General features: G+C 40.4%; 1 protein-coding gene across 1 annotated transcript; it reads left to right on the top strand.

The window, feature by feature from the left end:
* The first annotated feature begins 14,781 nt into the window (after positions 1-14,781).
* On the top strand, positions 14,782-51,550 carry LOC135570618 (NLR family CARD domain-containing protein 3-like). The gene is given in 14 exon segments (XM_065016563.1): positions 14,782-14,996; positions 16,193-16,291; positions 27,893-28,036; positions 31,468-31,584; positions 32,693-32,782; positions 42,262-42,378; positions 42,623-42,707; positions 42,839-43,067; positions 43,443-45,207; positions 45,495-45,668; positions 48,470-48,643; positions 50,211-50,257; positions 50,641-50,996; positions 50,999-51,550. Coding segments are annotated over 13 exon segments (3,582 nt in total). The 5' UTR covers positions 14,782-14,996; positions 16,193-16,208; the 3' UTR covers positions 51,200-51,550.
* Positions 51,551-72,089: the final 20,539 nt, after the last annotated feature.

Below are 72,089 nucleotides of genomic sequence, written 5' to 3'. Positions count from 1 at the left end.
AAATGTCGGGGATCCTAGACACCATTAGACAATATTAACAGTTATACGCTATATCTACACTTTTTTAACCTATATTGGCCTTTTGGCCTGAAATACCCAAATAACTAGGGGTTAATATTCCAATAATATTCAAACAAATCTTAAAATATGTTTTTCATTTACTCACCTCCAGAAATATCCATTAGGAGAAATTCACTTATTCAGAATATTATTATTATTATTATTTTAATCTGTCCGTGCAGCTCAATATTCGGGCCTTTATGTTTGCGCTAAAGCAATGCTAACAACGTTAAAAATAGTTCTGTCCCTAACTATCTAAAAGTACGGAATGAGTTTTTGAGAGATGTATGCTACACCCCACCCCTGTATGTCTGTTTTAGAGCCCCCCAAAAGGCTTTGAATTCAAAGTACCGTTCTGTCTGCATTGGGTTTGCTAGAATCCCTGTGTGTTGATTAGATATCAGTGTTTAACCCGGGCTGTAGGCCTATATCTTGACAGGCCATATGACGGATAATGTAAACCTTGGTTTCAAACGATTCTCTACAGATAGAGCTCTGGGACCCCTGGTTGAACCCCCCCACCTTAGGATTTATGTAACACACACACACAACCACACACACACACACACACCCACACACGCCTGTTGCTACGCCCCAAGACCACTCCCACACACCCAAACACTCTGATTCTATTTTACTTCGCGACAGAGCTGGAAGACGTTGTTAAATAGGCTTTTCCCATAGTTAAAGGGTGAGATACCGTTTAAAAAAATTCCTTTTATTGAATTCCAAAATATTTCGTACAACCTTTAAGACATGTTTGAATTAAGTAACACATTTGAATAATATTTAAACATGCAGCACACGTGTTTTATGTAAAAATAAAAAACCTTGGATGCCGGTCTTTGTACATTATTACAAACTTTAATAAAACGTAATGTTCATAACATACCCAATGTAGGAATAGACTATAAAATAATACATGTTTTTTTCAGATCTTACAGTTGTCTGCGCCAGACCCTAGCGTGAGAGAAAAGAGCGCTGCCCCTTAGTTAAATGGGGGCTATACATTTTCAAAAATTAACACCTACATTTTAACACACGTTATAATTCAACATTTTTAAAACTATTTCTTACAGATATAGGGGTCCTGTTAGCCCTGAACATTATCCGTTTCCAATTCCCCATCGCAAAGTCTTTTCCGCTCCGTCGAAGCTCTGTCCACTTTCCTGCCAGGGAAAGATCCGCCTTCGAACTTGTTGTTGTTCCGGGGTATGTCTCAACGTTTTCGTAGCATTTGCCCTATCAAATTGTTCACATGATAAAATTGTCACTCTGGAGTCCGGGGTATACCCCATGGAAGTGACTCTCAGAGCCATTAGATCCTGGCGTCCACAGACTTGTTCTTCCAACGCATATCCTGGCAGCCTTGAAGCACTCAGGGCACGTTCCATTTGACACAAAGCTAGCCTTATTTTAAGCCATTCTCGCATCCTTAGCGCTGGAGAAAAAGGCTCGGGTTCTGCACGATAAAAGGGTTGGGACACGCTGTCTGTGAATATCTTAACCGTATATTCCTCCGGGTTGAATATGTACGAAATATGGCCCTCGCTTGTACACAGAAATCCTTTAAAACATTCGGGAGCCTCAAGCAAAATATCTTCCAGGCTTTTGGCGTTGGATTCATGACATGAGCTACAGAGCACTCCGATAATTCCCCTGGTAGACATATTTTAGATGTTTAAAATTCAGGTCTTAAAAAAATGGCTTGTTCTGGACATTTATAAAGCCTAGGCCCCCAGATACATAAGCCTGGACATTCCTGCTTCATAGATAACAACCATAAGGGAGATAAAAACTGGGTGTACGCTCCCAAAAGTTCAAACACTCAAACACCCCCACACAACCAGACCCCTAGACATCAAACACCCCTCCCCAGTTCAACCAGCCCCCTAGACATCAAACAACACCCTCCCCAGTTCAACCAGCCCCCTAGACATCAAACACCACCCTCCCCAGTTCAACCAGCCCCCTAGACATCAAACAACACCCTCCCCAGTTCAACACCCTCCCCAGTTCAACAGCCCCCTAGACATCAAACAACACCCTCCCCAGTTCAACCAGCCCCCTAGACATCAAACAACACCCTCCCCAGTTCAACCAGCCCCCTAGACATCAAACAACACCCTCCCCAGTTCAACCAGCCCCCTAGACATCAAACAACACCCTCCCCAGTTCAACCAGCCCCCTAGACATCAAACAACACCCTCCCCAGTTCAACCAGCCCCCATCAAACAACACCTCCCCAGAACAGCCCCCTCAAACAACACCCTCCCCAGTTCAACCAGCCCCCTAGACATCAAACAACACCCTCCCCAGTTCAACCAGCCCCCTAGACATCAAACAACACTCTCCCCAGTTCAACCAGCCCCCTAGACATCAAACAACACCCTCCCCAGTTCAACCAGCCCCCTAGACATCAAACAACAGCCTCCCCAGTTCAACCAGCCCCCCCTAGACATCAAACAACACCCTCCCCAGTTCAACCAGCCCCCTAGACATCAAACAACAGCCTCCCCAGTTCAACCAGTTCAACCAGCCCCCTAGACATCAAACAACAGCCTCCCCAGTTCAACCAGCCCCCTAGACATCAAACACCACCCTCCCCAGTTCAACCAGCCCCCTAGACATCAAACAACACCCTCCCCAGTTCAACCAGCCCCCTAGACATCAAACAACACCCTCCCCAGTTCAACCAGCCCCCTAGACATCAAACAACACCCTCCCCAGTTCAACCAGCCCCCTAGACATCAAACAACACCCTCCCCAGTTCAACCAGCCCCCCCCTAGACATCAAACAACACCCTCCCCAGTTCAACCAGCCCCCTAGACATCAAACAACACCCTCCCCAGTTCAACCAGCCCCCTAGACATCAAACAACACCCTCCCCAGTTCAACCAGCCCCCTAGACATCAAACAACACCCTCCCCAGTTCAACCAGCCCCCTAGACATCAAACAACACCCTCCCCAGTTCAACCCCCCTAGCATCCCACCCTCCCCAGTTCAACAGCCCCCTAGACATCAAACACACCCTCCCCAGTTCAACAACACCCTCCCCAGTTCCCCCCCCTAGACATCAAACAACACCCTCCCCAGTTCAACCAGCCCCCTAGACATCAAACAACACCCTCCCCAGTTCAACCAGCCCCCCCCCTAGACATCAAACAACAGCCTCCCCAGTTCAACCAGCCCCCTAGACATCAAACAACACCCTCCCCAGTTCAACCAGCCCCCTAGACATCAAACAACACCCTCCCCAGTTCAACCAGCCCCCTAGACATCAAACAACACCCTCCCCAGTTCAACCAGCCCCCAGACATCAAACAACACCCTCCCCAGTTCAACCAGCCCCCTAGACATCAAACAACACCCTCCCCAGTTCAACCAGCCCCCTAGACATCAAACAACACCCTCCCCAGTTCAACCATTCCCCCTAGACATCAAACAACACCCTCCCCAGTTCAACCAGCACCCCTAGACATCAAACAACACCCTCCCCAGTTCAACCAGCCCCCTAGACATCAAACAACACCCTCCCCAGTTCAACCAGCCCCCTAGACATCAAACAACACCCTCCCCAGTTCAACCAGCCCCCTAGACATCAAACAACACCCTCCCCAGTTCAACCAGCCCCCTAGACATCAAACAACACCCTCCCCAGTTCAACCAGCCCCCTAGACATCAAACAACACCCTCCCCAGTTCAACCAGCCCCCTAGACATCAAACAACACCCTCCCCAGTTCAACCAGCCCCCTAGACATCAAACAACACCCTCCCCAGTTCAACCAGCCCCCCTAGACATCAAACAACACCCACCCTCCCCAGTTCAACCAGCCCCCTAGACATCAAACAACACCCTCCCCAGTTCAACCAGCCCCCATAAACAACACCCTCCCCAGACATCAAACAACACCCTCCCCAGTTCAACCAGCCCCCTAGACATCAAACAACAGGCCTACTTCAAAGTATAACTTAATGCTATAAAATAACACACACCCTCTAACACGTGAACACAGGAACAGGGGGGGACGGGCCGGAGGCTCATATTCAGACATGTACACGTCATCATGACGTAATGTCAGCAATCAATCATTTTGACACATGCCGTATCCTATCTCTCTCTGTTGTTATTAAATGGTGCTTTGTATCAGTCATTCTACTACTGTATAGCCTGGTTGTTGTTATTAAATGGTGCTTTGTATCAGTCATTCTACTACTGTATAGCCTGGTTGTTGTTATTAAATGGTGCTTTGTATCAGTCATTCTTCTACTGTATAGCCTGGTTGTTGTTATTAAATGGTGCTTTGTATCAGTCATTCTACTACTGTATAGCCTGGTTGTTAGTGTTGTTATTAAATGGTGCTTTGTATCAGTCATTCTACTACTGTATAGCCTGGTTGTTGTTATTAAATGGTGCTTTGTATCAGTCATTCTACTACTGTATAGCCTGGTTGTTAGTGTTGTTATTAAATGGTGCTTTGTATCAGTCATTCTACTACTGTATAGCCTGGTTGTTGTTATTAAATGGTGCTTTGTATCAGTCATTCTACTACTGTATAGCCTGGTTGTTGTTATTAAATGGTGCTTTGTATCAGTCATTCTACTACTGTATAGCCTGGTTGTTGTTATTAAATGGTGCTTTGTATCAGTCATTCTACTACTGTATAGCCTGGTTGTTGTTATTAAATGGGGCTTTGTATCAGTCATTCTTCTACTGTATAGCCTGGTTGTTGTTATTAAATGGTGATTTGTATCAGTCATTCTTCTACTGTATAGCCTGGTTGTTGTTATTAAATGGTGATTTGTATCAGTCATTCTACTACTGTATAGCCTGGTTGTTAGTGTTGTTATTAAATGGGGCTTTGTATCAGTCATTCTACTACTGTATAGCCTGGTTGTTGATATTTAATGGTGCTTTGTATCAGTCATTCTACTACTGTATAGCCTGGTTGTTGATATTAAATGGTGCTTTGTATCAGTCATTCTACTACTGTATAGCCTGGTTGTTGATATTAAATGGTGCTTTGTATCAGTCATTCTACTACTGTATAGCCTGGTTGCTGTTATTAAATGGTGCTTTGTATCAGTCATTCTACTACTGTATAGCCTGGTTGTTAGTGTTGTTATTAAATGGTGCTTTGTATCAGTCATCCTTCTACTGTATAGCCTGGTTGTTAGTGTTGTTATTAAATGGTGCTTTGTATCAGTCATTCTACTACTGTATAGCCTGGTTGTTGTTATTAAATGGTGCTTTGTATCAGTCATTCTACTACTGTATAGCCTGGTTGTTAGTGTTGTTATTAAATGGTGCTTTGTATCAGTCATTCTACTACTGTATAGCCTGGTTGTTAGTGTTGTAATATTATTTGAACAACGCTAGTGACTTGGGTCTTGTACGTGCCCTTTCTCTTCAAAGACAATTTGCAGCTTTTTTGTCTACATTCTTATCAATAAAAACTTTGAAAGAATATTTAATTAATCCTCTCCATACTGGCCTGATTGACAGAGCTGCAATACTGATCTTAACCACAGAGTGGGGCTGTAATACAGAGGAACTGTTGTGAGACAGTTGTTGTATCCCAAACTGTGTGTTCGTGTTTGACATTCCTACACATTTGTGTGTATGTGTTACACTCTAGACTTGACATTGTTTACAATGCTGACATATGTGTATATAAAGAGGTACAGAATACATATGTAACTGAACCAACCACATATGGGTCTATAATGAGGTACAGAATACATGTGGAACTGAACCAACCACACATGGGTCTATAATGAGGTACAGAACACATATGGAACTGAACCAACCACACATGGGTCTATAATGAGGTACAGAATACATATGTATCTGAACCAACCACACATGGATCTATAAAGAGGTACAGAACACATCTATCTGAACCAACCACCCATGAGTCTATAATGAGGTACAGAACACATCTATCTGAACCAACCACACATGGATCTATAATGAGGTACAGAATACATATGTATCTGAACCAACAACACATGGGTCTATAATGAGGTATAGAATACATATGGAACTGAACCAACCACACATGGGTCTATAATGAGGTACAGAATACATATGGAACTGAACCAACCACACATGGGTCGAAAATGAGGTACTGAACACATATCTATCTGAACCAACCACACATGGGTCTATAATGAGGTACAGAATACATATCTATCTGAACCAACCACACATGGGTCTATAATGAGGTACAGAATACATATGTATCTGAACCAACAACACATGGGTCTATAATGAGGTACAGCATACATATGGAACTGAACCAACCACACATGGGTCTATAATGAGGTACAGAATACATATGGAACTGAACCAACCACACATGGGTCGAAAATGAGGTACTGAACACATATCTATCTGAACCAACCACACATGGGTCTATAATGAGGTACAGAATACATATCTGAACCAACCACACATGAGTCTATAATGAGGTACATAACACATATCTATCTGAACCAACCACACATGGGTCTATAATGAGGTACAGAATACATATGTAACTGAACCAACCACACATGGGTCTATAGTGAGGTACAGAATCCATATGTAACTGAACCAACCACACATGGGTCTATAATGAGGTAGAGAACACACATCTATCTGAACCAACCACACATGGGTCTATAATGAGGTACAGAATACATATATATCTGAACCAACCACACATGGGTCTATAATGAGGTACAGAATACATATCTAGCTGAACCAACCACACATGGGTCTATAATGAGGTACAGAATACATATCTAGCTGAACCAACCACACATGGGTCTATAATGAGGTACAGAGCACATATCTATCTGAACCAACCATAGAACCACTGAAAGCTCCTGTTAGGGTTAGGGTTGGGTTAGAGTTAGGGTTAGGGTTGGGTCAGGATTGAGGATAAAGTTGGGTTAGGGTTGGGTTAGGGTTAGGGTTGAGGTAGGGTTTGGGTTGGTGTTAGGGTTGGGTTAGGGTTAAGGATAGGGCTAGGGTTTTGAATAGGGTTGGGTTGAAGCTAGGGTTAGGGTTAAGGATACAGTTGGGTTAGGGTTGGGTTAGGGTTAAGGATAGGGCTAGGGTTTTGAATAGGGTTGGGTTGAAGGGTTAGGGTTAAGGATAGAGTTGGGTTAGGTTTAGAGGTAGTGTTGGATTAGGGTTGGTTTGGTGTTAGGGTTAGGGTTAGGGTTCGAGTTGGGTTAGGGTTAGGGTTTGAGTTGGGGTTGGGTTAGGGTTAGGGTTAGGGTTAGGGTAGGGGTTGGGTTAGGGTTAGGGTAGGGGTTAGGGTTAGAGTTGGGTTAGGGTTAGGGTTAGAGTTAGAGTTGGGGTTGGGTTAGGGTTAAGGGTAGGGTTAGGGTTAGGTTAGGGTTAGGGTTGGGGTTAGGGTTAGAGATGGGGTTGGGTTAGCGTTATGGATATGGTTGGGTTAGGGTTGGATTAGGGTTGAGTTATGTTGGGGTTAGGGTTGGGTTAGGGTTGGGTTGGTGTTCAGGTTAGGTTTTGGTTAGGGTTAGAGTTGGGTAGGGTTAGGGTTGGGTTAGGGTTTGGGTTGGTGTTAGGGTTAGGGTTCGGTTAGGGTTAAGGATAGGGTTAGGGTTGTGAATAGGGTTGGGTTGGTGTTAGGTTTAGGGTAGGGTTGGGTTAGGATTAGAGTTGGGGTTGGGTTAGGGTTTGGTTAGGGTTAGGGTTGGGTTAGAGTTGGGGTTGGGTTAGGGTTAGGGTTTTAGGGTAGGGGTTAGAGTTAGAGTTGGGGTTGGGTTAGGGATAAGGATAGGGTTAGGGTTAGGGTTAGGGTAGGGGTTAGGGTTAGAGATGGGGTTGGGTTAGCGTTAGGGATATGGTTGGGTTAGGGTTGGATTAGGGTTGAGTTAGGTTGGGGTTAGGGTTGGGTTAGGGTTTGGGTTGGTGTTAGGGTTAGGGTTCGGTTAGGATTAAGGATAGGGTTAGGGTTGTGAATAGGGTTGGGTTGGTGTTAGGTTTAGGGTAGGGTTGGGTTAGGATTAGAGTTGGGGTTGGGTTAGGGTTTGGTTAGGGTTAGGGTTGGGTTAGAGTTGGGGTCGAGTTAGGGTTGGGTTAGAGTTGGATTAGGGTTGGATTAGGGTTGGGTTAGGGTTAGGGTTGGGTAAGGGTTAAGGATTGAGTTGTGTTAGGGTTAGGGTTGGTTTGGGTTAGGATTGAGTTAGGGTTGGTTTAGGGTTAGGTTAGTGTTGGGTTGGGTTAGGATTGGGTTAGGGTTAAGGATAGAGTTGGGTCTGGGTTAGGGTTGGGTTAGGTTTAGGTTAGTGTTGGGTTGGGTTAGGGTAGCGTTGGGTTAAGGGTTGGTGTTAAGGTTAGGGTTAGGGTTAGGGTTAGAGTTGGGGTTGGGTTATGGTTGGGTTAGGGTTGGGATAGGGTTAAGGATAGAGTTGGGTTTGGGGTTGGGTTAGGGTTGGTTTAGGATTGGGTTAGGGTTGGTTTAGGGTTAGGGTTAGGTTAGTGTTGGGTTGGGTTAGGATTGGGTTAGGGTTAAGGATAGAGTTGGGTTTGGGTTAGTGTTGGGTTAGGGTTGGGTTAGGGTTAAGGATATAGTTGGGTTAGGGTTAGGTTAGTGTTGGGTTATGATTGTTTTAGGGTTGGTTTAGGGTTAGGTTAGTGTTGGGTTGGGTTAGGATTGGGTTAGGGTTGGTTTAGGGTTAGGGTTAGGTTAGTGTTGGGTTAGGGTTAGGGATGGTTTAGGGTTAGGGTTAGGTTAGTGTTGGGTTGGGTTGAAGCCAGCATGTGGATGGACTTGAGAATAAGGTTGGAGGATATATAGTTAATTCTGTGACTGTATTGATTTGAGAATAAGGTTGAGGATATATGGTTAATTCTCTGACTGTATTGACTATAGAATAAGGTTGACGATATATAGTTAATTCTCTGACTGTATTGACTTGAGAATAAGGTTGACGATATATAGTTAATTCTCTGACTGTATTGACTATAGAATAAGGTTGAGGATATATAGTTAATTCTCTGACTATTGACTTGAGAATAAGTTTGAGGATATATAGTTAATTCTCTGACTGTATTGACTTGAGAATAAGGTTTAGGATATATAGTTAATTCTCTGACTGTATTGACTATAGAATTAGTTTGAGGATATATAGTTAATTCTCTGACTGTAAGGGTTTTCCTCCTCTTCGTCTGAAGAGGAGGTGTAGCAAGGATCGGACCAAGATGCGGCGTGGTAAGTGTCCATGGTTGTTTATTTAAAAACATGAACTGAACACTCAATGAATACAAAACAATAAACGTGAACAAAACCGGAACAGTACCGTGTGGCGAACAAACACAGACACGGAAACAATCACCCACAAACACACAGTGAAACCCAGGCTACCTAAGTATGATTCTCAATCAGAGACAACTAATGACACCTGCCTCTGATTGAGAACCATACTAGGCCGAAACATAGAAATTCCCAAAACCTAGAAAAACAAACATAGACAACCCACCCAACTCACGCCCTGACCATACTAAATAAATACAAAACAAAGGAAATTAAGGTCAGAACGTGACACTGACTGTATTGACTATAGAATAAGGTTTAGGATATATAGTTAATTCTCTGACTGTATGGACTATAGAATAAGGTTGAGGATATATAGTTAATTCTCTGACTGTATTGACTATAGAATAAGGTTGAGGATATATAGTTAATTCTGTGACTGTATTGACTATAGAATAAGGTTGAGGATATATAGTTAATTCTCTGACTGTATTGACTATAGAATAAGGTTGAGGATATATAGTTAATTCTCTGACTGTATTGACTATAGAATAAGGTTGAGGATATATAGTTAATTCTGTGACTGTATTGACTATAGAATAAGGTTGAGGATATATAGTTAATTCTCTGACTGTATTGACTATAGAATAAGGTTGAGGATATATAGTTAATTCTCTGACTGTATTGACTATAGAATAAGGTTGAGGATATATAGTTAATTCTCTGACTGTATTGACTATAGAATAAGGTTGAGGATATATAGTTAATTCTCTGACTGTATTGACTATAGAATAAGGTTGAGGATATATAGTTAATTCTCTGACTGTATTGACCCAGTTGAATCCCATTGACTGTATTGACTATAGAATAAGGTTTAGATATATAGTTAATTCTGATCCTGTAAACAGAAACAGAACAACATACATGGAAATGAGTTCAACACGTTTTAATGTATTTTTAGTTTTAATCATGTTGATGCTGATGTGTTTTAATTCTCAGACTCTAGTCCTGTAAATAGAGAGGATATAACATTCTCTGGACTTATGTTTAACACGGTTTCAGGTATTTTAATCATGTTCATTTGTATCTTCTCTCTGAACAACATATGGCAGATTCTCAGTTCAGGTTTCTCAGTATGGTCCATTAACCTAACAGCCTGGCAGGTCTACACAGTGAGAGAGGGGGGGGGTAGAGAGGGGGGAGGAGAGGGAGAGGGGGGGAGAGAGAGAGAGAGAGAGAGAGAGAGAGGAGGAGATCTTTAACCAGTTTGGCTCATTGGGCAGGTCAGAGTCTATGTTTGTGAGAGATAGGGGAGTGTGGAGACAGAGAGGAGCGAAGAGAGACAGAGGGAGAGACTACAGACATTATCACAACCTACCACTGGAGGAAGACAAATAAACAGTTTTTGTCTGTCATTCTTACATTCTTACATTAAACAGTTTTTGTTTGTCATTCTTACATTCATGGTCACAAAACAATCAATTTTTATGTCTCTATTTGGTTTGGTCAGGGTGTGATGTGGGGTGGGCATTCTATGTTTTGTTTTCTATGTTTCTTTATTTCTATGTTTTGGCTGGGTATGGTTCTCAGTCAGGGACAGCTGTCTATCGTTGTCTCTGATTGGGAACCATACTTAGGTAGCCCCTTTCCCTCCTTTCAGTGTGGGAAGTTAACTTTGTTAGTGGCTCTTTGCCCTGTAAGCGTCACAGTTGTTTTTTTTATAGAGCTCTGGTCAAAGTAGTGCACTATGTAGGCAATAGGGTGTTATAGAGCTCTGGTCAAAGTAGTGCACTATGTAGGCAATAGGGTGTTATAGAGCTCTGGTCAAAGTAGTGCACTATGTAGGCAATAGGGTGTTATAGAGCTCTGGTCAAAGTAGTGCACTATGTAGGAAATAGGGTGTTATAGAGCTCTGGTCAAAGTAGTGCACTATGTAGGGAATAGGGTGTTATAGAGCTCTGGTCAAAGTAGTGCACTATGTAGGCAATAGGGTGTTATAGAGCTCTGGTCAAAGTAGTGCACTATGTAGGCAATAGGGTGTTATAGAGCTCTGTCAAAGTAGTGTACACTATGTAGGAAATAGGGTGTTATAGAGCTCTGGTCAAAGTAGTGCACTATGTAGGGAATAGGGTGTTATAGAGCTCTGGTCAAAGTAGTGCACTATGTAGGGAATAGGGTGTTATAGAGCTCTGGTCAAAGTAGTGCACTATGTAGGCAATAGGGTGTTATAGAGCTCTGGTCTAAAGTAGTGCACTATGTAGGGAATAGGGTGTTATAGAGCTCTGGTCAAAGTAGTGCACTATGTTGGGAATAGGGTGTTATAGAGCTCTGGTCAAAGTAGTGTACTATGTAGGGAATAGGGTGTTATAGAGCTCTGGTCAAAGTAGTGTACTATGTAGGGAATAGGGTGTTATAGAGCTCTGGTCTAAAGTAGTGTACTACAGTATGTAGGGAATAGGGTGTTATAGAGCTCTGGTCTAATGTAGTGCACTATGTAGGCAATAGGGTGTTACAGAGCTCTGGTCTAAAGTAGTGTACTATGTAGGGAATAGGGTGTTATAGAGCTCTGGTCAAAGTAGTGTACTATGTAGGGAATAGGGTGTTATAGAGCTCTGGTCAAAGTAGTGTACTATGTAGGGAATAGGGTGTTATAGAGCTCTGGTCTAAAGTAGTGTACTACAGTATGTAGGGAATAGGGTGTTATAGAGCTCTGGTCAAAGTAGTGCACTATGTTGGGAATAGGGTGCCATAGAGCTCTGTTCAAAGTAGTGTACTCTATAGGGTGCGACTTTGGGACAGAAACTCAGACTTGAATCACTGGTCTTGGAAACTGCTAGTTGTTCATACGGTGTTGTTATTAATGATTAACCTTGAAATGCAGTGGTCTGAATCAGGGTCACACAGTGTTTGTTGGAAGTTTTAAACACACGGTTCTGAGCTTAAAGAAAGAAGACACCGGTACCATGTCAGATATGGAGTTGAAATGGATTCCATGTTGAGTTGCATCCCAATATTACACTTTATATACATCATAGAAGACTGAAATATATTTCATGTTGAGTTGCATCCCAAAATATTCACTTTATATACATCACAGAAGACTGAAATGTATTACATGTTGAGTTGCATCCCAATATATTCACTTTATATACATCACAGATGACTGAAATATAACAAAACCATTTGGCAGAGAAACACCGGATTTTCGTCGTTAAAAAACGATTAATGTTTATTAATTATGAAATCATAAAAAAATATGAATAACATTCCACCATGAGGTCACTAGGTAATAATGATACAATATGAATAACATTCCACCATGAGGTCACTAGGTAATAATGATACAATATGAATAACATTCCACCATGAGGTCACTAGGTAATAATGATACAATATGAATAACATTCCACCATGAGGTCACTAGGTAATAATGATACAATATGAATAACATTCCACCATGAGGTCACTAGGTAATAATGATACAATATGAATAACATTCCACCATGAGGTCACTAGGTAATAATGATACAATATGAATAACATTCCACCATGGGGTCACTAGGTAATAATGATACAATATGAATAACATTCCACCATAAGGTCACTAGGTAATAATGATACAATATGAATAACATTCCACCATGAGGTCACTAGGTAATAATGATACAATATGAATAACATTCCACCATAAGGTCACTAGGTAATAATGATACAATATGAATAACATTCCACCATGAGGTCACTAGGTAATAATGATACAATATGAATAACATTCCACCATGGGGTCACTAGGTAATAATGATACAATATGAATAACATTCCACCATGAGGTCACTAGGTAATAATGATACAATATGAATAACATTCCACCATGAGGTCACTAGGTAATAATGATACAATATGAATAACATTCCACCATGAGGTCACTAGGTAATAATGATACAATATGAATAACATTCCACCATGGGGTCACTAGGTAATAATGATACAATATGAATAACATTCCACCATGAGGTCACTAGGTAATAATGATACAATATGAATAACATTCCACCATGAGGTCACTAGGTAATAATGATACAATATGAATAACATTCCACCATGAGGTCACTAGGTAATAATGATACAATATGAATAACATTCCACCATGAGGTCACTAGGTAATAATGATACAATATGAATAACATTCCACCATGAGGTCACTAGGTAATAATGATACAATATGAATAACATTCCACCATGAGGTCACTAGGTAATAATGATACAATATTAATAACATTCCACCATGAGGTCACTAGGTAATAATGATACAATATGAATAACATTCCACCATGAGGTCACTAGGTAATAATGATACAATATGAATAACATTCCACCATGAGGTCACTAGGTAATAATGATACAATATGAATAAAATTCCACCATGAGGTCACTAGGTAATAATGATACAATATGAATAACATTCTACCATGAGGTCACTAGGTAATAATGATGTAATAATGATACAATATGAATAACATTCCACCATGAGGTCACTAGGTAATAATGATACAATATGAATAACATTCCACCATGAGGTCACTAGGTAATAATGATACAATATGAATAACATTCCACCATGAGGTCACTAGGTAATAATGATACAATATATGAATAACATTCTACCATGAGGTCACTAGGTAATAATGATACAATATGAATAACATTCCACCATGAGGTCACTAGGTAATAATGATACAATATGAATAACATTCCACCATTAGGTCACTAGGTAATAATGATACAATATGAATAATATTCCACCATTAGGTCACTAGGTAATAATGATACAATATGAATAACATTCCACCATGAGGTCACTAGGTAATAATGGTACAATATGAATAACATTCCACCATGAGGTCACTAGGTAATAATGATACAATATGAATAACATTCCACCATGAGGTCACTAGGTAATAATGATACAATATGAATAACATTCCACCATGAGGTCACTAGGTAATAATGATACAATATGAATAACATTCCACCATGAGGTCAATAGGTAATAATGATACAATATGAATAACATTCCACCATGAGGTCACTAGGTGATAATGGTACAATATGAGTAACATTCCACCATGAGGTCACTAGGTAATAATGATACAATATGAATAACATTCCACCATGAGGTCACTAGGTAATAATGATACAATATGAATAACATTCCACCATGAGGTCACTAGGTCATCTGACTGCAGGAAAGCAGTAGCTACACAGCGATGTTATTGGAAACACGGCTTTTCTGGTAAACAGGTTAAACTGGGTTTCTGATGATGCTGACATGGGGTCAGAGCTACTAAACTTTAACAGAAATGATGGAGTCCTAAATTAATCAGTAACAAAAATTACACAAAGTTTCCTGACATTGGGGAGGTGAATATACGGTTCCCAAGGTTTCATTCTCAACACAAAGGAAACTCTCACTGACTTGACATGTTCTGGTTTTGAATTCAGGCTGCAAGGTAAGAATCCTACCAGGGATTATTCATGTAGGATGTTGGTAGAAAGTTGAAGATACAGAGCCACTTGTCATCAGAAAGGTACTCTCTCAGCAGAACCGAAAATATTTCAATGACTTGACATGTTCTGGTTGTGAATTCAGGCTACAAGGTAAGAATCTTCCCAGGGATTATTGTAAAGTGTGAAGAGAAATTCAATGTATGGTGTTATTTTAGTGTAGTGAATGACAGTAAAACACTCAGATGTAACAGTCCATTTCACCTGGGACAGCTACGTGACAGTTCAATCATACAAAATTGCGCTAACTGGGGCATGAACCTCGGCAAGACGGAGCTGCTCTTCCTCCCGGGGAAGGACTGCCCGTTCCATGATCTCGCCATCACGGTTGACAACTCCATCGTGTCCTCCTCCCAGAGCGCTAAGAACCTGGCGTGATCCTGTACAACACCCTGTCAAACAGGAAAACTAACATCAAGGCGGTGGCCCCACCTGTATGTTCATGCTCTACAACATCCGGAGTAATAATGACCCTGCCTCACACATAAGCCCTAATCCAGGCACTTGTCATCTCCCGTCTGGATTACTGCATAACACCTGTTGGCTGGGCTCAAACCTGTGCCATTAAACCCCTACAACTTCCAGAAGCCCCAGCCCGGAGGTGTTTACAACCTTCCCAAGTTCAAACACGTCATGTCCTCCGTCTCTCCACTGGCTTCCAGTTGGAGCTTCTAATGCATCCGCTCTACAAGACCATGGTGCTTGCCTACGGAGCTGTGAGGGGAACGGCACCTCAGTACCTCCAGGCTCTGATCAGGCCCTACACCCAAACAAGGGCACTGTTCATCCACCTCTGGCCTGCTCGCCTCCCTACCACTGAGGAAGTACAGTTCCCGCTCAGCCCAGTCAAAACTGTTCATGCTCTGGCCCCCAATGGTGGAACAAACTCCCCACGATTAGCCAGGACAGCGGTGAGTCAATCACCTCCTTCCAGAGACACCTGAAACCCCACCTCTTTAAGGAATACCTGGGATAGGATAAAGTAATCCTTCTCACCCCCCCTTAAAAGACTTAGATGCATATTGTAAAGTGGCAGCTCCACTGGATGTCATAAGGTGAAAGCACCAATTTGTAAGTCGCTCTGGATAAGAGCGTCTGCTAAATGACTTAAATGTAAATGTAAATGTAAATGCATAGGCAAGTCACATTCAATAACATGTTGTTCATATATTGCGTAGGCAATGAAATGAAAAAACATATTGTTCATATATTCATATATTGTGGATATTTTACAATTTGTATATTTATTCATGTATTATAGTTCAATGACATGTTGGATCTCTGTTTAGGGGTCATTGCTCGAAAATGAGTCTCTCTGGGGAGAGAGAGGAGGGCAGCCAATTCTCTAAAATGAGTCTCTCTGGGGAACATGACACCAAAGCTAAGAGGTGAGATTACAATTTTGTTTAAGAATTTATGAAGAGTTTATATCCATAATTTTTTCACATTTGTGTTTTTTCATCAGAAATGAAGTCTTCTTGGTACCTTCATGTGTAAAATATTACTGTTCTAAGATTCATAGATTTTAGTGTCTGATACTTTCCCCTAAACGTCAACTGAGCGGTGCAGAGACACCATTCAAATGTGTGCAGATTCATTACATCTTCAGCTGGAAACACTAAGTGATGTTGTCCATCTGTGACCAAAGAGAAAGTGGTCTTAGTTCAATTCTATGAAATTATTTAGTATTTATTTTCATTTTGGGGGCTGAACATCACAGCACCCCATAATATTGTTACATCACAGCGAATAAAATTGTTTCATCACAGATGTTTTGTTACATCACAGTGAATATTGTTACATCACAGTGAATATTGTTAACAGCCTGATATTGTTACATCACAGTGAATATTGTTACATCACAGCGAATATTGTTACATCACAGCGAATATTGTTACATCACAGTGAATATTGTTACATCACAGTGAATATTGTTACATCACAGCGAATATTGTTACATCACAGTGAATATTGTTACATCACAGCAAGATGAAACTAATATTGTTACATTCTGATTCTCAAGTTTCATTTGATCTATAGAGCCCCACAGTGGAGGTGTCATAATACCCATAAGACCTGAGCGGTCAAACAGGGAAATGGTTCATTCAATAGTTTTATAGAGCCCCACAGTGGAGGTGTCATAATACCCATAACACCTAGCGGTCAAACAGGGAAATGGTTCCAATAGTTTTATAGAGCCCCACAGTGGAGGTGTCATAATACCCATAACACCTAGCGGTCAAACAGGGAAATGGTTCCAATAGTTTTATAGAGCCCCACAGTGGAGGTGTCATAATACCCATAACACCTAGCGCTCAAACAGGGAAATGGTTCCAATAGTTTTATAGAGCCCCACAGTGGAGGTGTCATAATACCCATAACACCTAGTGTTCAAACAGGAAATGGTTCAATAGTTTTATAGAGCCCCACAGTGGAGGTGTCATAATACCCATAACACCTAGCGGTCAAACAGGGAAACGGTTCCAATAGTTTTATAGAGCCCCACAGTGGAGGTGTCATAATACCCATAACACCTAGTGTTCAAACAGGGAAATTGTTCCAATAGTTTTATAGAGCCCCACAGTGGAGGTGTCATAATACCCATAACACCTAGTGTTCAAACAGGGAAATTGTTCCAATAGTTTTATAGAGCCCCACAGTGGAGGTGTCATAATACCCATAACACCTAGAGGTCAAACAGGGAAATTGTTCCAATAGTTTTATAGAGCTCCACAGTGGAGGTGTCATAATACCCATAACACCTAGTGTTCAAACAGGGTAATTGTTCCAATAGTTTTATAGAGCCCCACAGTGGAGGTGTCATAATACCCATAACACCTAGAGGTCAAACAGGGAAATTGTTCCAATAGTTTTATAGAGCTCACAGTGGAGGTGTTATAATACCCATAACACCTAGTGGTCAAACAGGGAAATGTGTTCCAATAGTTTTATAGAGCTCCACAGTGGAGGTGTTATAATACCCATAACACCTAGCGGTCAAACAGGGAAATGGTTCCAATAGTTTTATAGAGCCCCACAGTGGAGGTGTTATAATTCCCATAACACCTAGCGGTCAAACAGGGAAATGGTTCCAATTGTTTTATAGAGCCCCACAGTGGAGGTGTCATAATACCCATAACACCTAGTGGTCAAACAGGGAAATTGTTCCAATAGTTTTATAGAGCCCCACAGTGGAGGTGTTAGAGGGAATATGTAGAAACACTTTTTCTTTTGGATGGACACTTCTAATGTAACAAAATAATCAGCAGTGGTGCTGCAGTGGTGCTGCAGTGGTGCCTGGGTAATATCACTGGGGAAGACATGTTACAACACATGTGTTGTGTTGTGATAATAGTGGGTAATATAGTGGGTAATATCACTGGGGAAGACATGGTACACCACATGTGTTGTGATAATAGTGGGTAATATCACTGGGGAAGACATGTTACAACTGGTTGTGATAATAGTGGGTAATATAATGGGTAATATCACTGGGAAGACATGTTACAACACATGTGTTGTGATAATAGTGGGTAAGTATCACTGGGAAGACATGTTACACACATGTGTTGTGATAATAGTGGGTAATATCACTGGGGAAGACATGGGTACATGTGTGTGATAATAGTGGCACTATCACTGGGGAAGACATGTTACAAAACATGTGTTGTGATAATAGTGGGTAATATCACTGGGGAAGACATGTTACACCACATGTGTTGTGAAAATAGTGGGTTAATATCACAACAAATTGACATGTTACAACACATGTGTTGTGATAATAGTGGGTAATATAGTGGGTAATATCACTGGGGAAGACATGGCTAGTTACACCACATGTGTTGTGGTAATAGTGGGTAATATAGTGGGTAATATCACTGGGGTAGACATGTTACAACACATGTTTGTGATAATAGTGGTAATATAGTGGGTAATATCACTGGGAAGACATGTTACACCACATGTGTTGTGATTAGTGTTGTGATGTGAATACCAGTGGGTAATATCACTGGGGAAGACATTTAACCACATGTGTTGTGATAATAGTGGGTAATATCACTGGGGAAGACATGGTACAACACATGTGTTGTGATAATAGTGGGTAATATAGTGGGTAATATCACTGGGGAAGACATGTTACAACACATGTGTTGTGATAATAGGTGGCTATCAACACCTTTATTTAAAGACATGGCTACAACACATGTTTTGCTCTATAACCTGCTAGTTCATATTTTGCAACCTTTATTTATATAAGCCTAAGGCCCAGACAATAAGAAGACACAGTGGCAGATTAAATTCAACCACACCTTTGTTTCATCACTAAATCAGAGTTGTCTGTCCGGTAGTGGACTCCACAACACATATTGCATTTAACAGACAGTTACATCTAAAAGATACCAACAACTATTTAGTCTCATCAACGTAAGCTACATATGTGGCAGTCCATGGTTCTGATTTATGTGTGTGTGTGTGTGTGTGTGTGTGTGTGTGTGTGTGTGTGTGTGTGTGTGTGTGTGTGTGGTCCAAGCAGATTTCTCTAATTGTTGTTGATGTTGAAATTCAACACACGGACACTCACAGTCAAACTTAAATGAATCATTTAGTAACTGGAGATAATACAGTAGTTTAAACCACCTCAATGCACCACAGTAGAGAAGAGATGGCACCCTGTCACAGTCACCTGCATGAACCAAAAATGAGAGTGAGAGAAGAGATAGCACCCTGTCACAGTCACCTGCATGAACCAAAACAGAGTGAGAGAAGAGATGGCACCCTGTCACAGTCACCTGCATGAACCAAAACAGAGTGAGAGAAGAGATGGCACCCTGTCACAGTCACCTGCATGAACCAAAACAGAGTGAGAGAGAGATGGCACCCTGTCACAGTCACCTGCATGAACCAAAACAGAGTGAGAGAAGAGATGGCACCCTGTCTAGTCACCTGCATGAACCAAAACAGAGTGAGATAAGAAGAGATGGCACCCTGTCACAGTCACCTGCATGAACCAAAACAGAGTGAGAGAAGAGATTCTCTTCAGCAACAAAATTCAGAAGAACAAAACGGTCTATCACCCTGTCATACTGTTTAATTTAACCAGGTAGGCTAGTTGAGAACACCTTTATTTAACCAGGTAGGCTAGTTTGGATCAACAACAGTATAGTTACTCCTCAATACTAACCTCACTGACAGAGTTTAATGGCTGTGATAGGAGAACACTGAGGATGGATCAACAACATTATAGTTACTCCTCAATACTAACCTCACTGACAGAGTTTAATGGCTGTGATAGGGAGAACACTGAGGATGGATCAACAACATTATAGTTACTCCTCAATACTAACCTAACTGACAGAGTTTAATGGCTGTGATAGGAGAACACTGAGGATGGATCAACAACAGTATAGTTACTCCTCAATACTAACCTAACTGACAGAGTTTAATGGCTGTGATAGGAGAACACTGAGGATGGATCAACAACATTATAGTTACTCCTCAATACTAACCTCATTGACAGAGTTTAATGGCTGTGATAGGAGAACACTGAGGATGGATCAACAACATTATAGTTACTCCTCAATACTAACCTAATTGACAGAGTTTAATGGCTGTGATAGGAGAACACTGAGGATGGATCAACAACATTATAGTTACTCCTCAATACTAACCTAACTGACAGAGTTTAATGGCTGTGATAGGAGAACACTGAGGATGGATCAACAACAGTATAGTTACTCCTCAATACTAACCTCACTGACAGAGTTTAATGGCTGTGATAGGAGAACACTGAGGATGGATCAACAACAGTATAGTTACTCTTCAATACTAACCTCATTGACAGAGTGAAAAGAAGGAAGCCTGTACAGAATAACAATATTCTAAAACATGCATCCTGTTTGCAACAAGGCACTAAAGCAAAACTGCAAAAACATGTGGCAAAGCAGTTCACTTTTTGTCCTGAATACAAAGTGTTATGTTTGGGGCAAATCCAATACAACCCCTTACTGACTGCCAGTCTCCATATGTTGAAGCATAGTGGTCGCTGTTTGGGGCAAATCCAATACAACCCCTTACTGACTGCCATTCTCCATATGTTGAAGCATAGTGGTGGCTGCATCATTTACATTTACATTGTAGTCATTTAGCAGACGGTTTGATCCAGCAGTGAGTCATTTAGCAGACGCTCTGATCCAGTAGTGAGTCATTTAGCAGACACTCTGATCCAGTAGTGAGTCATTTAGCAGACGCTCCGATCCAGTAATGAGTCATTTAGTAGACGGTCCGATCCAGTAGTGAGTCATTTAGCAGACGCTCTGATCCAGTAGTGAGTCATTTAGCAGACGCTCTGATCCAGTAGTGAGTCATTTAGCAGACGCTCTGATCCAGTAGTGAGTCATTTAGCAGACGCTCTGATCCAGTAGTGAGTCATTTAGCAGACGCTCTGATCCAGTAGTGAGTCATTTAGCAGGCGCTCTGATCCAGTAGTGAGTCATTTAGCAGACGCTCTGATCCAGTAGTGAGTCATTTAGCAGACGCTCTGATCCAGTAGTGAGTCATTTAGCAGACGCTCCGATCCAGTAATGAGTCATTTAGTAGACGCTCTGATCCAGTAGTGAGTCATTTAGCAGACGCTCTGATCCAGTAGTGAGTCATTTAGCAGACGCTCTGATCCAGTAGTGAGTCATTTTAGCAGACGCTCTGATCCAGTAGTGAGTATTTTAGCAGACGCTTGATCCAGTAGTGAGTCATTTAGCAGGCGCTCTGATCCAGTAGTGAGTCATTTAGCAGACGCTCTGATCCAGTAGTGAGTCATTTAGCAGGACTCTGATCCAGTAGTGAGTCATTTAGCAGACGCTCTGATCCAGTAGTGAGTCATTTAGCAGACGCTCTGATCCAGTAGTGAGTCATTTAGCAGACGATCTGATCCAGTAGTGAGTCATTTAGCAGACGCTCTGATCCAGTAGTGAGTCATTTAGAGACCTCTGATCCAGTAGTGAGTCATTTAGCAGACGCTCCGATCCAGTAATGAGTCATTTAGTAGACGCTCTGATCCAGTAGTGAGTCATTTTAGCAGACGCTCTGATCCAGTAGTGAGTCATTTAGCAGACGCTCTGATCCAGTAGTGAGTCATTTAGCAGAGGCTCTGATCCAGTAGTGAGTCATTTAGCAGACGCTCTGATCCTAGATAGTAATGAATCAGATTAGGAGACGCTCTGATCCAGTAGTGAGTCATTTAGCAGAGGCTCTGATCCAGTAGTGAGTCATTTGGAGAGGCGCTCTGATCCAGTAGTGAATCATTTATGAGAGATGCTCTGATCCAGATCATAATGAATCAGATTACATGGAGAGGGGACCTGATCCTAGATCATAATGAATCAGATTACATGGAGGGGGACTCTGATCCAGATAGTGAGATTTTACAGGGCTCTGATCCAGTAGGAGACCTGATCCTAGATCATAATTAATCAGATTAAATGGAGAGGGGGACCTGATCCTAGATCATAATTAATCAGATTACATGGAGAGGGGACCTGATCCTAGATCATAATGAATCAGATTACATGGAGAGGGGACCTGATCCTAGATCATAATGAATCAGATTACATGGACAGGGGGACCTGATCCTAGATCATAATGAATCAGATTACATGGAGAGGGGGACCTGATCCTAGATCATAATGAATCAGATTACATGGAGAGGGGACCTGATCCTAGATCATAATGAATCAGATTACATGGAGAGGGGGACCTGATCCTAGATCATAATTAATCAGATTACATGGAGAGGGGGACCTGATCCTACATCATAATGAATCAGATTACATGGAGAGGGGGACCTGATCCTAGATCACAATGAATCAGATTACATGGAGAGGGGAGACCTGATCCTAGATCATAATGAATCAGATTAGATGGAGAGGGGAGCTGATCCTAGATAGTAATGAATCAGATTAGATGGAGAGGTGGACCTGATCCTAGATCATAATGAATCAGATTAGATGGACAGGAGGAGCTGATCCTAGAGCAACGCTCCTCTTCTGGGACACTGCCTTTATGAAACAGAACACATAGTTGTAAAGTCTAGTTACAGCAGGTGTTTACTGCCATCTAGTGGAAGATACCAATACAACACTTTATTATCAGGGTGGGGAGGCGGCTGAGCTGAAACTGAAAGTAAAGTTGTTCTTTTGTTCAGGATCCATTTTGAGACGACAGAGCAGAAAAGACTATATGGAGATTATTGAAAAATAAAGTAAGTATTTCTGAACAATAATCTATTCTAATGGACAGAATAAGATAATTAATACCTGGAATGAGATATTACTATTTAGTAGAACTGCTACTTGAGCTGAGTTGCTGACAGACAGCAGATTTCAAAGTGTAAACTAATCAGTAGGCCGACATGTTATCAGTAAAACGTCTGGTAAAGATGGTGGAAGAGCTTTTCAATTATATGATTTTATGTTTATCTCAGGGTTTCTGAATCCTTTTGTTCTTACCAGCACTTACACTCCTGATTCAACTAATCATCACATATTTTAAAATAATTTAATATTCGAGGCATACAAATGAACATTCTCAAATGAAAACCCTTTGGGTTTGTAGGACTGCTTACAATTATTAAAGTCCTACAGTAACTCACATCTTGGAGAAAAAAACACAGCTAAACTTGGTTTTGAGTAAATTAATGTTTATCAAAAATAATGTAAGAGAGATGTCTTGAAGAAACGCGTCTGGGTTTAGAACTCAGTGTCTCAGTGCCCTGCGACAGTGGGAGTATCGTTTTGCATGGCCCGGTGCTACAGGTGAGTGGACATATAATTTATGGACCAATGGAATGGTCTAAAATGCTTAAACTCTGCTCCCCCCAGGAGCCGGGCAATGCAAACTAATTCCCCCAGTGATTGTTACTTTATTTCCTGGCGCAGTTCCAGAATGTATGAAATGGAAAGTAATTTTGTGGAGCTGAACTCAGTTCCAGAATGTCTGTTGAAACTGTGTCTCATATGGAACGTTAGAACAGTGGTGGAAACAGAACTCAGTTCCAGAATGTCTGTTGAAACTGTGTCTCATATGGAACGTTAGAACAGTGGTGGAAACAGAACTCAGTTCCAGAAGTTCCAGAATGTCTGTTAAACTGTGTCTCTCAGTTCCAGAATGTCTGTTAGAAACAGTGGTATGGAACGTTAGAACTCAGTTCTCAAACTGGAGTAAAAGTAAAGATTCCTTAATAGAAAATGACTCAAGTAAAAGTGAAAGTCACCCAGTAAAATACTACTTCAGGAAAAGTCTAGAAGTATTTGGTTTTAAATATAATTAAATATCAAAAGTAAAAGTAAAGTTGTAATAATTGAAAACTCCTTATATTAAGAAAACCAGACTGCACAATGTTCTTGTTATTTTAATTTATGGATAGCCAGGGTCACACTCAACACTCAGACACCATTTAAAAACAAAGCATTTGTGTTTAGTGAGTCCTCCAGATCAGAGGCATTAGGGATGACCAGCGATGTTCTGTTGATAATTGTGCAAATTGGACAATTTTCTGTCCTGCTAAGCATTCAAAATGTAATGAGTACCTTTGGCTGTCAGGGAAAATATACGGAGTAAAAAGTACATCATTCTATTTATGAATGTAGTGAAGTGAAAGTAAAAGTAAAAGTTGTTCAAAAATATAAATAGTAAAGTAAAGGATTCCCCCCACAAAAACTACTGAAGTAGTACTTTAAAGTATTTTACTGAAGTACTTTACACCACTGCATTAGAAGACAGATAAATGTGTTGATTTGAAGGAAATTCTATTCTACTGTATCTTAGTCTATGCATTACTCATCTCATATGTATATACTGTAATCTATTCTACTGTATCTTAGTCTATGCATTACTCATCTCATATGTATATACTGTATTCTATACTATTCTACTGTATCTTAGTCTATGCATTACTCATCTCATATGTATATACTCTATTATATTCTACTGTATCTTAGTCTATGCATTACTCATCTCATATGTATATACTGTATTCTATTCTACTGTATCTTAGTCTATGTATTACTCATCTCATATGTATATACTGTATTCTATTCTACTGTATCTTAGTCTATGCATTACTCATCTCATATGTATATACTGTATTCTATTCTACTGTATCTTAGTCTATGTATTACTCATCTCATATGTATATACTGTATTCTATTCTACTGTATCTTAGTCTATTTGATTTAGATTACTCATCTCATATGTATATACTATGTATTCTATACTATTCTACTGTATCATTTAGTCTATGCATTACTCATCTTATGTATATACTTTATTCTAACATTGCTGCGGGGACTATTCTACTGTATTTTAGTCTATGCATTACTCATCTCATATGTATATACTTCCAATTCATCCCAAAGGTGTTCAATGGACTGTATTTTAGTCTATGCATTACTCATCTCATATGTATATACTGGACCTCGCTATTCTATAAAGGGCCTATTCTACTGTATCTCAGTCTATGTATTACTCATCATCTCATTTACAGTTGGCATGTATTTTCCTGGCATCCACCAAACCCAGATTCCACTGCTCCAGAGTCCATACTGTATTCTATACTATTCTACTGTATTTTGCTGACAGTCTATGCCGCTCTGACATTGTGACCAATAACATTTGATTTGATTTAGATTAGGTGATATACACTACATGACCAAAAGTATGTGGACACTTGCTAGTCGAACATCTCATTCCAAAATCATAGGCATTCCTATGGAGTTGGTCATTCCCTTTTGTTTATAACAGCCTCCACTCTTCTGGGTTTGGCTTTCCACTAGATGTTGGAACATTGCTTGCATACTTGCTTCTCTTCAGCCACATAACATTATGAGCATTAGGGGTTTAGGCTGGTCATCGGACACTGATGTTGGGTGATTTCATCTGCCTAACAAACTGCTAGTATACATTATAACCTAGTCGGCATTCAATTCAACCCCACTACCCAATAACCTGTTCAATGGAGTTGAAATCTACATATCAGGGCTCTGTATACATTATAACCAGTCAATAATTCTTCCAACAACCCCATCTCGACAAGCCATTACTGTATGGACCTCGCTTTGTGCTACTATACATATTGTCATGCTGAAACTGGAAAGGGCCTTCCCCAAACTGCCCCAACTTTAACCTAGTTACTTTACACAATGCATTCGGACAGGAAGCGTTTTCCTGGCATCCACCAAACCCAGATTCATACTGCTCCAGAGTCCAATGGCACTTTACATAATATAACATCTACACCACTCAACCCAATGCTATACATTATAACCTAGTCTACTTTACATGATCTTACATATCACTAACAACCCACTGCTTACATTATAACCTAGCCATAATAAACATCCATTTCATAAAACTCCTACTATGAACAGTTATTTTGCTGACATTGCAGTTTGGAACTCTTTACATAAGTATTGCAACCCAGGACAGATCATTTTTATGTGCTTCCACAACAACCCACTTATACATTATAACCAGTCCTCTGAGCTTGATATGGCCTAACCACTTCACTGTTGAGCCGTTGTTGCTAATATAACATCTAGATATTTCTACTTCACATTATAATAGCACTTACAGTTGAACATCTACATATCAGCTCTAGCAGGGCAGATATTTGACAAACTGGCATGTTGGAAAGGTGGCATCCTATCACTAACAACCCACTACTATACATTATAACGTTGAAAGGCACTGAGATCTTCAGTTAGGTCATTCTACTGCCAATGTTGTTTATGGAGATTGCATGGCTCTACTTTACACCTGTATAACACTTTATCACACCTGTCATTATAACAGTCTGTTTACTAATATAACATCTACATATCCACTAATTTGAAGGGGTCTCCATAATATAACATCTATATCACTTTATACATTATAACCTAGTCTACTTTACATAATATAACATCTACATATCACTAACTACTATACATTATAACCTAGTCTACTTTACATAATATAAAATCTACATATCACTACTATATACATTATAACCTGAGTCTACTTTACATAATATAACATCTGGTATCACTAACAACCCACTACTATACATTATAACCTAGTCTACTTTACATAATATAAAATCTGCATATCACTAACAACCCCACTACTATACATTATAACCTAGTCTACTTTACATAATATAACATCTACATATCACTAACAACCCACTACTATACATTATAACCTAGTCTACTTTACATAATATAAAATCTACATATCACTAACAACCCCACTACTATACATTATAACCTAGTCTACTTTACATAATATAACATCTCATCACTAACAACCCCACTGTTACTTTACATAATATAACATATCACTAACAACCCACTACTATACATTATAACCTAGCAAAAATATATAACATCTCTCACTTCAAAAAACCTTTCTGAATGGATCAATCAAATCAAATCAAATGTATTTATATAGCCCTTCGTACATCAGCTGATATCTCAAAGTGCTGTACAGAAACCCAGCCTAAAACCTCAAACAGCAAGCAATGCAGGTGAAGAAGCACGGTGGCTAGGAAAAACTCCCTAGAAAGGCCAAAACCTAGGAAAAAACCTAGAGAGGAACCAGGCTATGTGGGGTGGCCAGTCCTCTTCTGGCTGTGCCGGGTGGAGATTATAACAGAACATGGCCAAGATGTTCAAATGTTCATAAATGACCAGTATGGTTGAATAATAATAAGGCAGAACAGTTGAAACTGAAATCAATGATTTCCCCCCTCAGATCAATCATGTCCGTTTTAGCCCTTCTGTCTACATTCTCAGATACATTTAGAAAATAACATATTTAAAGACAATAAACAGCCACTTGACTGTTTCTATGTATGTTAGTAAATGTTTTATTTCTCAAAGAGATAATGAATACATGAGAACAAGAATTAGTTGTCACTGTGTTAATCACAACCAACATGCTGGATCTCTGTTTAGGGGTCAGTGCTCTAAAATGAGTCTCTCTGGGGAGAGAGAGGAGGGGGGCCCTGCCTCTAAAATGAGTCTCTCTGGGGAGAGAGAGGAGGGGGGCCCTGCCTCTAAAATTCATCTCTCTGAGGGACATGACACCAAAGCTAAGAGGTAAGATGACAATTTAATGAATAATTTATAAAGTTTATTTCCAAAATAAATAGCTATCTTAAGATGAATGCACTTACTGTAAATCACTCTGGATAAGAGCATCTGCTAAATCAGGAGTTCTCAATCCGGGGTCTGTGGAGGTACTGCAGGGGTTCTCAATCCGGGGTCTGGGGAGGTACTGCAGGGGTTCTCAATCTGGGGTCTGTGGAGGTACTGCAGGGGTTCTCAATCCGGGGTCTGTGGAGGTACTGCAGGGGTTCTCAATCCGGGGTCTGTGGAGGTACTGCAGGGGTTCTCAATCTGGGGTCTGTGGAGGTACTGCAGGGGTTCTCAATCCGGGGTCTGTGGAGGTACTGCAGGGGTTCTCAATCCGGGGTCTGTGGAGGTACTGCAGGGGTTCTCAATCCGGGGTCTGTGGAGGTACTGCAGGGGTTCTCAATCCGGGGTCTGTGGAGGTACTGCAGGGGTTCTCAATCCGGGGTCTGTGGAGGTACTGCAGGGGTTCTCAATCCGGGGTCTGTGGAGGTACTGCAGGGCTTCTCAATCCGGGGTCTGTGGAGGTACTGCAGGGGTTCTCAATCCGGGGTCTGTGGAGGTACTGCAGGGGTTCTCAATCCGGGGTCTGTGGAGGTACTGCAGGGGTTCTCAATCCGGGGTCTGTGGAGGTACTGCAGGGCTTCTCAATCCGGGGTCTGGGGAGGTACTGCAGGGGTTCCGCGGCACCCTGACTGTACTCGTTGCAATGTCAGACATTTGATAGGATTTTTACATGACACAACCACTTTGCCTGCTCTTAATTATTGCCTAATATAATGGAATGCATGTTTTTTTAACCAATTGTGATGGTTGTTACCAGAATATTGACAATATAACCGTTATATCAACACTCTCTTCACACCCGTTTAACAACTCTAAATATCTTTGGCATAGTAGGCATCAAGTCCCTTGCCAATAATGTTGCCTACAATGTTCATTTTCATTGAACACATATTACACCCCAGATACCTTCAATTGCCCAATTTATATCCATCCCCAATTTAGGAGTATTTTTTAACAATATGATGTTGCGCTCCAAAGAGAGAACTTGAAATAACATGATGTAGATAATTAAATCATCAAAAGAAAAACGTGTTTAGAAAACAAGGTTCCTTATAGAGCCAAAAAGGCTTCTATCACTTCCTTAAAATATGAAATCAATAAAAGTTATATATATTTTTGGGTTCAGTGAAGAAGAACCTCTAGAGTTCTGATCAACAAAAGGTTCATGTTTTGAGGATGTGAACCCAGCAGCCCTCCAGTGGTCAGATCAATTCCACCTGTTTTTTCCAGCGCCCGGCCCGGGATTTGAACCAGCCACCCTTCGGTCACAGCTCCAACTCCAACCTGAGTTAATCTTCAGAAATAAGCATGAGTTAATCTGCCAAAATGAAGACAAAATGCTATGCATACATGGTATCACTTGTTATGCATAATTATCATACATAACTCATCGCCAAAAGCACAAGACATACTGTTGCATGTAGGTCTATATTATTAATGGATTGATCACATAGAAATATAAAACATTATTTTTAACTACTGCAATGCAATTACATGTGGCGCAGGAACCACTGACTCACTGCATTATTCTATAGTATTATCAAGACACCTGCTGTTAACTCTTAACTACTTAGGACACCTGCTGTTAACTCTTAACTGCTTAGGACAGCTCACGAGGTGTCCTAAATATCTGCTGACTAGGTGGGTAGGTAATTTAGGCAATGGGTAGGTAACTAGGTCATTTATACCCATAAGTGTAAAATGTCTTTATTCTCAGCACTTATACGACCAATTTTCTACTCAGACACTTTGGCGATATGGACCCAGATCTCAACATATTGTCATAAAAAAACTGAATGTTTGATCTCAAAATGTTGTTATAATTTTGTAAAAATGTTTGTTAAACATAATAATAAAAAATGAATATTACTAATGTAACCCACTGTAAAGACTGGGTTTAGTTGATTGTGTTGCACTGATCATGTCCGCGTTCTGGAACTGTCCGCGTCCCCGTACAGAACTGTCCGCGTCCACGTTCGGTGTGGATATTGTCCGGTTACGCGCAGAGTGGACTGAGGTGATCTTGGGGAATAACGACAGTTTGTTTTAGTGTTGAGACACCGAAGTTTATTGTTCAATTTGCTTTTTTCTTTACGGTGAGGGACATTATGAGTGTAGCCAGATCCTTTTCACTCTCTATCCTCGTTTCATTTCGTGGTTCACCGGATTCATCATCGAGACGAGGGACAGACGAACGACCTGCTAGCTAGTCGGTACAGCTCGGTAAGCTAGCTAGCTACTCTACCAGCAGCATCCTAGTTATCCTAGCTAGTCGGTACAGCTCGGTAAACTAGCTAGCTACTCTACCAACAGCATCCTAGTTATCCTAGCTAGTCGGTACAACTCGGTAATCTAGTTTGCTAATCTACCAACAGCATCCTAGTTATCCTAGCTAGTCGGTACAGCTCGGTAAACTAGTTTGCTAATCTACCAACAGCATCCTAGTTATTCTAGCTAGTCGGTACAGCTCGGTAATCTAGTTTGCTACTCTACCAACAGCATCCTAGTTATCCTAGCTAGTCGGTACAGCTCGGTAATCTAGTTTGCTAATCTACCAACAGCATCCTAGTTATTCTAGCTAGTCGGTACAGCTCGGTAAACTAGCTAGTTACTCTACCAGCAGCATCCTAGTTACCATAGCTAGTCGGTACAGCTCGGTAAACTAGTTTGCTAATCTACCAACAGCATCCTAGTTATTCTAGCTAGTCGGTACAGCTCGGTAATCTAGTTTGCTAATCTACCAACAGCATCCTAGTTATTCTAGCTAGTCGGTACAGCTCGGTAAGCTAGCTAGCTACTCTACCAGCAGCATCCTAGTTATCCTAGCTACCACTACATCATCACCGGCTCCCCGGTTGTTTCTGTAGTGTTTAAACCCTCTGTGTCCAAGGACCGAACTTTTGAATATTATTTTCAGGACGCCTCAATAGCAGGTATTGAACACCGGGTAAATAATCACTAGTCAGAACCTCAACCTCAGTATACATTCATTATAAAAAATCTATTTAATATCTGATATTGTGAGTAAACAACCTCGAGAGTGCGTCTTCCAGCCCTCCAATAAATCACATCATTCAACCCTCCCGGTTAGTAAATTTACCTCAACATGCCCCCGGAGAAGGCAGAGTAACGACACCAGCCTTTTAGCGGGGCTGATAGACTGACTACAACGCTCGCGTCGATAAATTAATCTCGTTATTAAAAATGACACTCTGCTCGCGCGCTGCAACGAGCGTCTAGAAGTCAGTTCTATTTGTGAAACTCTTCTTATGTTTCCCCATCTGAGCTCAGAGTAGATGAGAGATGTAATGTTTGTCTCTGTTGTGTTGAAGCCCAATCAAGCAGGAGAGACCAGCCTCCCCTGTTCCCAGCTGTGTGTCCATGAAGAGTGACCGGTCTATGAATCAACCTATAGAGTTTAGAGAGGGAGACTTTTCTACTGAACAAAGGTAAGAAGAACTCATGGGTCCTGGTCAGTGAGTTAAACAACACTGTCTCTAGTCATTTCTCCTCCCATTTTCCCATTTATTGTTGTTGTTTTCATAATCAATAGGCTAATCATTTTGTCCATTTTCATAGTCCTAAAACAATATTAAACAAACACAACATTCCCTCCCTGTGTGTGTGTGTGTGTGTGTGTGTGTGTGTGTGTGTGTGTGTGAACTCCCTGGATGAGGAGATGTAATCTCATGTTTTGTCCACAGAAACCAACAGGAGAGATCAGAGTCAGAGATTCTCAGTGACTCAGTACTGGTTCTCCTTATAGCCTCATTATTACCTCAACTACCCGGTACCCTGCACATTGACTCAGTACTGGTTCTCCTTATAGTCTCATTATTACCTCAACTACCTGGTACCCTGCACATTGACTCAGTACTGGTTCTCCTTATAGTCTCATTATTACCTCAACTACCTGGTACCCTGCACATTGACTCAGTACTGGTACTCCTTATAGTCTCATTATTACCTCAACTACCTGGTACCCTGCACATTGACTCAGTACTGGTTCTCCTTATAGTCTCATTATTACCTCAACTACCTGGTACCCTGCACATTGACTCAGTACTGGTACTCCTTATAGTCTCATTATTACCTCAACTACCCGGTACCCTGCACATTGACTCAATACTGGTTATCCTTATAGTCTCATTATTACCTCAACTACCTGGTACCCTGCACATTGACTCAGTACTGGTACTCCTTATAGCCTCATTATTACCTCAACTACCTGGTACCCTGCACATTGACTCAGTACTGGTACTCCTTATAGTCTCATTATTACCTCAACTACCCGGTACCCTGCACATTGACTCAATACTGGTTATCCTTATAGTCTCATTATTACCTCAACTACCTGGTACCCTGCACATTGACTCAGTACTGGTACTCCTTATAGCCTCATTATTACCTCAACTACCTGGTACCCTGCACATTGACTCAGTACTGGTACTCCTTATAGTCTCATTATTACCTCAACTACCTGGTACCCTGCATATTGACTCAGTACTGGTTCTCCTTATAGTCTCATAATTTTTATTTTGTGTTACTATTTCCAAGGTTTAAGGGCAACGTAGCACGTCTGGTGAACAGGGCAGAGTCCCATATCATCAGGCAAACCAGTAGAAACTGGATCAGCAGCACAACAAGGTATCACGTCCAGATCATGTATCAATACTGATAGTATAGAAAGAAAGGGAGCACTGCTCTCAGATCAGCTTTCTCCATTCAAATATTTCCTTAACATTATAATTATGTCACAATACTGACCACAAAGATTGAGGAGACTTATTCTAATGCTTACCCAATTAAAATGCAGTAAATCCCAGATTTGACATTGTGTTCATGTTACACATCATTAAATATAATGAGACAAATTACAGAGTAGCCTACATGTAGCAAAATAGAACTCAATATATTGAACAATATGATTGAAATAGGCCTAAAGCCAACAGTTCATAGTTTAATGCAGTCATCTCGGTTTTCATTTGAAGCAAATTTGTAGAAGTCCCTTGTTTGAATCAATTGCAAAGACGTTGGCAACTTTGTTCTGAATTTATCGGTGTCACAGAGAGACTGATAAACCATGTGATTATATGTTTAGCAGAGATCTTCTGTGTATAAAGTCATGCGGAAGGGCAAAAAATTATCTAACGACTCACTCAGCTGATCTACGAGTGGTGTTAGATTACTCAGCTGTTCTAGTGGTCTGAGGCAGGTGTTAGTTTACTCAGCTGTTCTAGTGGTCTGAGGCAGGTGTTATATTACTCAGCTGTTCTAGTGGTCTGAGGCAGGTGTTAGTTTACTCAGCTGTTCTAGTGGTCTGAGGCAGGTGTTAGTTTACTCAGCTGTTCTAGTGGTCTGAGGCAGGTGGTAGATTACTCAGCTGTTCTAGTGGTCTGAGGCAGGTGGTAGATTACTCAGCTGTTCTAGTAGTCTGAGGCAGGTGGTAGATTACTCAGCTGTTCTAGTGGTCTGAGGCAGGTGTTAGATTACTCAGCTGTTCTAGTGGTCTGAGGCAGGTGTTAGATCACTCAGCTGTTCTAGTGGTCTGAGGCAGGTGTTAGATTACTCAGCTGTTTGTGTGGTCTGAGACAGTTGTTAGATTACTCAGCTGTTCTAGTGGTCTGAGACAGGTGTTAGATTACTCAGCTGTTCTAGTGGTCTGAGGCAGGTGTTAGATTACTCAGCAGTTCTAGTGGTCTGAGGCAGGTGTTAGATTACTCAGCTGTTTGTGTGGTCTGAGACAGGTGTTAGATTACTCAGCTGTTCTAGTGGTCTGAGACAGGTGTTAGATTACTCAGCTGTTCTAGTGGTCTGAGGCAGGTGTTAGATTACTCAGCTGTTCTAGTGGTCTGAGACAGGTGTTAGATTACTCAGCTGTTCTAGTGGTCTGAGACAGGTGTTAGATTACTCAGCTGATCTAGTGGTCTGAGGCAGGTGTTAGATCACTCAGCTGTTCTAGTGGTCTGAGGCAGGTGTTAGATTACTTAGCTGTTCTAGTGGTCTGAGACAGGTGGTAGATTACTCAGCTGTTCTAGTGGTCTGAGGCAGGTGGTAGATTACTCAGCTGTTCTAGTGGTCTGAGTCAGGAGGTGTTAGATTACTCGGCTGTTCTAGTGGTCTGAGGCAGGTGTTAGATTACTCAGCTGTTCTAGTGGTCTGAGGCAGGTGGTAGATTACTCAGCTGTTCTAGTGGTCTGAGGCAGGTATTAGATCACTCGGCTGTTCTAGTGGTCTAAGGCAGGTGTTCGATCACTCAGCTGTTCTAGTGGTCTGAGGCAGGTGTTAGATTACTCAGCTGTTCGTGTGGTCTGAGACAGGTGTTAGATTACTCAGCTGTTCTAGTGGTCTGAGGCAGGTGGTAGATTACTCAGCTGATCTAGTGGTCTGAGGCAGGTGTTAGATCACTCAGCTGTTCTAGTGGTCTGAGGCAGGTGGTAGATTACTCAGCTGTTCTAGTGGTCTGAGGCAGGTGTTAGATCACTCAGCTGTTCTAGTGGTCTGAGGCAGGAGGTGTTAAATTACTCAGCTGTTCTAGTGGTCTGAGTCAGGAGGTGTTAGATTACTCAGCTGTTCTAGTGGTCTGAGGCAGGTGGTAGATTACTCAGCTGTTCTAGTGGTCTGAGTCAGGAGGTGTTAGATTACTCAGCTGTTCTAGAGGTCTGAGACAGGTGTTAGATCACTCAGCTGTTCTAGAGGTCTGAGACAGGTGTTAGATTACTCAGCTGTTCTAGTGGTCTGAGACAGGTGTTAGATTACTCAGCTGTTCTAGAGGTCTGAGACAGGTGTTAGATCACTCAGCTGTTCTAGAGGTCTGAGACAGGTGTTAGATCACTCAGCTGTTCTAGTGGTCTGAGACAGGTGTTAGATTACTCAGCTTTTCTAGAGGTCTGAGACAGGTGTTAGATTACTCAGCTGTTCTAGTGGTCTGGCATTCTAGATTCTAGCAGTACTACTGATTTCTCTGAGAGTGAGGCAGATATATATTATTACTGTGTAAAACCTATTAGTACTACTGATTTCTCTGAGAGTGGGGCAGATATATATTATTACTGTATAAAACCTAGCAGTACTACTGATTTCTCTGAGAGTGAGGCAGATATATATTATTACTGTGTAAAACCTAGCAGTACTACTGATTTCTCTGAGAGTGAGGCAGATATATATTATTACTGTATAAAACCTAGCAGTACTACTGATTCCTCTGAGAGTGAGACAGATATGTAGCACTTAAGAAAAAAACATGATTATTTTTTCTTTTTGAAAGGAAACCATCAAGTGATAGATTTTAAACAAATGCATGTCTGTCATTGAACAACCCCATGCCGTGATTAGATAGTGGAAAAAAACACCAATCTTTTTTTAGATAATTTTCATAATTTCTTTAAATAATAAAAGCTAATTTAGATAATTTTCTGAAAAAATAAATACTCCTGGTATATACCAGGTATCTAATCACAGAGTAAATACTCCTGGTATATACCAGGTATCTAATCACAGAGTAAATACTCCTGGTATATACCAGGTATCTAAACACAGAGTAAATACTCCTGGTATATACCAGGTATCTAAACACAGAGTAAATACTCCTGGTATATACCAGGTATCTAATCACAGAGTAAATACCAGGTATCTTACACAGAGTAAATACTCCTGGTATATACCAGGGAATTAAACACAGAGTAAATACTCCTGGTATATACCAGGTTTCTAATCACAGAGTAAATACTCCTGGTATATACCAGGTATCTAAACACAGAGTAAATACTCCTGGTATATACCAGGTATCTAAGCACAGAGTAAATACTACTGGTATATACCAGGTATCTAATCACAGAGTAAATACTCCTGGTATATACCAGGTTTCTATCACAGAGTAAATACTCCTGATATTGATACAAATAGCGTGTTTGTGTTCAAAATGTTAAACACAGGTTCTACAAATCCCAGGGCACAAAACAGACACGGTTTTAAAAATCTAACTTTTAAAAGGTTGTATTCTGTTAACTCATACCCAAGTAAAACTGAATGCTCTTCAACTGATCGCTGCCTGCACCCGCCCACCTGACTAGCATCACTACTCTGGACGGCTCTGACTTAGAATACGTGGACAACTACAAATACCCACCCGACTAGCATCACTACTCTGGACGGTTCTGACTTAGAATACGTGGACAATTACAGATACCCAACCGACTAGCATCACTACTCTGGACGGTTCTGACTTAGAATACGTGGACAACTACAGATACCCACCCGACTAGCATCACTACTCTGGACGGCTCTGACTTAGAATACGTGGACAACTACAAATACCTGGGTGTCTGGTTAGACTGTAAACTCTCCTTCCAGACTCACATTAAGCATCTCCAATCCAAAATTAAATCTAGAATCAGCTTCCTATTTCGCAACAAAGCCTCCTTCACTCATGCTGCCAAACATACCCTCGTAAAACTGACTAGCCTACCGACTGTCATTTACAAAATAGCCTCCAACACTCTACTCAGCAAATCGGATGCAGTCTATCACAGTGCCATCCGTTTTGTCACCAAAGCCCCATACACTACCCACCACTGCGACCTGTATGCTGTTGTTGGCTGGTCCTCACTACACATTCGCCGCCAAACCCACTGGCTCCAGGTTATCTGTAAGTCTTTGCTAGGTAAAGCCACGCTTTATCTCAGCTCACTGGTCACCATAGCAACACCCACTTGTAGCACGCGCTCCAGCAGGTATAGTTCACTGGTCATCCCCAAAGCCAACACCACTATGGCACTATGGCCTATCTATTGCCTTAATTCCCTAATCGTACTACATCTGCACACACTGAACACAGATTGTTCTATTGTGTTACCGACTGTCCGTTTGCTAATCCCTTTCTATTGTGTTACCGACTGTCCGTTTGCTAATCCCTTTCTATTGTGTTACCGACTGTCCGTTTGCTAATCCCTTTCTATTGTGTTACCGACTGTCCGTTTGCTAATCCCTTTCTATTGTGTTACCGACTGTCCGTTTGCTAATCCCTTTCTATTGTGTTACCGACTGTCCGTTTGCTAATCCCTTTCTATTGTGTTACCGACTGTCCGTTTGCTAATCCCTTTCTATTGTGTTACTGTCAGTTTGCTAATCCCTTTCTATTGTGTTACCGACTGTCCGTTTGCTAATCCCTTTCTATTGTGTTACCGACTGTCCGTTTGCTAATCCCTTTCTATTGTTACCGACTGTCCGTTTGCTAATCCCTTTCTATTGTGTTACTGACTGTCCGTTTGCTAATCCCTTTCTACTGTGTTACCGACTGTCCGTTTGCTAATCCCTTTCTATTGTGTTACCGACTGTCCGTTTGCTAATCCCTTTCTATTGTGTTACCGACTGTCCGTTTGCTAATCCCTTTCTATTGTGTTACTGACTGTCCGTTTGCTAATCCCTTTCTATTGTTACCGACTGTCCGTTTGCTAATCCCTTTCTATTGTGTTACTGACTGTCCGTTTGCTAATCCCTTTCTATTGTGTTACCGACTGTCCGTTTGCTAATCCCTTTCTATTGTGTTACTGTCCGTTTGCTAATCCCTTTCTATTGTGTTACCGACTGTCAGTTTGCTAATCCCTTTCTATTGTGTTACCGACTGTCCGTTTGCTAATCCCTTTCTATTGTGTTACCGACTGTCCGTTTGCTAATCCCTTTCTATTATGTTACCGACTGTCAGTTTGCTAATCCCTTTCTATTGTGTTACCGACTGTCCGTTTGCTAATCCCTTTCTATTGTGTTACCGACTGTCCGTTTGCTAATCCCTTTCTATTGTGTTACCGACTGTCCGTTTGCTAATCCCTTTCTATTGTGTTACCGACTGTCCGTTTGCTAATCCCTTTCTATTGTGTTACCGACTGTCCGTTTGCTAATCCCTTTCTATTGTGTTACCGACTGTCCGTTTGCTAATCCCTTTCTATTGTGTTACCGACTGTCAGTTTGCTAATCCCTTTCTATTGTGTTACCGACTGTCCGTTTGCTAATCCCTTTCTATTGTGTTACCGACTGTCAGTTTGCTAATCCCTTTCTATTGTGTTACCGACTGTCCGTTTGCTAATCCCTTTCTATTGTGTTACCGACTGTCCGTTTGCTAATCCCTTTCTATTGTGTTACCGACTGTCCGTTTGCTAATCCCTTTCTATTGTGTTACCGACTGTCCGTTTGCTAATCCCTTTCTATTGTGTTACCGACTGTCCGTTTGCTAATCCCTTTCTATTGTGTTACCGACTGTCCGTTTGCTAATCCCTTTCTATTGTGTTACCGACTGTCCGTTTGCTAATCCCTTTCTATTGTGTTACCGACTGTCAGTTTGCTAATCCCTTTCTATTGTGTTACCGACTGTCCGTTTGCTAATCCCTTTCTATTGTGTTACCGACTGTCCGTTTGCTAATCCCTTTCTATTGTGTTACCGACTGTCCGTTTGCTAATCCCTTTCTATTGTGTTACCGACTGTCCGTTTGCTAATCCCTTTCTATTGTGTTACCGACTGTCCGTTTGCTAATCCCTTTCTATTGTGTTACCGACTGTCCGTTTGCTAATCCCTTTCTATTGTGTTACCGACTGTCCGTTTGCTAATCCCTTTCTATTGTGTTACCGACTGTCCGTTTGCTAATCCCTTTCTATTGTGTTACCGACTGTCCGTGTTACCGACTGTCTTTTGCTAATCCCTTTCTATTGTGTTACCGACAGTCCGTTTGCTAATCCCTTTCTATTGTGTTACTGACTGTCCGTTTGCTAATCCCTTTCTATTGTGTTACTGACTGTCCGTTTGCTAATCCCTTTCTATTGTGTTACCGACTGTCTGTTTGCTAATCCCTTTCTATTGTGTTACCGACAGTCCGTTTGCTAATCCCTTTCTATTGTGTTACTATTGTCCGTTAATCCGACTGTCCGTTTGCTAATCCCTTTCTATTGTGTTACTGACTGTCCGTTTGCTAATCCCCCTTTCTATTGTGTTACCGACTGTCCGTTTGCTAATCCCTTTCTATTGTGTTACTGACTGTCCGTTTGCTAATCCCTTTCTATTGTGTTACTGACTGTCCGTTTGCTAATCCCTTTCTATTGTGTTACCGACTGTCCGTTTGCTAATCCCTTTCTATTGTGTTACTGACTGTCCGTTTGCTAATCCCTTTCTATTGTGTTACCGACTGTCCGTTTGCTAATCCATGTGGAACTCTAAATTGTTGTTTTTGTCGCACAGCTTTGCTTTATCTTGGCCAGGTCGCAGTTGTAAATGAGAACTTGTTCTTAATAGGCCAACCTGGTTAAATAAAGGTTAAATAAAATGACAAATAAATAACTTAATTACCAATTATTAGAAGGAAAACTATTTCACTCATATTTTAATACATTTTAGGTCAGATTTCATATAAACCTGTAAACACTAGACAGATACTTTAAGGGTTTTTAGCTCAATCATCTGAGCTGGAGTTTACAAACACAACACATAAAGCCAACACATAAAGAAATGTAGTCCCAGATATAAATCAAATTGTTCACATACACATGATTAGCAGATGTTATTGGTCACATACACAGGGTTAGCAGATGTTATTGGTCACATACACATGATTAGCAGATGTTATTGGTCACATACACATGGTTAACAGATGTTATATGTCACATACACGTGGTTAGCAGATGTTATTGGTCACATACACAGGGTTAGCAGATGTTATTGGTCACATACACAGGGTTAGCAGATGTTATTGGTCACATACACAGGGTTAGCAGATGTTATTGGTCACATACACAGGGTTAGCAGATGTTATTGGTCACATACACAGGGTTAGCAGATGTTATTGGTCACATACACAGGGTTAGCAGATGTTATTGGTCACATACACAGGGTTAGCAGATGTTATTGGTCACATACACAGGGTTAGCAGATGTTATTGGTCACATACACAGGGTTAGCAGATGTTATTGGTCACATACACATGGTTAGCAGATGTTATTGGTCACATACACAGGGTTAGCAGATGTTATTGGTCACATACACAGGGTTAGCAGATGTTATTGGTCACATACACATGGTTAGCAGATGTTATTGGTCACATACACAGGGTTAGCAGATGTTATTGGTCACATACACAGGGTTAGCAGATGTTATTGGTCACAGGGTTAGCAGATGTTATTGGTCACATACACATGGTTAGCAGATGTTATTGGTCCCATGCACAGGGTTAGCAGATGTTATTGGTCACATACACATGGTTAGCAGATGTTATTGGTCACATACACAGGGTTAGCAGATGTTATTGGTCACAGGGTTAGCAGATGTTATTGGTCCCATACACAGGGTTAGCAGATGTTATTGGTCACATACACAGGGTTAGCAGATGTTATTGGTCACATACACATGGTTAGCAGAAGTTATTGGTTACATACACATGGTTAGCAGATGTTATTGGTCACATACACATGGTTAGCAGATGTTATTTACAATGTCTGCCTAGGAACAGTGGTTAACTGCCTTGTTCAGGGGCAGATTTTTACCTTGTCAGCTCAGGGATTCAATCTAGCAACCTTTCGGTTACTGGCCCAACACTCTAACCACGAGGCTACCTGCCACCTCTACACTCTAACCACTAGGCTACCTGCCACCTCTACACTCTAACCACAAGGCTACCTGCCATCTCTACACTCTAACCACTAGGCTACCTGCCACCTCTACACTCTAACCACAAGGCTACCTGCCATCTCTACACTCTAACCACAAGGCTACCTGCCATCTCTACACTCTAACCACAAGGCGACCTGCCACCTCTACACTCTAACCACAAGGCTACCTGCCGCTACAGACATACATGGTATCACTTGTTATACATAATTATTATACATAAATCATTGCCAAAAGCACAAGACATACTGTTGCATGTTGGTCTATATTATTAATGGATTGATCATATAGAAATATAAAACATTCTTTTAACTACTACAATGCAATTACATGTGGAGCAGGAACCACTGACTCACTGCATTATTCTATAGTATTATCAAGACACCTGCTGTTAACTCTTAACTACTTAGGACACCTGCTGTTAACTCTTAACTACTTAGGACAGCTCACCAGGTGTCCTAAATATTGCGTACAGAACTGTCCGCGTCCCCGTACAGAACTGTCCGCGTCCACGTTCGGTGTGGCGCCAAGCCGGTTACGCGCAGAGTGGACTGAGGTGATCTCGGGGAATAACGATGGAGTTTGTTACAGTGTTGAGACACCGAAGTTTATTGTTCAATTTGCTTTTTTCTTTGCGGTCGGGGACAGTGTGAGTGTAGCCAGATCCTTTTCACTCTCTATCCTTGTTTCAATTTGTGTTTCACCGGATTCATCATCGAGAGGAGGGACAGACGAACGACCTGCTAACTAACCAAGCTATTCGGTACAGCTCGGTAAGCTAGCTAGCTACTCTACCAGCAGCATCCTAGTTATCCTAGCTAGTCGGTACAGCTCGGTAAGCTAGCTAGCTACTCTACCAGCAGCATCCTAGTTACCATAGCTACCACTACATCATCACCGGCTCCCCGGTTGTTTCTTCCACCTGTTAAATCCCGGTGAGGCTTCTCCCTCTCGTTGACGGATGCTGGCTACCTCTGTCCGGTTCTCCTCTCTTCACTAGATGGACGGTAACTTTAGTGTTTAACCCTCTGTGTCCAAGGACCAAACTTTTGAATATTATTTTCAGGACGCCTCAATAGCAGGTATTGAACACCGGGTAAATAATCACTAGTCAGAACCTCAACCTCAGTATACATTCATTATAAAAATCATCTTAATATCTGATATTGTGAGTAAACAACCTCGAGAGTGCGTCTTCCAGACCTCCAATAAATTACATCATTCAACCCTCCCGGTTAGTAAATTTACCTCAACATCCCCCCGGAGAAGGCAGAGTAACGACACCAGCCTTTTAGCGGGGCTGATAGACTGACTACAACGTTCGCGTCGCTAAATTAATTTCGTTTTTAAAAATGACACACTGCTCGCGCGCTGCAACGAGCGTCTAGAAGTCAGTTCTATTTGTGAAACTCTTCTTATGTTTCCCCATCTGAGCTCAGAGTAGATGAGAGATGTAATGTTTGTCTCTGTTGTGTTGAAGACCAATCAAGCAGGAGAGACCAGCCTCCCCTGTTCCCAGCTGTGTGTCCGTGAAGAGTGACGGGTCTATGGATCAACCTTTACAGTTTAGAGAGGGAGACTTTTCTACTGAACAAAGGTAAGAAGAACTCATGGGTCCTGGTCAGTGAGTTAAACAACACCGTCTCTAGTCATTTCTCCTCTCCCATTTTCCCATTTATTGTTGTTGTTTTCATAATCCATATGCTAATCATATTGCCCATTTTCATAGTCCTAAAACAATATTAAACAAACACAACATTCCCTCCGTGTGTGTGTGTGTGTGTGTGTGTGTGTGTTTTACTCCCTGGATGAGGAGATGTAATCTCATGTTTTGTCCACAGAAACCAACAGGAGAGATCAGGGTCAGAGATTCTCAGTTGTCAGTCTTCCCAGAGTCATCAAACAGACCTGGCCTCCATATTCAGTGTATGTGGTCCTGTTATGTACATTTTTGTTTTTGTTTACCTCAAGTAAAGTTGATCTGTCAATCATTCATTAATGTGTTGATGAGAAAGCATTTATTCTCTTGCTTAACTTATTTACTTGATTTATTTCAGTTGCTTGAAGAGAAAATTATGACATTTGTGAAGAACGAGCTGAAGATGTTCAAGAGGATTCTTAGTCCAGAACTCCCACAAGGCTTTGAGAGTCAGAAACGGGATAAGGAAGTGGTGGATGCTGAAGATGAGAAGCAGGAGAGCAGTGCCAGAGAGGGGGCTCTGAAGATCACACTGCACATCCTGAGGAAAATGAACCAGAAGGAGCTTGCTGACACACTGGAGAAATGTAAGATCTGTCTGCCTCATGTTGAATGATGTTTTATAACATTTAAAAGCTGTAGCTAAAGTACAGCTAAAGTAGCTGTGTAACTCAATGATATTGTAGCAGCCTTAACACAACACCTAGTGACCTCATCAAGTAGCAGCAGGGATGTGTTGTGGTGATTCATTTAGAGAGAGAACATTAATAATACCATCAATAATACCAATAATAATATAATCAGTCACACCAGTCTGTAATGCATTATCAAAACATTTACACATTTATACAGTCAGTTTAGAGAATACATTATTATAATTTACAACTTTATAACAGTCCTTCAATACTGTAGGCTTTAAAACAGATGTAATACTAATATCCTCTGTGTTATTCTTCATTCAGATGAGCTCGCTGTGATTTGCCAACGTGAACTCAAATCTAATCTAAAGAAGAAGTTTCAATGTGTATTTGAGGGGATCGCTAAACAAGGAAACCCAACACTTCTCAATAAGATCTACACAGAGCTCTACATCACAGAGGGTGGAACAGGAGAGGTCAATAATGAACATGAGCTGAGACAGATTGAGACAACAACCAGGAAACAAGCAAGACCAGAGACTGCAATCAAATGTAACGACATCTTCAAACCCTTAACTGGACAAGACAAACTTATCAGAACTGTGCTGACAAAGGGAGTCGCTGGCATTGGAAAAACAGTCTCTGTGCAGAAGTTCATTCTGGACTGGGCTGAAGGAAAAGCAAACCAGGATGTCCAATTTGTATTTTCATTCCCTTTTCGGGAGCTGAATTTGATGAAAGAGGACAAACACACTTTCATTGAACTTCTTAATCACTTCTCAATGGAAACCAAACAATCAAGAATCTCCAACTACGACAAGTACAAAGTTCTGTTCATCTTTGATGGTCTGGATGAGTGCCGACTGCCCCTAGACTTCCAGAAGAACAAGATCTGTTGGGACGTCACAGAGTCAACCTCAGTGGATGTTCTGCTGACAAATCTCATCAGGGGAAATCTGCTTCCCTCTGCTCTCCTCTGGATAACTACCCGACCTGCAGCAGCCAATAAGATCCCTTCATGGTGTGTTGACCAGGTAACAGAAGTACGAGGGTTCAATGACCCACAGAAGGAGGAGTACTTCAGGAAGAGATTCAGTGATGAGGACCTGGCCAGCAGAATCATCTCACACATAAAGACATCAAGGAGCCTCCACATCATGTGCCACATTCCAGTCTTCTGTTGGATTTCTGCTATAGTCCTTGAACACATGTTGAAACATAAGAGAGAAGAGATGCCCAAGACTCTGACTGAGATGTACACACACCTTGTGGAGTTTCATACCAAACAGAAGAATGAAAAGTATCTTGAGAAAGAAGAGACAGGTCCACACTGGAATAAAGAGAGCATTCTGTCACTGGGAAAACTGGCTTTTCAACAGCTTGTGAAAGGCAATCTGATTTTCTATGAAGAAGACCTGAAAGAGTCTGGCATTGATGTTAATGAAGCCTCAGTGTACTCAGGATTGTGCACACAGCTCTTTAAAGAGGAATGTGGGCTGTACCAGGACAAGGTGTACTGCTTTGTTCATCTGAGCATTCAGGAGTTTCTGGCTGCTGTATATGTGTTCCTCTCATTCATCAACAACAATGAGAATCTAATGGATGAACTGCAAACAAACGACGAGCCTGAAGTTACTTTCTATAAGAGTGCTGTGGATAAAGCCTTACAAAGTGAGATGGGAAACCTGGACCTTTTCCTCCGCTTCCTTCTGGGCCTCTCACTGGAGTCCAATCAGAAACACTTACGAGGTCTACTGACAAAGCCAAGAAGCAACTCACAGAGCCATGAAGAAACAGTCGAGTACATCAAGGAGAAGATCGGGGAGGATCTCTCTCCAGAGAGGAGCATCAATCTGTTCCACTGTCTGAATGAACTGAATGACCATTCTCTAGTGGAGGAGATCCAACGCTTCCTGAACTCAGGAAGTCTCTCAAAACCCAAACTGTCACCTGCACAGTGGTCAGCTCTGGTCTTTGTGTTGCTGACTTCAGAAAAGGAGCTGGATGTGTTTGACCTGAAGAAATACTCCAGATCAGAGGAAGGTCTTCTGAGGCTGCTGCCAGTGGTCAAAGCCTCCAGAGCTGCTCTGTGAGTAAATAAAATGACATATAAGAACTAATCATCAGGAAGAAATATTCAGTTTAGGGAAAAATATGTATTATAATATGTATATAATATTATATTGTAAAAACATATTGAATAAATTCATTGATTTTCACATTAGTATAACAATATGACCATAGAATTCTAGGAGACGGAAGATGAATCTATATGTTGTTTGGGAGAATTAACTAAATGCATCTGCCATTGTCCTTCTACACTACTGGTGTTAAATTAACAGTGTGTTTGTGAAGTCATGATGATCTCTTTGTCAGGCTGTCAGGCTGTGGAGTCACAGAGGAAGGCTGTGCTTCTCTGGTCTCAGCTCTGGAGTCAAACCCCTCACACCTGAGAGAGCTGGATCTGAGTAACAATGACCTGAAGGATTCAGGAGTGAAGCTGCTCTCTGCTGGACTGGGGAATCCCCACTGTAAACTGGAGACTCTGAGGTCAGTATTATCAGATATGAAAGCACTTTTATGTATGTAGTTCTCCCATTTGAAAAGTCGTAATTATTCGGTTATATTCACTTATAGTGTATTAAAGTAGTCATAAGTTTAGTATTTGGTCCCATATTCCATGCCTGCAGTGATTACATCAAGCTTGTGATTCTACTAACTTGTTGAATGCATTTCCAGTTTGTCTTGGTTGTGTTTTAGATGTTTTCCTAATAGAAACTGAATGGTGAATAATGTCCTGTCATTTTGGAGTCACTTCACTTGTATTGTCAGTAAGAATAGAAGATGTTTCTGAACACTTCTACATTCATGTGGATGCTACCATAATTATGAATTAATCGTGAATGATGATGAATGAGAAAGTTAGAGGTACAAACATCATACCCCCTCTGTTATTGGTAATGGTGAGAGGTTAGTATGTTTTGTTGTAGCCTCTGTTATTGGTAATGGTGAGAGGTTAGCATGTTTTGTTGTAGCCTCTGTTATTGGTAATGGTGAGAGGTTAGCATGTTTTGTTGTAGCCTCTGTTATTGGTAATGGTGAGAGGTTAGCATGTTTTGTTGTAGCCTCTGTTATTGGTAATGGTGAGAGATTAGCATGTTTTGTTGTAGCCTCTGTTATTGGTAATGGTGAGAGGTTAGCATGTTTTGTTGTAGCCTCTGTTATTGGTAATGGTGAGAGGTTAGCATGTTTTGTTGTAGCCTCTGTTATTGGTAATGGTGAGAGGTTAGTATGTTTTGTTGTAGCCTCTGTTATTGGTAATGGTGAGAGGTTAGCATGTTTTGTTGTAGCCTCTGTTATTGGTAATGGTGATTCAGGTTAGCATGTTTTGTTGTAGCCTCTGTCATTGGTTGATGTCTAATGTTTAGTATGTTTTGTTGTAGCCTCTGTTACTGGTAATGGTGAGAGGTTAGTATGTTTTGTTGTAGCCTCTGTTATTGGTAATGGTGAGAGGTTTGTTTTGTTGTAGCCTCTGTTATTGGTAATGGTGAGAGGTTAATGTTGTAGCCTTAAAATTGGTAATGGTGAGAGGTTAGCATGTTTTGTTGTAGCCTCTGTTATTGGTAATGGTGAGAGGTTAGCATTTTTGTTGTATCTGGTAATGGTGAGAGGTTAGCATGTTTTGTTGTAGCCTCTGTTATTGGTGCAGGCTGTCTGGTGAGAGGTTAGCATGTTTTGTTGTAGCCTCTGTTATTGGTAATGGTGAGAGGTTAGTCATGTTTTCTTGTAGACTCTGTTATTGGTAATGGTGAGAGGTTAGCATATGTTTTGTTGTAGCAGTTCTCAGTTGTAGCCCCTATTGGTAATGGTGAGAGGTTACATGTTTTGTTGAAGCCTCAGGAGGTGAAGCTGCTTTCTGCTGGATGGTAATCCCCACTGTAAACTGGAGACTTAGCATGTTTTGTTGTAGCACTTCTGTTATTGGTAATGGTGAGAGGTTAGCATGTTTTGTTGTAGCCTCTGTTATTGGTAATGGTGAGAGGTTAACATGTTTTGTTGTAGCCTCTGTTATTGGTAATGGTGAGAGGTTAGCATGTTTTGTTGTAGCCTCTGTTATTTCTCACTAATGGTGAGATGGTTAGTCCTGTCATTTGTCACTTCAAAAGGGGGACTCTGTATTGTCTAGATAATTAATGAAATGTTTCTGAAATGTTTCATGTGGATGTTAGATGATGATGAATAATCATGAATGAATAGAGAATAATGATGAAGTGAAACAGATGAAAATATCCTCAAATAAAAGGTGACATTATATACTGTCACGTCAGAAAGTTTTGAAATGATAGAGCCACTGTTATTGGTAATGGTGAGAGGTTAGCATGTTTTGTTATAGCCTCTGTTATTGGTAATGGTGAGAGGTTAGTATGTTTTGTTAAGCCTCTGTTATTGGTAATGGTGAGAGGTTAGTATGTTTTGTTGTAGTTCAATTGGTAATGGTGAGAGGTTAGCATCTTTTGTTGTAGTCTCTGTTATTGGTAATGGTGAGAGAAGCTGTTTTGTTGTAGCCTCTGGGTAATGGTGAAACTGGAGACTCTGTTTTGTCATATTCCTCTGTTATTGGTAATGGTGAAGTTATAACTTTCACCAGAGTCTCTGTTATTGGTAATAGTGCTGGAGTTAGCATGTTTTGTTGTAGTTTGGACAGTGGTAAGGTGACAGGTTACATGTGTTGCTGTCATTGGTAATGGTGAGACAGTCATGTTTTCTTGTAGCCTCTGTTATTGGTATTGGTGCTCTCAAGCAGGTGAGAGGTTAGAATGTTTTGTTGTAGTGTCTGTTAAACCTAATTAAAGCATGGATTATATTAGCCTCTTTAAAATGAAAGCACTATTATTCATGGAGTGAAGCTGCTCTCTGCTGGACTGGGGAATCCCCAAGTGATAAACTTTGATGACTCTGAGGTCAGTATTCCTGTAGTTGGTCAACAAGTGATAACTGTTCACCAGATCCACATGTGTTTTCCAGGCACATAGTCCAAATATGTGTTTGGACAGTGAAGCTCACAGTTTTAAATGTGGTGCTTTGCTAAATCTGATTCCTCACTGTCTGTCTTCTGACTGATACTGCTTTTTAAACTGGTCTGGTCAGTCTACTATAATATTTGTACTATACATGTTTCTATCTGCAGGCAATACTTTGATCATTTATTTTTATGATGATACACTATTTTCACAATAGATATATCAGGTTTCAGGACACTGATGTATCTGAATATGTTGAAAAATATTCTGCCACTATTTTCACCACCAAAGAATATCAGTGTGATTTTAATATGATTTGACTCTTTGCAGGCTGTCAGGCTGTCTAGTCACAGAGGAAGGCTGTGCTTCTCTGGTCTCAGCTCTGAGGTCAAACCCCTCACACCTGAGAGAGCTGGACCTGAGCTACAATCACCCAGGAGACTCAGGAGTCAGACTGCTCTCTGCTGGACTGGAGGATCCACACTGCAGACTGGAGAAACTCAAGTATGTAGAGGGTTTATGTCAATGTTCATATCAGACATGTTGGACTTATCAGGCTAGTTAAGACAAACATTCTGACCACCACTTGGACAAAGTTATATGCTGACTGTGTTTGTGTGTCCAGTGTGTCCAGTGTTGTTCCAGTGTGTGTGTGTCCAGTGTGTGTGTGTGTATATGTGACACACCAGTGTGTGTGTGTGTGTATGTGGACAGTGTGGACACAAACACACACACTAACACACAGTGAATGTGAGTTCACTCACAGTGTGTGTGTGTGTGTGTGTGTGTGTGTGAGTTCAGTGTGTGGGTCCAATGTGTGGCTCAATGACACACACTCTGGACACACACACAGGACAGTTGACACACACACTGACACTCACACACAGGACACACACACTGGACACACACTGGAACACACTGGACACACACTGATCTCACTGAACACTGAACTCACACACACACAGGACACTACACAGGACACACACACACTGGACACACACTGACTCTTTGCACACTGGACAGGCACACACTGGATCACACACACTGGACACACACACACTGGACACACACTGGAAACACACACACTGAGGACAACACACACACACACACAAGCATTGGACACACACTGGACACACACTGGACACACACACACTGGATACACACACACAGACACACACTGGACTCAGACTGCACACACACACACTGGACACACACACAGTGGATACACACAGACACAGACACACACTGGACACACACACTGGACAACACTCACGCAGACACACACTGGACAAACACACACTGGATACAGACACACACACACACACTGGACACACACTGGACACCCCCCTTAAAAGACCTAGATGCACTATTGTAAAGTGGCTGTTCCACTGGATGTCATAAGGTGAAAGCACCAATTTGTAAGTCACACTGGATAAGACACACACAAACAATGTACTGGACACACACTGGACACACACACACACTGGACACACACACACACACACAACTACACACACACACACACACACTGGACAAACACACACTGGACACACACAGTGGACACACACACACACAAACACACACACACACACACACAGGACACACAAACGCTGGACACACACACAACTGGACACGTACACACAAACACACACACAAGCATTGGACACACACTGGACACACACACACACACACACTGGACACACACACACACACACACTGGACACACACACACTGGACTCACACACAATGGACACACACACACACACACACTGGACACACACACACTGGATACACACACACACACAGGACTTACACACTGGACACACAGTACACACACAAACACACACACACAACACTGGACATACACACACAGACACACACTGGACACACACTGGACACACACAGACACACACACACACAGGACACAAACACACTGGACTCACAAACACACACACACACACACACAAACAAACATTCGCTTGATATATGTGTATATACATGTGTGTGTCCAGTGTGTGTGTGTTCAGGTGTATCCCTCAATGACTGTCTGTTCTTCTGCTTACCGCTACAGTGTGGAACATGGTGGAGAGAACAGAATGAAACCTGGACTTAGAAAATGTGAGTGTTGACTGCTGTGAAGAATATGACTAAGAATAAGTCTTAATTCAAGTTAAGTCAAAGTCAAAGACCACCATCATTACTTACTTGGTCATATTAAATATCAGCTGTAGTTCTACAGAAGCAGAAATCAGGGACACCAAAGTTTACAAAGAGTTGCTTTGACTGTGTGTGTGTGTGTGTGTGTGTGTAATTAATGTGAATAAGTGTGTTTTATATTACCATACAGTATAACATATGATCATTCAACAAGTCTCAAGTTACCTTAACTTCTCCTTTTGATACCTAGAAACATCTACATTAAATGAATTAGTGAAAAGTGAGTTAACATTCTAATGTGAATGATGATGATTTCTAATATTGTGTCTGGTTTCATCCATCAGATGTCTGTGATCTCACACTGGACCCAAACACAGTAAACAGACACCTCTCTCTGTCTGAGGAGAACAGAAAGGTGACATGTAGGAGAGAGAAGCAGCCGTATCCTGATCACCCAGAGAGATTTGAGGACTGGGGACAGGTGCTGTGTAGAGAGGGTCTGACTGGGCGCTGTTACTGGGAGGTAGAGTGGAGTGGGAGAGGGGCTGATATAGGAGTGGCATATAAAGGAATCAGCAGGAGAGGAAGGTTTAATGACTGTTGTCTTGGACACAATGACAAGTCCTGGAGTCTGACCTGCTATGACAACAATTACACTGCCTGGCACAATAATAATCCCACTACCATAGACGTCCCTCCTCCAGACCCCACAGAGTAGGAGTGTATCTGGACTGGCCAGCCGGCACTCTGTCCTTCTATAGAGCCTCCTCTGACACACTGACCCACCTGTTCACATTCACCTCCACATTCACTGAGCCCCTCTATCCAGGGTTTAGGGTTTGGGATAATGACTCCTCCTCAGTGTCCCTGTGTCAGGTGGTTCCTGTGTCAAACACAACATGATCTTTCACTCTAATCATGGGTTTTATGTTTGATCAGAATATGACCCTTAAATACATAGAGTAACAAACACCAATTTGGGTTTATTCCTTTAAATAGTAACTCTGTGTCTGTCTCTTTCTGTGATCCTGAGAGAATGGTTCAGACGCACCACACACACACTTGACACACAGACACACAGACACACACACACATGGAACATTTTAGTTGTATGTGTCCACATAACTGAGTATGTGACTGACCTTGTGAAACTGTTATAATGTCCTGTTCTTGGGAGTAAAATCCTGTGTTGTCAACCAGCTCTCCGACTCACAAAATAACTTGAACCCGACAATAAAAAAGAAGGAAAACAGATCTACAGATGATTTTCTTACCGTAGAGGCTGGTTGGAATCCATGCAACACTGGAAAAGTTGTGTGAAGTGGATATGAACACACACGTACTCAATTACATGCTCGCTTACACATACGGACTTATACACACACACACACACCTAATCTCTCTCTCTTTTTTTTCTTCTCTCTTCTCTCTTTCTCTCTTCTCTTCTCTCCCTCTCTATTGTCAAACTGTTTTATAATTTAATTTGTTTCATGTTTTTCTCTCTTTTTGATGTATTTGTCTACGAGTTTATATATGTTTACAAGCAGCAAGGGGAAGATATTAGAATAGGGTTAGGGTATAATAACATATTGGGGAAGATATCAGAATAGGGTTAGGGTATAATAACATACTGGGGAAGATATCAGAATAGGGTTAGGGTTAGGGTATAATAACATACTGGGGAAGATATCAGAATAGGGTTAGGGTTGGGGTATAATAACATATTGGGGAAGATATCAGAATAGGGTTAGGGTATAATAACATACTGGGGAAGATATCAGAATAGGGTTAGGGTTAGGGTATAATAACATATTGGGGAAGATATCAGAATAGGGTTAGGGTATAATAACATACTGGGGAAGATATCAGAATAGGGTTAGGGTTAGGGTATAATAACATATTGGGGAAGATATCAGAATAGGGTTGGGGTATAATAACATATTGGGGAAGATATCAGAATAGGGTTAGGGTTGGGGTATAATAACATATTGGGAAGATATCAGAATAGGGTTGGGGTATAATAACATATTGGGAAGATATCAGAATAGGGTTAGGTATAATAACATATTGGGGAAGATATCAGAATAGGGTTAAGGGGGGTATAATAACATATTGGGAAGATATCAGAATAGGGTTAGGGTATAATAACATACTGGGAAGATATCAGAATAGGGTTAGGGTTGGGGTATAATAACATATTGGGGAAGATATCAGAATAGGGTTAGGGTATAATAACATACTGGGAAGATATCAGAATAGGGTTAGGGTTGGGGTATAATAACATATTGGGAAGATATCAGAATAGGGTTGGGGTTGGGGCATAATAACATATTGGGAAGATATCAGAATAGGGTTAGGGTATAATAACATACTGGGAAGATATCAGAATAGGGTTAGGGTTGGGGTATAATAACATATTGGGGAAGATATCAGAATAGGGTTAGGGTATAATAACATACTGGGAAGATATCAGAATAGGGTTGGGTTGTATAATAACATATTGGGGAAGATATCAGAATAGGGTTAGGGTATAATAACATATTGGGAAGATATCAGAATAGGGTTAGGTATAATAACATATTGGGGAAGATATCAGAATAGGGTTAGGGTATAATAACATATTGGGGAAGATATCAGAATAGGGTTAGGGCATAATAACATATTGGGGAAGATATCAGAATAGGGTTAGGGCATAATAACATATTGGGGAAGATATCAGAATAGGGTTGGGGTATAATAACATATTGGGGAAGATATCAGAATAGGGTTGGGGTATAATAACATATTGGGGAAGATATCAGAATAGGGTTGGGGTATAATAACATATTGGGGAAGATATCAGAATAGGGGCATTGGGGCATAATAACATATTGTATGGAATACATTTGTACTGTAGTGAAGCCGTCTCTAGAGTAATGCAAGTTTTCTTTCATGATCATGTGAAATGTCAATTGCTATGGAAAAAATAAATACAAATAAAAAATCAATGGAAATGCTGGGATGTGTTTTTCATAGATGTTAAAGGTAAGTATGATGCAACTCTGACAGTGATTCCATATGGATTACAATTATGCTCATGAGTATTAAGGACGCACTACATGTTTCACACATTGACACTCAAACATGCAAATTGGCAGAATTATTATTTATTTGAACAGTACACATTATAGTCTCTTATACAGACATTGTACACACTCTCACTAAATCACATCCATCATCATACACAATATCATACCCATCAACCTGCTCAGATTTACTACACACAATACCTTGTCTCAATTTGCTAACATCTGTGTCTCACAGGCAAACAGGCAATAAACAAATAGAACCTTCTTCTTTCTTTAATTAAAAAATTCTAAATATCAGACATTTTGAAAGCTCTAGTTTTGCCCTTCATAAGACCTCTGATGGCAGTAACTTTACAGGCATTAATTATGGTAAATTATGACTGAGAATAGTATCTAGTTATGGTAAGGGGTGAAATAAGTATAGTTAGTTATAATTGTAACGGTTTAGCAGATTATAAAAAAAGAAGATCAGTCTTTACGTGGCTAAAAGAAAAGGAATATAACATATACTGTTTACAGGAAACTCACTCTACATCCTGAGATGAAGTTGTGTGGAAAAATGATTGTCGAAATAACTTTCTGTCATGGACAAAGGAACTCAAAGGGTGCGATGATATTAATTATCAAAAATGTCGATCTGAATGTGCAAATAGTCAAGAATGATTCACAAGGAAGGTGGATCCTTTTGAATATGAAAGTGGAGAAAAAGAGATTTGGCTCAATAATCGATATGGTCCAAATCAGGAAACTATCATCACCGTATCCATAAGGTAATCACTCTACAAACTATCATCACCGGTAATAACTCTACAAACTATCATCACCCCATAAGGTAATAACTCTACAAACTATCATCACCGTGTCCATATCATCACCCATAAGGTAATAACTCTACAAACTATCATCACCGTGTCCATAAGGTAATCACTCTACAAACTATCATCACCGTGTCCATAAGGTAATACCTCTACAAACTATCATCACCGTGTCCATAAGGTAATAACTCTACAAACTATCATCACATAAGTGTAATAACCATAATCACCGTGTAATAATAACTCTACAAACTATCATCACCTCCTACAAACTATCATCATAAGGTAATAACTCTACAAACTATCATCACCCTACAAACTATCATCACCCATAAAGGTAATAATAAATAACTCTACAAACTATCATCTCTACCGTGTCCATAAGGTAATAACTCTACAAACTATCATCACCGTGTCCATAAGGTAATAACTCTACAAACTATCATCACCGTGTAATAACCATATCATCACCCATAAGGTAATAACTCTACAAACTATCATCACCGTGTCCATAAGGTAATAACTGGTACAAAAACTATCATCACCGTGTCCATAAGGTAATAACTCTACAAACTATCATCACCGTGTCCATAAGGTAATAACTCTACAAACTATCATCACCCCATAAGGTAATAACTCTACAAACTATCATCACCGTGTCCATAAGGTAATAACTCTACAAACTATCATCACCCATAAGGTAATAACTCTACAAACTATCATCACCGTGTCCATAAGGTAATAACTCTACAAACTATCATCACCCATAAGGTAATCACTCTACAAACTATCATCACCGTGTCCATAATCACCGTGTCCATAAGGTAATAACTCTACAAACTATCATCACCGTGTCCATAAGGTAATAACTCTACAAACTATCATCACCGTGTCCATAAGGTAATAACTCTACAAACTATCATCACCCATAAGGTAATAACTCTACAAACTATCATCACCCATAAGTCCATAAGGTAATAACTCTACAAACTATCATCACCGTGTCCATAAGGTAATAACTCTACAAACTATCATCACCGTAATAACTCCATAATCACCCATAAGGTAATAACTCTACAAACTATCATCACCGTGTCCATAAGGTAATAACTCTACAAACTATCATCACCGTGTCCATAAGGTAATCACTCTACAAACTATCATCACCGTGTCCATAAGGTAATCACTCATACAAACTATCATCACCGTGTCCATAAGGTAATAACTCTACAAACTATCATCACCGTGTCCATAAGGTAATAACTCTACAAACTATCATCACCGTGTCCATAAGGTAATAACTCTACAAACTATCATCACCGTGTCCATAAGGTAATAACTCTAAACAAACTATCATCACCGTGTCCATAAGGTAATAACTCTACAAACTATCATCACCGTATCCATAAGGTAATAACTCTACAAACTATCATCACCAAACTATCATCACCGTCCATAAGGTAATAACTCTACAAACTATCATCACCCTTAAGGTAATAACTCTCACAAACTACAAACTATCATCACCGTGTCCATAATAACTAATAACTATCATCACAAACTAATAACTCTACAAACTATCATCACCATAAGGTAATAACTCTACAAACTATCATCACCGTGTCCATAAGGTAATAACTCTACAAACTATCATCACCCCATAAGGTAATAACTCTACAAACTATCATCACCGTGTCCATAAGGTAATAACTCTACAAACTATCATCACCGTGTCCATAAGGTAATAACTCTACAAACTATCATCACCCATAAGGTAATAACTCTACAAACTATCATCACCCATAAGGTAATCGTGTCCATAAGGTAATAACTCTACAAACTATCATCACCGTGTCCACATCATCACCCTTAAGGTAATAACTCTACAAACTATCATCACCCTTAAGGTAATAACTCTACAAACTATCATCATAAGGTAATAACTCTACAAACTATCATCACCGTGTCCATAAGGTAATAACTCTACAAACTATCATCACCGTGTCCATAAGGTAATAACTCTACAAACTATCATCACCGTGTCCACAAACTATCATCACCCATAAGGTAATAACTCTACAAACTATCATCACCGTATCCAAACTAAGGTAATAACTCTACAAACTATCATCACCGTGTCCACAAGGTAATAACTCTACAAACTATCATCACCCATAAGGTAATAACTCTACAAACTATCATCACCCATAATAACTAATAACTCTACAAACTATCATCACCGTGTCCATAAGGTAATAACTCTACAAACTATCATCACCCATAAGGTAATAACTCTACAAACTATCATCACCCATAAGGTAATAACTCTACAAACTATCATCACCATGTCCATAAGGTAATAACTCTACAAACTATCATCACCCATAAGGTAATAACTCTACAAACTATCATCACCCATAAGGTAATAACTCTACAAACTATCATCACCGTGTCCATAAGGAAGTCACTCTACAAACTATCATCACCGTGTCCATAAGGTAATAACTCTACAAACTATCATCACCCATAAGGTAATAACTCTACAAACTATCATCACCGTAAAGGTAATAACTCTACAAACTATCATCACCGTGTCCATAAGGTAATCACTCTACAAACTATCATCACCGTGTCCATAAGGTAATAACTCTACAAACTATCATCACCGTGTCCATAAGGTAATCACTCTACAAACTATCATCACCGTGTCCATAAGGTAATAACTCTACAAACTATCATCACCATAAGGTAATAACTCTACAAACTATCATCACCGTAAAGGTAATAACTCTACAAACTATCATCACCGTGTCCATAAGGTAATCACTCTACAAACTATCATCACCGTGTCCATAAGGTAATAACTCTACAAACTATCATCACCGTGTCCATAAGGAAGTCACTCTACAAACCATCATCACCGTGTCCATAAGGTAATAACTCTACAAACTATCATCACCCATAAGGTAATAACTCTACAAACTATCATCACCGTAAAGGTAATAACTCTACAAACTATCATCACCCTTAAGGTAATAACTCCACAAACTATCACCGTGTCCATAAGGTAATCACTCTACAAACTATCATCACCGTGTCCATAAGGTAATCACTCTACAAACTATCATCACAGTGTCCATAAGGTAATAACTCTACAAACTATCATCACCGTGTCCATAAAGTAATAACTCTACAAACTATCATCACCGTGTCCATAAAGTAATAACTCTACAAACTATCATCACCATGTCCATAAGGTAATAACTCTACAAACTATCATCACCGTGTCCATAAAGTAATAACTCTACAAACTATCATCACCGTGTCCATAAGGTAATAACTCTACAAACTATCATCACCGTGTCCATAAGGTAATAACTCTACAAACTATCATCACCGTGTCCATAAGGTAATAACTCTACAAACTATCATCACCGTGTCCATAAGGTAATAACTCTACAAACTATCATCACCGTAAAGGTAATAACTCTACAAACTATCATCACCGTGTCCATAAGGTAATCACTCTACAAACTATCATCACCGTGTCCATAAGGTAATAACTCTACAAACTATCATCACTGTGTCCATAAGGTAATAACTCTACAAACTATCATCAACGTGTCCATAAAGTAATAACTCTACAAACTATCATCACCCATAAGGTAATAACTCTACAAACTATCATCACCGTGTCCATAAGGTAATAACTCTACAAACTATCATCACCCATAAGGTAATAACTCTACAAACTATCATCATCGTGTCCATAAGGTAATAACTCTACAAACTATCATTACCGTGTCTATAAGGTAATAACTCTACAAACTATCATCACAGTGTCCACGAGGTAATAACTCTACAAACTATCATCACCATGTCCATAAGGAAATCACTCTACAAACTATCATCACCGTGTCCATAAGGTAATAACTCTACAAACTATCATCACCGTGTCCATAAGGAAATCACTCTACAAACTATCATCACCGTGTCCATAAGGTAATAACTCTACAAACTATCATCACCCATAAGGTAATAACTCTACAAACTATCATCACCCATAAGGTAATAACTCTACAAACTATCATCACCGTGTCCATAAGGTAATAACTCTACAAACTATCATCACCCATAAGGTAATAACTCTACAAACTATCATCACCCATAAGGTAATAACTCTACAAACTATCATCACCATGTCCACAAGGTAATAACTCTACAAACTATCATCACCGTGCCCATAAGGTAATAACTCTACAAACTATCATCACCCATAAGGTAATAACTCTACAAACTATCATCACCGTATCCATAAGGTAATAACTCTACAAACTATCATCACCGTATCCAAACTCTACAAACTCATCATAATAACTCTACAAACTGTCCATAAGGTAATAACTCTACAAACTATCATCACCGTGTCCATAAGGTAATAACTCTACAAACTATCATCATCGTGTCCATAAGGTAATAACTGTTAGTGGAATTTCTAAATTCCTATATGTTTTATAGCCAAAACCAAATTCGCACTCGCTCTAGTTCATTAATGAGGTGTAAGTTCATTAATTATGCATGAAGTAGATCGAGACCAGTCTTAAAAGCCAGGTAAACAGCGTTCAATTCAAGTGAGTACTAACCACATACACATTTTTCCACAGGTTATAAACTGAAAATGACATCATCAGTTTCCCACACTCTCTCTGATTCCCACAATAGCCCAGTGTTTTCAGGTCCAGAGATGTCTTCTACTCCCCTCATAACCCAGACATTCCAATCTGTCTAAAAGATATATTCTCCTCCACAAATGGTACATCAAGGACCATTCTTATCGGTCAGAAAAGATACATCATCCCTCTTCCTTAAACCCCCCACGAGGTACAGACAATTAATTTGTTTTGCTTACATCTTCAGTAACAGCTTAACCAAGAACCCATACATGTCATACCATAACATAATAGTATTAGAATAATTGGTTCTAATTGAAATGTATACATTATTAATCATTTCAACTATAATTTCCTCCAACACCATGTTCAACTATAATTTCCTCCAACAATCCTCCCTTTGATTAAATATTATACATTCAAATCTACATCTAGTTTTATTAACATATTAACCTACTAATAACTAAGCTTATTATAAAGGTTTATCAGATTATCATATGAATAGACATATAACCAACATTATTATAAATGTTTATCCGACTCTTCACCCATCATTAATCAAATCTAACCTTAACTCCAACTGTTTTTAAACCTACATCAGAATCATAACTCTTCTTTCAGGATTTCCGTTACAACCTTCATTCAAAAAACAGTTTAATCATTGAAACAAATTACAATCTAATTCCCCTTCATCTCAGCACTAGTCTCATCAAACATAAATTCCCCACAAATGAAAGATCCAGATTCGTCCACTTCCTCTGTAGACATGCCTTCAGTCCTCCACAGGTCAGAACCTGGAATCGGCCCATACCGCACCATCTGTTGTGTCATTGATCTCTCCAGAGTCCTGGAAACAAGGCCTCGCACACAGGGAATTAGACAACAGCCGCATAAAACTAAAACATTCACACAGGTGAATGTAGCCCATAACACAGCATTTTTCCATACACACTGTCAATTTAGTTCAGAGAAGTATCCACCCCAGAGTTTCTGCCAACCTGTGAGCCAGGGTGGTCAAACCAGCTGAGGCTTCGGTCACTGATTCGTCTGGAGCTCTGTTATTTGGGATGTAAGCACAAACATGGTCCTGATTATCACGCCTACTTATCCCTTTTCAGCCATTAACATATCTAATGCAATTCTATTCTGTCAGGCCTTCCAGCTGGTTGCTTCAGCCTGTTCTACAAAACCTTTAATAACACCTCTGGTATACCTGCTAAAGCGCTGCTGATTATCATAAATATAATTAATCCAGTCCACGTTCTTGTGAGAGTAGAGCCCCGGAAATGCTTAACTCTAATCCTGCTAGGATCTGATTTCTTGCTTTGACTCATCTGGCACCTCCCCTGGAACCCCAATGTTATCAATGTATACCTTGTCATCATATGACCCAGATGGAGTGCTTCTCTTTTCCCGTTTAGATAACTTCATGTCCTGGTGTCTGAATGAGTGTAAAAGACATCCCCAACGCACATGACCCCACGCAACCACTAGATGTCTGGCCCAGTTTTACCTTATTGAAATCCCCAGAGTTCAACCAGCCTGTCAAATCAGACATGGTCTCGTCAGTGGTAATATTCTCTGTCCTATTGCAAGTACTAACTTCCCCCACGTATTTCCCATGTGTACCGTACCGGGCCAGACAGTAATATTCTCCTCATGTCACTGTAAAGGGAGGAAGTCTTGATTTAAGGGGAACCTGGGGATATAAATAGTGCAAATCAATACAACTGTTTTTATCTGGCATTCCTGCTTTCATGAACAGCTTTACCATACCGACCCAAACTCCTCTACCCAGAACCATACTAGAGTGTCGACCAAGACCTGGTCATCTCCCTACCACAACCCTTGATCCTCCTTCATTTCTATTTAAAGGGTTAAGCGTATCTTTATGCCACTCTACTCTACCTTCTTCCATACTGGGTGAGTGGATTCATATAGCCCTCTCTCCCCATGAGCTATGACCTGTGTCCACGATCAATATGGGAACCTGCACCGGTGAATGCACCAATTTGTAAGTCGCTCTGGATAAGAGCGTCTGCTAAATGACTAAATGAAATGCAAAATCCTCACCGTCTAAACCATGGGTCAAATTAAATGAGGACGTGCTGTAAGGAATATGTAAATGACAGCTAAATGTATTTCCCCTAGAACACATCGAACAAACATCTTCACTTCTATGAACAACAACAGTGAAAAGGACAGGTAAAGTATTTTTCATTCGAGAGATGGCCCCCAGAATTCTGTTAATTCCAGTTCTCCTCTCGAACTCTGTTATTGTTCAACAGTGCAATGTGCCTTACCCACCCGCAGTGCATTTACATTTACATTTAAGTCATTTAGCAGACGCTCTTATCCAGAGCGACTTACAAATTGGTGCGATATGAATCCGGGTAGCTCTTTCAGCTAGCTGTCACCAGGAGTCCTTGGTATGGTCCCCCCAACAGGCCTATGGGACTGGATTGAGTGACTTCACCTGTAGTTCACCTGTAGTGCATAAAATCTTGGACATACAGATTTGGTTAACAAACAGTTTCTCATTTGTTCTGTTTATTATCTAAAAAAAAATTGTATCAGTTAATTATCCCGTAGGTCACATCCTATTCTAGAACACAATTTACCCATCCCCCCTTTGTTACCTGGCTCTGCCCGGGTAACAACCTTACCTACTCTAAATAATGACTTAGGTAAGATTAGTATATTATCTTTCTGTTCTGACATTATCATTTAGGAGTTCCCCTTTCATTTTCCACATGTCCAATTCTCCCTTTTGTCTCCATTCAGTAACTGTTATCTTTGCCTGTCCTGGCTCCCCTTCTAAAACTTCTCCTCTCTGCTCTCCAACCTTCAAGGTCTCTGCAGTGCGGGGAGGGCTCTTCTGTCTGCCTTTTCCCTATCTGTCTGTAGCTCTGTTTCTCATGTTTCCAAATTTGAACTACATGTCTCACTGTTTGGCTTTATCTAAACTCATGGATTTTCTTTTAGAAAAACATGTCTATGGTGGCAATTTCTAAAGTCCTTATATAGGTTAAATAAACCTAACCTATTAATCCTAACGATAATCTTAAATCATCACAGATGTCCTATATTCCTGTTAAATGTAATACTATTTAAAAACTTATAATAATCAATCAAGGTCTAATAAATGCTAACCATATTAAAAATCCTTCCTACACTAACAAGCCCTCTCCTTCGGGGACCCTCAGTATTCTATCTGACAATAACATGGATTTCATATGTGTTGCAAAGTGTGGAATAAACCTTTGGTCATGGAAAACAGAGTAAAGCAGAGCAAAGCATTATTATAAACCCTCTGGTCCTCTCAGCTACAACTATCCTGCACCAGGTGGGCACCATGCCACCCTTCACAACAGGGAGAACAAACATACATGGGTCATCCTCATCCTCCCCTGAAAGCATGCTTCAGTATAAGCATCTCCAACTGGAGCATCAAGCAAAGGCATCATGCCTGAAGCCTTCACCACATCTGTAACAGACTTCTTAAAACACGGTATGATGCAAGCAGCACAACACATCAATAACAAAAATACAAGAATTAGGGTCAGAAATCCAGTAACCACCATACCAGTGTACTTACCAAACCAGGCTCCCAACCAAGAGAACAGTCCAGACTCCTCCACCCCCGCCATGGTCCTCATCTCAGCAGATAGTGCATCAAGCTCATTAAGGGCCTTAGATATACTACCATCTGGACTGGTGTTATTAGGAATATACGTGCAACATTGTTCACCGAACATCTTGCAGACGCCCCCCTGACTGGCAAGAAGCATATCCAAAGCAAGTCTATTCTGTCTGGCAACCCTAGATGTGGCCTCAAGCTGTTCAGACATAGCAGTGAGTGCATCACGGGAGTAATTCACAAAACGCTGTTGATTATAGTAGATATAATTAATCCATGCAGTCTGTCTAGCATCCACTATGGCTGGACCCATAATAGGTAGTAAGAGTCCATCATTCCTACCCAGGGCCTGAAACTCATGAGGAACCCCCACTGGCACCCCCAACAGGTTAGTGTGTACGTCAACTACATCCTCTGTCCATGGAGCACTACGTCTATGTCTCCCATGGGATGGAATGTTTTCAGGTCCCCTGGATACAGAACCCAACAGCTGTTCAGCAGTAACATCAATGGTCAGTGGAATTACCAAACTGGTCAGAGCACACGTACCTTACCAGTCTCCTCTAAGAATGGGTCTCAGCACTCTTTTGGTCCACAAATCCACCACACATCAGCCAGATCACTAGTTTGGTTTAGGCCTGTAACTGGCCAAGTAGAATTAATGGGTATGTTACTACTGCAATCAGCTTCAGGCAATCTCCCATAATCAATGCCATTACCTGTACCCGTGATGCAACTGTAATTGCCCCCATATGCCTTAACACCCCAAGGGGCCCGATGAGGAGGTACTGTAGGAAACACAAGGCTCAAAGAGGAACAGAGAGTTGAATTGGGCTGAACCTGGTAAAAACCTCTCAGAATACACAACCACCCCTCTCCTTCTCCTATGGTAAATGGGTGTAGCCAGAACAGGTCTAGCATGACCAATGTTTCATGTAACTCATGCAGTCCTTTCTTTTCAGGGTTTTAGCTGTATACCTCATATAAGAAAGCCACAAATTGTCCCTACCATCAAAACCAGTCTCAGTGCCTAATTGATCAATGGCTGAATAGTCTCTAACATTAATTACCTGAATGGGATTTTTAACACAGTGGTGGCAGGTTCGGTCCAGGGGAGGTAGAGGAGTGTGTCTGGCCCTGGTTCGTCTGGGACCTCTGGTTTTGGCAGTACCTTAATAGAAAACACACCCATCGTAGATCTGTCCTAGGTCCTTTATAGTCCGAGGGGTGTAATGCCTGCATCAGAGAGCTTAATAGTTTTGATGGTTAGTAGGATTTCATCACCTTTACAAAGTTCAACAGTGCTCCCAGGTTTCCCCATATCATGGAAAACCTTTTGTGGGATCCCCTATGCTTTAAGGATACCCTCTTCTCCAATCCCAGAACTGTCCTAATTGGTTATCATTGTAATCCCCATACGGACACCCTCCCCCATTACACAGGTAATGTCACCAGATAATTGGCACTTCTATGCACAGGTGTTAAAACCAAACAAAAATATCTCAATTTCTTCCCTGTCCTGTTGGCTCAAAATATGTTATCTTCCCCTATTTATTCTCAATTATAAATATGACTTTCTCTCTGTTACAATATCAAATCACTAATAGCCCATTCAAAAACTTCACAGCTAACGTTGTAAAAACAGAATCCTGAACCACTTTCTCATTTGCGGTACAAACAGTAATTCTAACCCCTCAACCAAAACTGCTTCATTTCTAATGAATTTACCTTAAAACTAGTAACTCAATATGACCACATTCATCATACAAATGACTCTCCCCTGAGGCTGATCAGACCTCAGAAGACAGTCACAATAAAATCAATAGGTCATAAACTTTAAAGAGACTTGTATAATTAAAACTCATAATGTTCCATATGTGAGCGTGCCTCTTTAAAATACCTTTGCACTAAAAAAAATAGCCCTAACAATGGTTTTATGTGTATATACTTGCCGTCCTGTTTTAATTTGGTCGTTTATGGCCTCATTCTCCCCCAGATTATAATCCCAGGAAACATCAAAAAATTGAGACACTTTAAACATCAATTTTCCCAGAAAAACACAACACTCCTAACTAGCATTCTCCCTGCAATCATTCAGAAACTCAAAAGTGAACTATAAACTAAACCTAATGATGATTCCCCTTTAACTCAAATCATTAATCATCAGTTTTAAACAACGTCAATGTATATGTTTACTTAAATGAACATGTTACCCTTAGATACAATTAACCCGATACATTTCTCAGTGTAAGAAATCCGTAATTTAATCCCCGATATTTAATAAATATGCATTCGCTTTCTCTCATGGCTCCTTTAACGTTTACTAATACCTAAAGTTGCATTACAAAAGTATTTCGAAGTGTTTTGTGAAAGTTTATCGTCGACTTTTTTAATTAAAAAAAATGACGTTACGTTATAAAACGCAATTTTTTTCCTTGATCACACAGTCTTCATAGATCGATATCTAGGCTTTATATGGACCGATTTAATCGGAAAAAAGATCCAATAGTGATGTTTATGGGACATCTAGGAGTGCCAACAAAGAAGATGGTCAAAGGTAATGAATGTTTTATATTTTATTTGTGCGTTTTGTGTATTCTATGCTAATTATTTTGTTTACGTCCTATGGGGTCTTTTTGGGGTGTTACATGCTATCAGATAATAGCTTCTCATGCTTTCGCTCAAAAGCATTTTAAAAATATGACTTGTTGCCTGGATTCACAATCTTTGTTATGCTTTATTCTCTACTGCATGTGTATTTTAATGAACGTTTGAGTTTTAACTAGTACTATTAGCATTTAGTTAGTGCATTTGCATTTCCAGATGTCTAGATGGGACGCCTCAATCAGGTAAATCTATATGGAGGTCTGACAGTTATCTTTGTTATGCTCCACTATTTTCACTCAATCATTTAAATCTATATGGAGGTCTGACAGTTATCTCTGTTATGCTCCACTATTTTCACTCAATCATTTAAATCTATATGGAGGTCTGACAGTTATCTCTGTTATGCTCCACTATTCTCACTCAATCATTTAAATCTATATGGAGGTCTGACAGTTATCTTTGTTATGCTCCACTATTCTCCCTCAATCATTTAAATCTATATGGAGGTCTGACAGTTCTCTGTTATGCTCCACTATTCTCCCTCAATCATTTAAATCTATATGGAGGTCTGACAGTAATCTTTGTTATGCTATTCTCACTCAATCATTTAAATCTATATGGAGGTCTGACAGTTATCTCTGTTATGCTCCACTATTCTCACTCAATCATTTAAATCTATATGGAGGTCTGACAGTTATCTCTGTTATGCTCCACTATTCTCCCTCAATCATTTAAATATATATGGAGGTCTGACAGTTCTCTGTTATGCTCCACTATTCTCCCTCAATCATTTAAATCCTAATGTTGTGCATCTCTGGTTTCTTCTCAGTTTTTCTAGAGTTTTCTCCTATTCTTTTAATCTCGTACTGGATCAAACAGGCTATTTCTGTTAACATCCTGGACACTCCCTTACTGATCATAGAGCTGTTTAAATCATTACATGTTTATCTCTGATAATGGCTTCTTACTGATCATAGAGCTGTTTATATTGACATTACACTGTTTATCTCTGATAATGGCCCTTACTGATCATAGAGCTGTTTATATTGACATTACACTGTTTATCTCTGATAATGGCCCTTACTGATCATAGAGCTGTTTATATAGACATTACACTGTTTATCTCTGATAATGGCCCTTACTGATCATAGAGCTGTTTATATTGACATTACACTGTTTATCTCTGATAATGGCCCTTACTGATCATAGAGCTGTTTATATTGACATTACACTGTTTATCTCTGATAATGGCCCTTACTGATCATAGAGCTGTTTATATAGACATTACACTGTTTATCTCTGATAATGGCCCTTACTGATCATAGAGCTGTTTATATTGACATTACACTGTTTATCTCTGATAATGGCCCTTACTGATCATAGAGCTGTTTATATAGACATTACACTGTTTATCTCTGATAATGGCCCTTACTGATCATAGAGCTGTTTATATTGACATTACACTGTTTATCTCTGATAATGGCCCTTACTGATCATAGAGCTGTTTATATAGACATTACACTGTTTATCTCTGATAATGGCCCTTACTGATCATAGAGCTGTTTATATTGACATTACACTGTTGATCTCTGATAATGGCCCTTATTGATCATAGAGCTGTTTATACTGACATTACACTGTTTATCTCTGATAATGGCCCTTACTGATCATAGAGCTGTTTATATTGACATTACACTGTGTATCTCTGATAATGGCCCTTACTGATCATAGAGCTGTTTATTTTGGCATTATAACTTATAACATTTACAACACACAAAGCCTGTTGAAAGTCTTTCAGAGGAGGATACATCTGTTCTGTTTGATCTACAACACCAGTTGGATGATATGTATAAACTGAAAGCAGACGGAACCTGTGTCAGATGTAGGTAGAAATGGAGGAGGGTGGACAAAATTAATCCATTTTCTTTCAGGTTCGAAAAATACCACTCTGAAAATAATAAAATTCAGCATTTAAATATGACTGGTCTCATCACAGATGACCCCACATTAATCTACATCTTTAGTTGCATCTTCTACAGTATTGTGAGGTGTCCTCATCTTCTACAACTGTACAGGTGTCCCTATTCTTGTTTTTTGAGGTGTCCTATCGTGAGGTCTCTACAGTATTGAGGTGTCCTCATCTTACAGTATTGTGAGGTGTCCTCATCTTCTATCTTGTGAGGTGTCCTCATCTTCTACAGTATTGTGAGGTGTCCTCATCTTCTACAGTATTGTCCTCATCTTCTACAGTATTGTGAGGTGTCCTCATCTTCTACAGTATTGTGAGGTGTCCTCATCTTCTACAGTATTGTGAGGTGTCCTCATCTTCAGTACAGTGTCCTCATCTTCTACAGTATTGTGAGGTGTCCTCCTCTTCTTCCTCATCTTCTAGTATTGTGAGGTGTCCTCATCTTCTACAGTATTGTGAGGTGTCCTCATCTTCTACAGTATTGTGAGGTGTCCTCATCTTCTACAGTATTTGAGGTGTCCTTTTGTTGTGATTGTCTGGGGATGTGAAATCAGTTGGTGAGGCTGACAGGGAACAGTGTGATGAAACCCTGTTATAGTTGAACACATAATTTATTCTATTGAACAACTTAAAAATAAAACGTCTCCTGGGACTGATGGTACATCTGCTGAGTTTTACACAACTGTTTACAGAACAGTTAGTCCCTTTTCTGTTGGAGGTCTCTGACTGATGGTGTATCTGCTGAGTTTTACATTGTTTACAACTGTTAGTCCCTCTGTTGGAGTCTGACTCAACAGTTTAAATAATGTCCCTTTTCTGTTGGAGGTCTCCTGGGACTGATGCTCTCTGCCAGTTGATTACAGAACAAGTGATTACATTGTAAATACAGAACAGTTAGTCCCTTTTCAGTTGGAGGTCTCCTGGGACTGATGGTACATTGTGAGTTTTACACAACTGCTCTCCCTCCCAGTCTGACTCCAGGTCTGTTGACTTACATTGTAAATAATGTTCTCCCTCCCAGTTTGACTCCAGGTCTGATTACTCTCCCTCCCAGTTTGACTCCAGGTCTGAATTGTAATGCTCTCCCTCCCAGTTTGACTCCAGGTCTGACTCCAGGTACATTGTAAATAATGCTCTCCCTCCCAGTTTGACTCCAGGTCTGATTACATTGTAAATAATGCTCTCCCTCCCAGTCTGACATTGTAAATAATGCTCTCCCTCCCAGGTCTGATTACATTGTAAATAATGCTCTCCCTCCCAGTTTGAATCAAGCTCTGATTACATTCATCCATAAGCCCAAGAAAGACTTGTTTCTCCTCGATAATTGGTGTCCAGTCTGTCTGCTCAATGACTACAAATATCAGCCTCTATATTTGCAAAAAGAATGAAAGCAATATTGGACTCAATTATAGAGGAGACCCAATCTGTCTTCATGAGGAACAGACATGTGTTACAGACTGTGTGATAGACATATGTTACAGACTGTGTGATAGACATATGTTACAGACTGTGTGATAGACATATGTTACAGACTGTGTGATAGACATATGTTACAGACTGTGTGTGATAGACATATGTTACAGACTGTGTGATAGACATATGTTACAGACTGTGTGATAGACATATGTTACAGACTGTGTGATAGACATATGTTACAGACTGTGTGATAGACATATGTTACAGACTGTGTGATAGACATATGTTACAGACTGTGTGATAGACATATGTTACAGACTGTGTGATCTATCCCCCTCTATCTGCAAAATATTCCACTTAAGGAAAATGTAACATACCTTGGGATTACCATATCTAAGGATCAACAGAAAATATGCTCATTCAATGTGTGTACTTATTATTGAAGAAAACTGAATGAAAAGAATGTTGAACCAATGGTTGCAGAGGGATTTATCCTGGAAAGGTTGAGTGTTGCTTTCTAAAGATGAAGAATGGACTTAGATCTACCTACAGATCTACTTCCAGATCTACTTCCAGATCTATTCCAGATCTACTTATAGATCTACTTGATGTAGCAGACAGTGAGATCTACTTGACAGATCTACTGAATGAATGGACAGATCTGACAGTGAATGAGATCTACAGTACACAGTGAATGAATGACTGATCTACAGTGAATGATCTGTACTTCCAGATCTACCTGACAGTGAATAATGGGCTGAGATTGATGTAGCTGACAGTCTACTTCAGATCTAGCTGACAGTGAATGAATGGGCTGATTGATCTACAGTGAATGAATGGGCAGATCTGACTGTAGATCTGACAGTGAATGAATGGGCTGATGATGTAGCTGACTGAATGAATGATGTAGCTGACAGTGAATGAATGGAGATCTAGCTGACAGAATGAATGGGTAATGTCTGACAGTGAATGAATGGGCTGATGTAGCTGACAGTGAATGAATGGGCTGATGATAGCTGACAGTGAATGAATGGGCTGATTGATGTAGCTGACAGTGAATGAATGGGCTGATTGATGTAGCTGACAGTGAATGAATGGGCTGATTGATAGCTGACAGTGAATGAATGGGCTGATTGATGTAGCCTGACAGTGAATGAATGGGCTGATAGCTGACAGTGAATGAGCTGACAGTGAATGAATGGGCTGATGTAGCTGACAGTGAATGAATGGGCTGATGTAGCTGACAGTGAATGAATGGGCTGATGTAGATCTGACAGTGAATGAATGGGCTGATGTAGCTGACAGTGAATGAATGGGTTGATGTAGCTGACAGTGAATGAATGGGCTGATGTAGCTGACAGTGAATGAATGGGCTGATGTAGCTGACAGTGAATGAATGGGCTGATGTAGCTGACAGTGAATGAATGGGCTAGATGTAGCTGACAGTGAATGAATGGGCTGATGTAGCTGACAGTGAATGAATGGGCTGATGTAGCTGACAGTGAATGATGTAGCTGAATGAATGGGCTGACTGACAGTGAATAGGCTGACTGAGTGAATGAATGGGCTGATGTAGCTGACAGTGAATGAATGGGCTGATGTAGCTGACAGTGAATGAATGGGCTGATGTAGTTGACAGTGAATGAATGGGCTGATGTAGCTGACAGTGAATGAATGGGCTAATGTAGCTGACAGTGAATGAATGGGCTGATGTAGCTGACAGTGAATGAATGGGCTGATGTAGCTGACAGTGAATGAATGGGCTGATGTAGCTGACAGTGAATGAATGGGCTGATGTAGCTGACAGTGAATGAATGGGCTGATGTAGCTGACAGTGAATGAATGGGCTGATGTAGCTGACAGTGAATGAATGGGCTGATGTAGCTGACAGTGAATGAATGGGCTGATGACAGTGAATGAATGGGCTGACAGTGAATGAATGGGCTGATGTAGCTGACAGTGAATGAATGGGCTGATGTAGCTGACAGTGAATGAATGGGCTGATGTAGCTGACAGTGAATGAATGGACTGATGTAGCTGACAGTGAATGAATGGGCTGATGTAGCTGACAGTGAATGAATGGGCTGATGTAGCTGACAGTGAATGAATGGGCTGATGTAGCTGACAGTGAATGAATGGGCTGCATAAACCAAACAGAAACTGATAATTGTGCACAACTTCAAAACTGTATTTCAATGAACTGAATGATGAGGATGAAGAAGGTGATTGAATTTAGAACAAGGTAAGAATTGCTATTCCTCTGTCCTGCACTTGTTTGTTCAGGAGAACTGTACCTGTGGGAAATGACAAACTGTTGTTACACTGAGGTTGTGATTCTAAGAGAAACTAAAATGACCTGGTTGTCATGTATTATAGTCTCTAAAAGGAAACATATTACCACCGTCTCTTATTGTCCTTTCATAATGCATCCTGATTTACAGTTATTATTATTATTAGATATTCTCACAGAACAGATTTGCACTAGTGAGAAATGCCCCTTAGATATGAATTCGGAGGGCAGAATGTTATATATTAAAGCATCAGACTAAATCACTAAAGGTGTCAGTCATACAGAAGCTGTTTGCAGCCCAGTCACCTACATCTTGACCACAAAATAGGGAAAGAGGTTGACCAGATGCTTTTAACTGCCTCATCTGGGAAAATCACACACATTATATAAGGACATCTGTCGGTTATGAACATTTAGTTGATTTTACTATAAATAATACTAATAATACTTTAAAGATACATTGGGAAAACATTTCTAAAGAATCCAACTTCAATTTGGAATTTCATCCTCATTATATCTTCTCCCACTTTGGTGACTTCAATTTTGTGTTACTTTGTAACTATAACACCACTAGATAAGATTCCTACAACAGTATTCTTAGCGTGGTCTGTTAATACTATATTTTTTTAAAGCCCCATAGGTATTTCATTTGGAACAATAAGGATATTTTGTATAGAAACAAGTCTTCATTTTTGAAGAACTGGTTTAATAATCATATCCTGCTGGTAAGTCAACTTTTCCAATGCAGAAGAATTGTTACTCAATTATGAGGCATTTTTATCTTGTTACAATATCCCTGTAACACCTAGAGAGTTTGCCATAGTCTCTGATGCTATTCCATCTGGAACTCATGTTATTTAGAGGTGTAGCCAGACCTCACCTTGTCTGACCTGCCCTCCTAGAGAGTTCTCCATAGTCTCTGAACACTGCTAACAACCATCTGGAACTCCATGTTATTTAGATGTGTAACCAGACCTCACCTTGTTGACCTACCCTCCTAGAGAGTTCTCCATAGTCTCTGATGCTGATTCCATCTGGAACTCATGTTGTTTCCAGAGGTCTGATAGCACAGACCTCACAACCTGCCCACCTAGAGAGTTCTCCATAGTCTCTGATGCTATTCCATCTGACTAGAAGTTCTCATGTTCTGATGCACTCCATCTGGAACCAGACTGAGGTGTCCACAGACTGATCACCTCCTTGACCTGCCCTCCTAGAGAGTGTCTCACATGGTCTGATAAATTCCATCTGAACTCATGTTATTTCCAGAGGTCTGATAAACACTCCTTCTGCTATATAGTCTCTGATGCGGTTCCAT

Source organism: Oncorhynchus nerka, unplaced genomic scaffold (assembly GCF_034236695.1).
Source record: "Oncorhynchus nerka isolate Pitt River unplaced genomic scaffold, Oner_Uvic_2.0 unplaced_scaffold_970, whole genome shotgun sequence".
Lineage (NCBI taxonomy): Eukaryota > Metazoa > Chordata > Actinopteri > Salmoniformes > Salmonidae > Oncorhynchus > Oncorhynchus nerka.
Note: the sequence above shows the minus strand (reverse complement) of the source record. Positions and strands in the feature narration are given on the sequence as shown.